At 36.3% G+C, this 58,202-nt stretch overlaps 1 protein-coding gene and 1 pseudogene across 3 annotated transcripts; both read right to left on the bottom strand.

Moving 5' to 3' along the window:
* Nucleotides 1–12,417: 12,417 nt before the first annotated feature.
* LOC116894573 (vomeronasal type-2 receptor 116-like) lies at nucleotides 12,418–35,582 on the bottom strand. 3 transcript variants are annotated; one of them, XM_032896291.1, is made up of 6 exons: nucleotides 35,386–35,582; nucleotides 31,731–32,022; nucleotides 23,876–24,688; nucleotides 22,251–22,478; nucleotides 19,383–19,506; nucleotides 12,418–13,322 (listed from the first exon to the last, which is right to left on the bottom strand). In XM_032896291.1, the coding sequence occupies exons 1-6, from the start codon at nucleotides 35,580–35,582 to the stop codon at nucleotides 12,418–12,420; spliced, it is 2,559 nt and encodes an 852-aa protein (XP_032752182.1). The 3 variants fall into 3 exon arrangements, with proteins under 3 accessions (XP_032752182.1, XP_032752184.1, XP_032752183.1); XM_032896293.1 differs by having other exon boundaries at nucleotides 12,418–13,172; XM_032896292.1 differs by having other exon boundaries at nucleotides 23,876–24,687; nucleotides 31,778–32,022.
* LOC116894760 lies at nucleotides 29,834–31,055 on the bottom strand (annotated as a pseudogene).
* Nucleotides 35,583–58,202: the final 22,620 nt, after the last annotated feature.

Below are 58,202 nucleotides of genomic sequence, written 5' to 3'. Positions count from 1 at the left end.
ATAATACTCACAGTTGCTGGCTTCATCAGGGCGCATGGATGATATTTTAATAGCAGGATAAGAATGTGGACAGGTATTACAATGCTTTACACAGCTGAAACGAGCGCTAACAGCTTCAGGACTTCACATAGCCCCAGAAAAGTTTCAGTTACAAGAACCCTATACTTATTTGGGATTCCAAGTAAATGGACCAAAGATAATTAATCAAAAGGCTGCCATTCACAGGGATCAATTATATATTCTTAATGATTTCCAAAATTGTTGGGTGATATTAATTTGCTTTGACCTTATTTAATACTTACCACCAGAGAATTAAAACCCTTGTTTAATGTATTTAAAGGAGATCCTAACCCTAAATCCTGAAGAACAATTTCTCAATTAGCACTTTTGGTGACATAAAAGGTGGAGGATGCCATCACTAAACAATTTGTTACTTGTATAGATTATAAGCAACTTTTGGTGCTTATCATATTTAATACTACCGTCACACCTCCTGGCCTTTTTTGGCAAAATAATCCTATTATGTGGATTCATTTACCTTCCTGCCTCAAAAAAAAAGGTTTTTTTTTTTGTTTTACCTTATTATGAATCTAAAGTAGATTTAATCATTTTAGTAAGAGAAAATGCTAAAAAAAATATTTTGGAATTGAGACAGGAAAAATTATTCAGTCTTATACCCGACCTTAGGTTAATTGGCTTTTACAAAACACAGATACTTGGTCATTTGCCTGTGCCTCATTTATAGGGAATTTAGATAATCATTACCCACCTGATAGGCTAATTCAATTTTGTAAGTTATCTGCTGTTATATTTCTCTGAATTATTAGTAAAGAACCTTTAGGTGATGCTTTATTAATATTTACCGATGGATCCTCTAAAGGAATTGCAGCTTATACTTTTAAAGATAAAATAGTTACATTTCAGACTCAAAATCCCTAACCCAATTGGTTGCATTAGAAGCCATTATTGCAGCTCTTTCTACCTTTCCTGATGTGTCCTTGAAAGTTTACACTGACAGTGCTTATTTATCCCATTCCATACCTGTGCTAGAAACTGTGGGACAGATTCGATATGTCTCAGAAACAGCCACCTTGTTTTTATGTTGTCAAAAATTATCAAAAAATTGACCAAGAAGTTTTTCTTGGCCCATATTAGTGTCCATTCTGGCCTACCAGGATCTTTTACGCAAGACAATGAAGTGGCAAATGGGGCCACCAAGTTAATAGCCACTGCCTACCCAGGCGTACCAGAAAATCTTCAACGAGTACAGATTGCTCATTCTTTACATCATTTATATACTCAAATATTAAGATTGATGTTTAATATTATCAGAGATCAAGCCAGACAGTCAAACAATGTCCATCACTTCCCAACTCCCAAGGCTTGGTACCATATATGATCTGGCCAATGGATGTCATGCGCTACTCAGAATTTGGTAATTTACGATGTATTCATGGTTGTGTAGATACCCATATTGGGTTCATTATTGCTAACCTACAAACTGGTGAAGCCACCAAACCTGTTATTGTCCACTTCTTTCATTGCTTTTCTGTTTTGGGGATTCCCAAACAAATTAAAACTGATAATGGTCCAAGTTATATATCAAGACTTTTCAAGAATTTTGTACACAATTACACATCACACATGTTACAGAGATTCCCTATAACCCTCAAGGACAAGGCATGGTAGAAAGAGCACATTTGTTTTTAAAAACCACTATTGAAAAATCAAAAAGGGAGAATGGTACCCTATGAAGGGTACCCCCAGAAATATATTAAACCATGCCCTTCTTATTTTAAAATTTTGAAAATGGATGCTGATAAAAAGTCAGCTGCAGATTGCTTTTGGCACCCAAATTCACAAAAACAGTTTGCCATGGTCAAATGGAAAAACTATTTAGATAATACATGGCATGGAACTGACCCAGTGCTTATCTGAGGGAGATGATCAGTCTGCAATTTTTCTCAAGAATGTGATGTAACCAAAAGGCTGCTAGAGTGATTGGTAAAACAAATTGATAATGATAGTAAATCCAGGGAATAACATCTTCCCTGAGAGTATATATTATTTCTTTTCAGGAAAATGATTGAATTCAACTTGCTGAGAATGTTCCTATGAATCGTCCTTTCAAACCACTGGAAAATCCCGTGAGATGCTTCAGCACTGGATAAAAGGGAGGTAACTTCCTCATTTGTCTGGCATTTTTTTTCCAGATAGAAAATCATACCAACCAAGCTAAAACTCAAGAGTTATGGTCATCTCCTGCCCAAAGCTGCCTGCCTGCCTGTGGAATGCCAATCTGCTATAATGTTAAATTTTGCAGATTTTTGAGGCATGCCCCAGAAAAGTTGCCCGTCTTACGCTTTTTGTTTGATCAACAATGTCCCTACTGCATAGAGAGCTGAATTAAGGAGAAAGTGGGATGTCCCTATCAATCATGCAGAATCCGTGATGTTGGACCTTAAGAAATGAGATTACTATCAAAGGTCCCTATCAGGGCCACAACTTTTATTGCACACCCACAGGCTATACGTGGGTTGTTTGGGATCCATGGGATTCTCTCTAGACTACACCAGTCAAGGGAATCATGTATATGACTATAGATACAACCTGGCTTAGCAGTTATGTTTATATTTGGTGTTCTCTTACCCAAATACAAACCACCCTTCATGCAGAGATACAAGAACACGAAAAAGAGTTAAATGCAGAACTTGCTTCCCTGTCTTCAGGACATTCTTTTTCCTGGCTCTCTCTTCTCAGAGAAGGGCTCATGATTGTCAACATTACAGGTCTTGGCAATGTTTCTGCATACTTCCTTTGTACCAAGCTAGGGCATCCTCCTTTGACGGCAGTTCCATATCCCACCTCATTTAATGGCTCTAGTAATATTGTTAAAGGTTTTTTTCCCCATCTCTGATATATCACTGCTTTGAATCCTGATTGGGAACACTTTAGTTTTTGTATTCTAATGCTAGCACTAGCTTATGTAATTTGACTATTGTCCCAAATACAGATATTTTTGCCCCTGAGAAGTTCTTTTTCTGGTGTAATGGTACTCTTTCCAAAAATCTTTCAGCTCCTGTAAATAAGGAGCTATTGTACCTTCCTGTTACCTTAGTACTACAGTTAACCCTTTGTGCACACCCCCAAACCCCGAATATCTAGGTTGGGCTGTCCTGCCATCTTTAAGGATGAAACTGTTGGGTTTCTTACCCCTGGTGACTGGTGTCTCCCTTGGTAGGACGAGCTTGAGGACATTCCCTTCTCAAAATAGCAAAACTTTCTCAACAGTTTCAATTAGCAGTAGAGGCCTCAGCAGAATCTCTGGCCTCACTGCAAAGGCACATGAATTCCCTTGCTCAGGTCGCCTTATAGAACTGGCAAGCCTTAGATCTCCTGACTGTGGAAAAGGGCAGAACATGCCTGTTTCTGAGAGAAGAATGCTGTTTCTATGTCAACGAATCTGACTTGGTGGAAACACAAGTTAAAAAATTACATAAGCTCACTGTTGAAATACAGAAACAGAAATTTTCCTCTGCCGCCAATGATTGGTGTAGATCATCTATGATTTTTCATTTGATGCACTTTGTGGGACTCCTGGTTAATATTTTTCTTTTGGTTACACTGTGACCTGTGATTTTCAACAAGTTCATGACTTTTATTAAACAACAAATCAAAGCCATTCAGGTTAGGCCTAAACAGGTCCATTATCATTGCCTTGAGTTGAATGATCTAGGAGGGTCGTCTGCTACCAATCACCTCCCCTGTGATCTGAACTAGGCAGTCAATGATGGATAAGAGAGAAACATTCTCTGACAATTTGTGGGCTAAGACAGGAGGGCTGCCATAAGCTGCTGCCTTATCCAAAGACAGGGCTAGAGAAGAATGTCTGGCTCCAAGCTAAGAGAGGCATAGTTCCTGAGGAGCTGTCATGTTGCTTGAAATAATAAATAAGGGGGATCTATCTGGGGCTGCCTGGGCATTTATTCCTTTCTTTGCCAGAGCTAGGTGTTTGCCACTTCATGGGCCCTTGTTTCGAAGTAAAACCATGGGGAATATCACCAGCAAGAATACTACAGACTTTCTGGAAACTTGCTTCTACACTAGAATGATCTTTACTCTATTGTTATTTAGAAGCTCGAGGAAATTGAAACTTATTCAAGGTTGAAAGTTTTGGGGAAATTGAAACTTATGCCATTGGTTTCTGAAGTGACATATGTCATTGTTACCCTGACTATCAGTTTGTGTTGTGTGATTTTTCTGTTTATAAGCAAGTGCTTTTTGCTTTCTTAAATGAGATTTGATCAGAATATGTCTTGTCTCCATTTCTTGTGCCTCTTGTCACATCCATTCCCACTCCCCTCTCTAGGATCTCATTTAACATTCCTGAGGGCCAGGACAAATAAGAACGCCAGCTCTACTATGTTCATAGCAAACTTTTCTTATAATAACCAGAAACTGGACAGAACCCAGATATCCTTCAACAAAGGAATGGCTATAGAAAATGTGGTAAATTTACATGATGGAGTGGTATTCAGCTATTAAAAATAATGACTTCATGAAATTCTTACAGAAATGGATGGAACTAGAAAACCACCAGTCACAGTGTACACATGGGTTAATCCATGTCTCCAGGTGCACATATAGCAAAGGATGGCTTTGTCTGGCATTAAAGGGAGGAGTGGCCCTTGGTCGTGTGAAGGCTTGATGCCCCAGTATAGGGGAATGTCAAGGAAGGGAGTCAGGTGGGAGAGGGTTGGTGAGAGGGTGCAGGAGTACCCTCATGGAGTCAGGAGATTGGGTGGCAGGATATGGGGATCCAGGAGGGGAAACAAGGAAGGGGGATAATATTAGATGTATAGATTAACTAAATAGCAGCAGAAAATGGAAAAAAAGGAAAGTATCATCCTGAGTGAGGAAACCCAATCATAAATGAAAACTCATGGTATGTACTCACAGATAAGTGGATATTAGGCGAAAAGCTTGGAATGGCAGAGATACAGTTCACAGGCCACATTAAGTGTAAGAGGAAAGACCAAAATGTGGGTGCTTCGGTCCTTCTTAGAAGAGGAACCAAATTACTCACAGGAGAAAATGTTGAGACAAAATATGGAGCAGAGACTGAAGGAAAGGCCATCCAGATACTGCCCACCTTGGCTTCCATCTCATATATAGCCACCAAGCCCAGACATTATTGTGGATTCCAAGAAGTGCATGCTGACAGATCTCTGGTATAGTGGTCTCCTGAGAGGCTCAGCCAGAGAGTTACAAATACCAAGGCTAATACTAGCAGCAAACCATTGAACTGAAAATGGGGTCCTCGTTGGAGGAATTAGAGAAAGGATTGAAGTAGCTGAAGGGGCTTGCAGCCCCATAAGAACAATACTTACCAACCAGAGCTTCCAGCTAGTAAACCACTACCCAAAGAGTACACATGGACAGATTCATGGCTCCAGCTGCATATATAGCAGAGGATGGCCTTGTTGGACAATAATGGGAGGAGAAGCCCTTGGTCCTGTGAAGGCTAGATGTCCCAGTGTAGGGGAATGTCAGGTCAGGGAGGTAAGACTGAGGGTACAGGTGGGTGGGGGAGTACTCTAATAGAAGCAGTGAGGAGGGATCCGATAGCAGGTTTCTGGATGGGAAAATGGGAAAGGTGATAACATTTGAAATATAAATGAAAATATGCAATAATAGAAAAAAACTATAAAGTAAAAAGAGCAGCAAAATCTGTAAATGCTAGAGACCTGAAAAAAGTTAGATTGTTTAAAAGTTAAGGATTTCTTAATTTGGAATATAAAGTCAGTTTGTATTATTAAAACAATTGGTCTTGGTGATGCATTTGCTTCCTTTACAAATTCCAGATTTTGAATGCTCACTTTTTATCCTTTGTTTTATACTCAGTCTTATGTTTAAATCACAGTGTCGCTTACCACATGTATTATTAATTATACCTACACCTCTTCATGTTTTCTTGTGTTTTCCTTGTATTTTTGTTTGTTTGTTTGTTTGGGTTTTTTTTGTGAAACAAGATCTCCTACTGAATGTTCTAAGAACTGAACCCTTTGTTGACCAGACTGGATTAAAACTCACAGATATCAGCCTTCTTCTAACAACTAAATGCTAGGATTAAACATTTTTGCTGTGATTACCTCTCTTTATTTTGGAAGTTCTTACTTATAACTCCTTTTTTCGTTTGCTAAGATTTTAATGACTATTTTTAAAAGTATGGAATATCTATATCCTTTTCCAATGTTTGCTAATTTCTCTTGAGGTCTGGTATAAACAGGCAATCCTTTTTGCTTGGAGTCAATATGTAGGCTATGCTGGCCACAACAAAACTTGTTTTAGCCTTACTATGTCTCTGAAGAGTTTTTAAAGATATGTACCACCCAACATGCACACTCTCATTTCTGATTTTAATGGAAGTTCTTTGTATATTCTTTCGTGTTCTGCAATAAAAAATTTTATTATGTCATGACATGTTTCTTCAGTGTCATCAGGTTTTTGTTTGTTTTCTTTTTTGAGTCTGGATAGATGATAAGCTTTTGAAAGATATATTTCTACATTTTTCCACAAAAATATAATTCTATCTTTGAGTTAATTCATGTGATGTACTACATTGGCCTGATCTCCATATGTTAAAACATGCTTTCCTCAGATGAATGAAGTCACTTTGTACATAGGATAGAATTCTCACTAAATTCATCTGGTCCTTTGCCTTATTTAGTCGGGAGGTTTTAATAAATGCTTCTCTTTCTTTAGGAGGTATGGGGCTCTTTAGATGATTTATGTGATCCCCATTTAATTTTGGTACCTGTATCTGTCTAGAAAAATGACCATTTCCTCCAGGTTTTCCAGTTCTGTTGAGTATAGGATTTTGTAGTACGATCAGATGTTTTTTTGAATTTCCACAGTTTCTGTTGTTATGTTTCCCTTTATATTTCTGATTTTATTAACTTGCACACTGTCCCTCTGCCCTCTGGTTAGTCTGGCTAAAGGACTATCATATTGATTTTCTCAATGAACCCAGTGCATGGATTTGTTGATTCTTTGTATATATAGAGAGATTTCAATTGTGTTATAAAGCTGCTAGTGCTTGCTTTCTCCAGTTTCTTTTTGGAGGCACTCAAGCTATGAGTTCCTCTTAGCACTGCTTTCAATGTGTCCCATAACTTTGGGTATTTTGTTCCTTCATTTTCATTAAATTCTAAAAAAGTCTTTAATTTGTTTATTTTTCTTTACCAAGTTATCATTAAGTAGATAGTTGTTCAATTTTCACATGTATGTGGGCTCTCTGTTGTTTTCTTTGTTATTGAAGACCAGCCTGTGTCTGTGGTGATCTGATAGGATGCATGTGATTATTTCAATCTCCTTTATCTGTTGAGTCCTGTTTTGTGCCCAATTATATGTTCAATTTTCAAGAAGGTATTATGAGCTTTTGAGAAGAAAGTATATTCTTTTGTTTACAAAGATAAGTTCTAAGGATATCTGTAAATACAATTTGTTTCATAACTTCTGTTATTTTCACTGTGTCTCTGCTCAGTTTCTGTTTCCATGATTGTTACATTGCTGAGAGTGGGTTGTTGAAGTCTCGCACTACTACTGAGTGTGGTGCAATTTATGCTTTAAGCTTTAGTAAGGTTCACGAATGTAGATACCCATGCATTTGCAGCATAGTTATTCAGAATTCTGAGCTCATCTTGGTGGATTTTTCATTTGATGAATATGAATTTCGGTTCCTTATGCTTTTTGATAACTTTTGGTAGAAAGTCAATTCTATTTGATATTATAGAGGCTACTCTAGCATGTTTCCTGGAACCATTTGCATGGAAAAAATTTTTCTAGCCTTTTACTCTGAGTTAGTGTCTGTCTTTGTCAAGGAGGTGCATTTCCTGTAAGCAGCAAAATGCTGAGCCCTGTTTACATATGCAGTCTGTTAGTCTATGTCTTTTTATTGGGAATTGAGTCCATTGGTGTTAAGAGATATTAATGAGTAGTTTTTTTTGTTTCCTGTTATTTTGGTTGTTAAAGGTAGAATTACGTTTTTGTGCCTATCTTCCTTTGGGTTTGTTTCAAGAAGATTAGTTTCTTTATTTTCCTACTGTGTCGACTCCCTCATTGTGTTGGAGATTTCCTTCTTTTATCATTTGTAGTGCTGGATTTGTGGAAAGATATTGTGTATATTTGTTTTTATTACAAAATATTTTGTTTTCTCCACCTACGGGAATTGAGAGTTTGCTGGGTGTTGGAGCCTGGGCTGGCAACTGTGTTCTCTTAGGGTCTGCATGACATTTGTCCAGGCTTCTATGGTCTTTGTTAAAAGTCTGGTGCAATTCTGATAGGTCTGCCTTTATATGTTACTTGACTTTTCTCTGTTACTGCTTTTAATATTCTTTCTCTGTTTTGTGCATTTGGTATTTTGACTATTATGTGACAGATGGCATTTCTTTTCTGGGCCAATCTATTTGGAGTTTTCTAAGCTTCTTGTATGTTTTTAGGCAAATATTTCTTTAGGTTAGGGATGTTTTCTTTGACACTTTTAAAAGGTATTTTTTGACCCTTTAAGTTGGGAATCTTTGCTCTCTTCTATAACTATTATTCTTAGATTTGATCTTCTCATTTTCTTCTGGATATCCTGGACGTTTTGTGTTTGGAGGTTTTTGTATTTTGCATTTTCTTTGGCTGTTGTATCAATGGTTTCTATGGAATCTTCTGCACTTGACATTCTCTTTTCTATCTCTTTCATTCTTTTGGTGATGCTTGCATCTGTGATCCCTGATGTATTTTCTAGATTTACTATCTCCAGTGTTTTCTCCTTTTTGTGTTTTTTTATTTTTCCTATTTCCATTTTTAGATACTGGATGGTTTTCATTTTCTTTACCAGTTTGCATTTATTCTCCTGTGTTTTTATAAGGGAGTTATCCATTTCCCACTTAAAGTCCTCTATCATTATCATGAGATATGAATTTAACTCCAAATCTTGCTTTTCAGTTGTAATGGGGGAATCCAGGACTTGCTGTAGTGGGAGAACTGAGTTCTAATAATGCCAAGTTGCCTTGGTTTCTGTTGGTTATGTTCCTGTGCTTGCCTCTTGCCATGTGGTTATCTCTACTGTCTGCTCTCGCTGTCTCTGACTAGAGTTTGTCCTTTTTGTGATCTTGGTTATGTCAGAGCTTCTCAGAGTCCAGGTGACTTTGTGATCCCATGATTCTGGTGTCCTGTGATACTGTGATCCTGAGTGTCAGAGTTCCTGTGCATCAAAATGACTGAAGAGATACTGAAGTCCTTGTGCAACAAAGATCTTGAAGTCCTGTTGTGTCAGAGATGTTGGGAGTTAAGTTTTTCTTGGTGTGGCAGGAGTAGGTGGACTCCTCCATTGTCATTAGAAATGTTCAGTGTGTGTGTTGTGCAATTTATATACCTGTAATATAACTACGTTTTCAAAAGTTAAATTATAAGTCACAGAATAAATGACTTTACATGATGGAAACAATGCAGAGAAGTAAACACAAAGTAAGGGAAAGTGAAGGGACATCTGAGATACAAATTATGAAATGAAGATGAATAAAGACTACTTCATATTTTGTTGAAGAAATTGACAGGATAAGGGAATTAGAATATCTGCTCACTGCAAAATCTTTGTAGATCAAGAAGTATGAGTGACATAATAAAAAGGTTGTAACCTACTCAGTACAAATATTGTTTTAAATAATGTCTATTTTATGAAAAAACTCCAAGAAGCACTTCACTGAAATAGAAGCAAATACTTACACCCAACCAATGGACTGAAGTCAGGGACCAATGAGGTTAAATTAGGAAAAGCCTGGAAGACATTGAGATTGAGGGTGACCACATAGGAAGACCAACAGTTTCACCAAACTGAGATCCTTGAGATCCCTCAGACACCATGCCACAAGTCAGGCAACATACACTAGCTGGCATGTTATGCCAGACATATAAACAGTAGAGGACTCCCTGGTATAGTCATAGAGAGAAAAGGTTCATTTAACCCTCAAGGGATTGGAGGTTCCAGGGAATGAAGAGCTATTGTGGGGTACATAGTATGGCACTGGGAATATCCACATGGAGAAGAGGAGGGGATATGAGATACAGAACAATCAGACAGAGGGTGGACCACCTGGAGGGAAATGAAATCTAGACTTAAAAAAAATAATAAGTAAATTAAAAAAATAAAAAGAAAAAAGAGAAATATTATTGCAATTGCACTGAATTTTGAAATATTTGGAGATAGTAATGATGTGCTTCCAGGGTTTTATTTATTTTTTTCTAAAAAATGCATTTATGAGAAACTGCCAGCCAGTTTTACAGAGTGGTTGTACTAACTTGTAATTCCAACAAAAGTGGAGGAGTCCTCCTTGTTCTCTTCATCCTTGCAAGCATCTGTGGTCAGCTGAGGTTTTGATTTTGTCCATTCACCTGGTATGCGATAGAATCTCAGGATTGCTTGATTTTCATTTCTCTGATGTGTAAGGATGTTGATCATTACTTTAGGTTCATCTTAGCCATTCAATATTCCTCAGGTGAGAATTCCTTTTTTAGTCCTGTAACTCATTTCAAATAGAATTGTTTCATGTTCTGGAGTCACACTCCTGAGTTCTTTGTATTTATTAGATGTTAGCTCACTATGCGAAATAAGTTTGGTAAAGATCTTGTCCCAATCTGTTTGTATCAAGTCATTTGAATTTTTGAAGTTGGGGTGTCCAGTTCATGAATAATGTGCTCAGTACCTTCTTCAGCATAATTTTATGTTACAAGTAATCATTTATCCTCTACATTAACCTAAGAGAGACCTTGATTTCTAATTTCTAGCATCCAACAAATATTATCTAATTGACATTTTGACATTTTGACATTTTCTTTTCTTCACTGGATTCTGAACTTACATGCTGACCAGAAAATAAATACGGTCACATATGTAAATGTAAAAAAAAGTAAATACCAAAATTCTGATTGCAATATAATATAAATGTAATTTTATAGATCAGTTACTATAAAGATTTGTGAGGAATTCCCTTAAATCATAGTTTGAATATTAAATCTTTCTTTGCCAACATGACATTTTCCATGGTTTTTCAATGAGTAAAATATGGATGTTAATGCTGAATGTGTTCTTTAAAGGGACATTATTAATGAACAGACTTCTACAAAGACTAACTAGACTAAGTTAGCCAAATGATAATTTTGTTAATGCTGATGCATTTTAGACCCATTCACCATCCCAGATCAGGGAGAAGAATTGACAATTCTAAATGATTTAGTGCAGCTGCAAACACACAATTTTCTTTTTGGAAATTACATTTTCAAGGAAGCAGCATAATCAAAGCATCTAGCTCCCAATTCATCATTGCAGAATTTTCTGAATACAGGAACTCAATCAGAAATGTACACTAAGGGCAGTTTCTGAGAAAAATTAGGTAAATGCCAATATTAGTAGTTTTACCCATCTTTTCTACAACTACAAAACAATATCATGTTGATATATCTATATTTTATTTTAAGTCGTTTTATTTTATTTTACTGGTTGTTAATCTTTTTTTACAGTCCAGTCATTATACCCCTACAAGTCTGCGCCCTGACTCTCCCTTATCACATACCTCCTCCCCATTTCCAAGACAATATTCCCAGCATTCAAAACCCCCATACCTTCCCAATGGCTGAGGCCTCAAGTGTCTTGGGGTTTAAGTTTGTCTTCTCTCACTGAGGCCAGACCATGTAATCCTATGCTCCATATGTGTCAGGGGCCTCATATCAACTGGTGAATGCTGCGTGGTTCAATATCAGAGAGATCTTGGGTGTCCAGGTTAGTTGGGGCTGCTGGTCTTCCTATTGGTCACCCTTCTACTCATCTTCTTCCAACTATTCCCTAATTATTCCACAGAGGTCCCTGACTTCTGTGTAGTATGTGTTATAATGTTTTGGTGTTTCAGAAAAGGAAAATTCCTACCTTAGACTATTGGCCAATAGTTTAAAGAGTAGCTGAAAAAAAGTTAGCATTCTGTCATGTATGTGCTGTTACTGGCAATCAGAAAATGAGTCCTGATTTCATCTTTGTTGATTCTTTAGTTAGTTTGCTTGTCTGATTGATTGTTTGATTTGTTAGCTGGTTTCTATGTATAGCTATTTCTGTCCTGGAACTCACTTTCTATTTCATGAAGCAAAATGATGAATAAATTTGTAATAGTAATTTGATAATTTTAGTTTTCTCAGAAGAAACTAAACTAGTGAATAAATGCAATATTTTATGTATAAAGAATGCAAGATTGGTATATATGGTATTTCTGGACATCACTAGGTATCAGTGAGAGTGATTCTAAAACTAGATACATGCACCGTAACAATATTTGGTGGGTATGTACCATGTTTACATTTGATAGAAATTCTGAAATAATTTGTTCAGAAATATGATTTCTCTCTGATCTTTTGGATAGAATTTCTCTCTGGTCTCATTAAAATGATGTAAATCTTGGGTGCAAAGATGCATCCAAGCATCCCTGCACTGGATGCCAAAATGGAGAATATCTCCACAGCAACCATGATCTTGCCCTTGGTGCTGTGGTAGACAGGGAGGAAGGTGACCCAGACACTGCAGAACACCAGCATGCTGAAGGTCAAGAACTTGGCTTCATTGAATGTGTCTGGCAGATTCTTTGCCAAGAAAGCCACAGTGAAGCTTGCAAGTGCCAAGCAGGCCAAGTATCCCAGGACACAGTAGAATGCAGTAACTGAACCCTTGTTGCACACAATGATGATGTGGCCACGCTCCGTGTGTTCATCAATATCAACAAAGGGAGGAGAAACTGCTAGCCAGATTGCACACAGAATACATTGCAATAGTGAACATATGGGGATTATGTAGTTGGGTGTTCCTGATACCAGGAAGTTTCTCAGCCTTCTTCCTGGGTTTGTGACTTTGAAAGCCAGAACCACAGTGATTGTTTTGGCCAGAATTGTGGAAACAGCCACAGTGAATACAATTCCAAATGTGGTTTGCTGTAAGATACAGGTTGTTCTGTTAGGATGGCCAATAAAGAGAAAGGAGCACAGAAAACAGAACAAGAGTGATGTGATTAATATGTAGCTGAGGATTCTGTTATTTGCCTTCACAATAGGAGTGTCATGGTGCTTCACAAAGACCCAAAGAACCACAGCTGTTAATGCGGAGAAAACAAAGACTGTTATGGCAAGCACCAACCCCAAGGGGTCTTCATAGCTTAGAAACATCACATTTTTCTGAATGCATTTGTTCCGTTTTGTGTTGGCATATTGGTATCCTGGACAATTAACACATTGATCCATATCTGATGTCCAAAGGAAAGCTTAGTTAGTGTTGCATTTAAAATTTTTTGACAGGTTATTTCAAGTAAGGATCCTGAAACAATCCTTGTATTGCTACTTTTGATGCTGAGAATTTAATTTGAAGAACATTGCTGCACAGCATTGCTTTTAATTCATAATGTTCATAAGATTTAAGGGAAAAGAAAACCAAGCAATATTTTCTTTGTTTATTTAACTTTGTTCATCATACTGTTTACAATATCAGAAATAAAGATTACCTAAACTATATTTTGTTTCTATGTGGATATCAAGTATTATTGAATTTAGAAAAGATACATTCAGCAACTGTACTGTAGTTGGATATATATGTATATATATATATGTATATATTACATATATATGTATATATATTCTATATATCCTTACACACACTCTTTTCTGAGCTCATTGACTCTTTTATGAATATGTTCCATATGAAACATTGAGACTGTGACATCTACTGGAATAAGTCCTGTAAGAGGTACTCAAGAATTCACTAGCTCAAATTTTTAACAAAGAAACAACATTAAATTGAACAGTTAGGATGTGTGTGTATGTATATATATTTATATGCATGTGTTCATGTAAACATAACAATTGCATTTTTTAAATTTAAGTGCTTTCTATCCTACGTCATAAGAAAAATTTGTAGAATGTGAGGTAATATAATATTAACATTTGAAATGTAGAAAATATTAAAGAAATAAGCCCTCAGATGTATCCTCATCTGGCAATAAGTAAACAAAAGGTCTGATTATTGTTCATGAGCAGCACTAATATTAACAATGTTGACAAAAACTCAGTAGATACTTTGTACTAAGAAGTCCTTCACTTTGAATCCTTCTTTTGGAAAGTTGACCAAATTTCATTCTTGCCTCATCTCCCTTCCTATGGGACTCTGTGTCTGTGAATGTACTCAAGGATGGCATCAGTATTGACAAACAGAATGAGCAATATAAAAGAAGAATCCTTAAGCAAGTATGGTAAACAAGATTGTATGTATTAAGCAATGGTACCCTATTTCTATGTTTTAACATCCGTCATGGCTATAGTATGAACTGAGAATTTAATTGCACTCAGTTTTTAAGTCATTTCAAAATATGTTGATGTTCTTCCTTGGTTTTCCAAATTATTTTCTAGTAAGCAGTGCTGAGAGGAAAAATCAGAGCTCCACATGCCTCCAAAACAAAGCAGGACAGAACATATTTTAGTAGCTTGACAGCACACCTAAAAGCTCTAGAAAAAAAGAAGCAAATACACTCAAGAGGAGAAAAAGTCATCTAATAATCAAACTCAAGGCTCAAAAATGAAAAGGGAGACATAACAACAGTATCTGAGGAAATTTAAAAAAAACTATCAGATCCTACTACAAAGCCTATAATCAACAAACTGGCAATTCTGGAGGAAATGGACAATTTTCTAGACAAATACCAGGTCCCAAATTTAAATCAGGATCAGATAAACCATCAAAACAACCACATAACTCCTAAAGAAATGTATGCTGTTATTAAAATCTTTTAACCAAAAGGAGCCTAGGACCAGATGGGTTCACTGCAGAATTCTGGCAGATCTTCATAGAAGACCATATACCAATACTGTCCAAATCATTCCACAAAATAGAAACAGGTGGAGCACTATCCAATTCCTTCTATGAAGCCACAATTACTCTTATAGTGAAATGACACGAAGACCCAACAAAGGAAGAGAACATCAGATCAATTTCCCTTATGAATATCGATGCAAAAGTACTTGATAAAATTCTTGGAAACTGAATCCAAGAACATATCAAAATGATCATTCATAATGATCAAGTAGGCTTCATCCCATGGATGAAGGGATGATTCAATACTTGGAAATCCATCAATGTAATCCAGTATATAAACAAACTCAAAGAAAAAAAAACCACATGATCATCTCATTAGATGCTGAAAAAGCATTTGAGACAGTTCAACACTCCTGCATGATAAAAGTCTTGGAAAGATCAGGAATTCAAGGCCCATAACTAAACATAGTAAGAGCAATATTCAGAAAACCAGTAGCTAACGTTAAACTAAATGGAGAGAAACTTGAAACAATCCCACCAAAATTAGAAACTAGACAAGGCTGTCAACTCTTGCCCTACTTATTCAATATAGTACTCAATGTCCTAGCCAGAGCAATCTGACAAGAAAAGGAGGTCAAAGGGATACAAATTGGAAAGAAGAAGTCAAAATATCCGTATTTGCAAATGGTATGATAGTGTACTTAAGTGACCCCAAAAGTTCCACTAGAAAACTACTAAGCCTGATAAGCAACTTCAGCAAAGTGTTGGGGTATAAAACTAACTCAAACAAATCAGTAACCCTCTTCTATTCAAACAATAAACAGGCTGAGAAAAAGTTAGGGAAATGACACCCTTCACAGTAATCCCAAATAATATAAAATGCCTAGGTGTTACTCTAACCAAGCAAGTGAACGATATGTATGACAAGAGTTTCAAGTCTCTGAAGAAAGAATTTGAGAATATTTCAGAAGATGGAAAGATCTCCCAGGCCCATGATTGGCAGGATTAATGTAGTAATAGTGGCCATTGTGCCAAAAGCAATCTACAGATTCAATGCAATCCCCACCAAAATTCCAAATCAATTCTACATAGAGTTAAAAAGATATCAGGTACCAAAGTTAATAAACCATCTAAACAATCCTATAACTCCTAAAGAAATAGAAGCAGTTATTAAAAGTCTCCCAACCAAAAAAAAAAAAAAAAAAACCAGGACCAGATGGGTTTAGAGCAGAATTCTATCAGAACTACATAGAAGACCTCATACCAATACTGTCCCAACTATTCCATAAAATGGAAACAGATGGAGTACTACCAAATTCCTTCTATGAAGCCACAATTACTCTTATACCGAAATGACACAAAAACCCAACAAAGAAAGAGAACTTCAGACCAATTTCCCTTATGACTATTGATCCAAAAATACCCAATAGAATTCTTGCAAATCCAATCCAAGAACACATCAAAAGGATCATCCATCATAATCATGCAAATTCATTTGGAATAACAAAAACCCAGGATAGCAAAAACTGTACTCAACAACAAAAGAACTTCAGGGGGAATTACCATCCATGACCTCAAGCAATTTTACAAAGGAATAGTGATAAAACTGTATGGTATTTGTACAGAGACAGGCAGGTAGATCAATGGAATAGAATTGAAGACCCAGTAATGAACCCACACAACTATGGTCACTTGATCTTTGACGAAGGAGTTACAACCATCCAATGGAAGGAACAAAGATGGCATTTTCAACATTTTCAACAGCACAAATTGTAGTGCTCGTTCAACTGGACATCAGCATGTAGAGGAATGCAAATCATTCCATTTGTATCACTCTGTACAAAGCTTAAGTCCACGTCAATCAAGAACTTCCACATTAAACCAGATATAGTCACACTAATAGAAGAAAATGTGGGGAAGAGTCTCTATCACATGGGCACTGGGGTAAATTTCCTGAACAAAACACTAATGCTTCTGCTCTAAGATCAAAAATCCACAAATGGGACCTCATAAAACTGCAAACCTTCTGTAAGGCAAAGGACAGTATCATTAGGATAAAATGGCAACCAACAGCTTGGGAAAAGGTCTTTACCAATCCTACATCTGATACAGGACTAATATCCAACATATATCAAGAACTCAAGAATTTATACCCAGAGCACCAAATAACCCTATTAATAATGGTGTATAGAGCTAAGCAAAGAATTCTTAGCTAAGCAAAAAAGAGTGGCTGAAAAGTACCTATAGAACTCCTCAGTATCTTTAGTCATCAAGGAAATGCAAATCAAAACAACTCTGAGATTCCACTTCACACCACTCAGAAAGCTAAGATAAAAACTTAGGTGACAACAAATGCTGGCGAGGATGATGAGAAAACGGAACACTCCTCCATTGTTGGTGGGATTGCAAACTGGTAAAACCACTCTATGCCTTATTTATTATAGCCAGAAGCTATAAAGAATGCAGATGCCCTTCAACAGATGAATGGATAAAGAAAAGGTGGCACATCTAAACAATGGAATGCTAATCAGCTATCAAAAACAATGACTTCATGAAATTCATAGGCAAATGGATTGAACTAGAAAATATCATCCTGAGTGAGGTAACCCAATCACAGAAAAACACACATGGTATGCACTCACTGAGAAGTATTAGCCCCAAATATCGAATTATCCAACATACAATCCACAGACACATGAAGCTCAAGGATGACCAAAGTGTGGATACTTCACTCTATCTACAAAGGGGGAACAAAAATATTTATAGGAGTGGATATGGAGGCAAAGTTTGTATCAGAGACTGAAGTAATGGCCACTCAGAGCCTGCCCCACATGCGTATATAGCCACCAAAACCAGATAAGATTGATAAAGCTTAGAAATGCATGATGTGTCTCCTGAGAGGCACAGCCAGAGCATGTCAAGTACAGAGGCGAATGCTAGCAGCAAACTATTGAACTGAGAATGGGATCCCCATTGGAGGAATTAGAGAAAGGATTGAAAGAGTAGAAGGGGCTTGCACCCTCAGAAGAAAACCAATGTCAACCAAATAGAGCGCTCAGGGACTAAACTACCACCCAGAGACATGGATGGACCATCAATTGGGATCAAAAGCCCTTGTTCCTGCAAAGGGTGGACCCACAGTGAAGGGGAATGTTGGGAGGTGGCATGAAAGGTGGCTGGGTGGGGTAGTGCACACCCCTATAGAAGCAGGTAAGGGGGGCGTATATGGGGCTTATTGATAGGAAACCGGGAAAGGGAATAACATTTGAAATGTAAATTAAAAAATCCAATGAAAGAAAACTTGCATAATATGCTCTGTGATTGTAATTGCACTTAATTTGTATGTCAGTTCAGAAAATGTTGATTTCATGATTTTCATAATTCTTGTCTAGAACAAGGCATTTGTGGAGAGGTATGTTTTGATAAGTTGCCTAAAAGTCCAAGAAGTTGAATAAGCTGTAAATATTGTTTTGCTCTACCATGGAACCTGAGTTTACTTCCCAGCACCATGTCAGGTATCTCACAAGGGCATGTAAATGTAACTATAGGGGTGTTATTTGCTCATATGTACCTTAACCTATGTTACCCATCCTACACATATAAGCAATTAATGTAATAAAAATATTTTATGGAATTTTTGTGGAATTCATTGATGTAAATATTAATACTCATTTTTACACTGAAAAGAATTTCACTATACTTTTAAAAATATTTTCAAGCAAAATGTATATTGGATTGCATGCCTTCAAAAGACATCTTCTGAGTATGTTGCTTGGTTCTACTACATGTATCATGGAAATAAACTCAAAGTGTAAGCCTTAGCAACAAATTATTTAAATGATTTAATTGAGCATCGAATCTTATCACATACTTCCTAGAGTCATATCCCATCTGGCTTTGAACATGGCCATCAGAATATTACAGTACTTATCAGTTTCTCATGAATTTACAGCTACATTTATATTATATATTAATTTTAGAGAGAACATGGATTTTGTACCTAGCAGACTCATGATGTAGTCCAGTAGATTTGATATTATATTCAATTCTTCATGTTCTCCTATACCTTTATGGTGTGCATAATCATATGTATATCAGAAGTATTAATGAAATGTGAAAAATTAGATTAAAAAAATTGTGACTAAAATCTAATGTACATGTCATTTTACAATGGATGAATTGTTTGAAAAATCTTGTGGAGAATTCCCTCAAATTGCAGTTTCATTTTCTAAACTATTTCTTTGTGAAAATGCAACTTGCCATCAATTTGCAATGAATCAATATGTGGTTCTCGGCACAAAGAATGTGTGTGTGTGTGTGTGTGTGTGTGTGTGTGTGTGTGTGTGTTTGTCGGGATTTTGTTAATTTTTTGTATCTATAACTAGTAAATTATAAAAGTGATATACTTTATATTTGCAGTTGCCTTTTAGTTGAGTTTATCATGCCAGTGTGGCAGACAAAGAACATATTCTCTGGATTTATCAGAGCAGCAAACACTCACTTGTCTCATTAGAAATTGCATTTTCAGGGCAGGGACTGCAAACAAAACAGCAGGCTGCCATTCCCTCCTTCCAGAATCTTCTGTATCCAGAACTACAATCTGCAGTGCACACAGAGGATGGCATCTGAGAATAAAATGAGGTACATTCTGACATGAGTTTTCACTATTTTTTTATGTTTTATATTAACACATTAACAATTCAACCAGCTTATTTTATCTACACGAAGTGATTGCCATTTCATTTTGTCTATTGTGACCAGCTATGAATATTGGAAATACACTGAAGAAGTGTTGGATAGTTGCTGAATGTCTAGTAATACAGGGGGGAAAAAGATAGCAAGCTGTGTACACAAACTACAGATTGTAAGCTGATGTTTTTAGGTAATAATTTTTAATTCAGCACTAAGTACTGTGAACAATCATGAACTGAGATATGCTATCAGCCAACACTAGCCTATCCTTATACCTTTGAAGCATTTTCTTAATTATTAATTGATGTAGGAGTGCCCATCTCACTGTGGGAATTACAGCCAGTAAGTACTGGTTTTTTTTTAAGATCCATGCTTCAGGTAAGTCTCCATATACCCACACTTGTTTTCTATGACTAAAAGCCCTAAGTCCAATCATCCCTTCCTCTTCACTTTGCTTATGATAAGTTTATTCAAGCAACAGAGAAGCAGGTTAGTATTTGAAGACATTTGAAAAAGGAAATATATATCCTAAAACCACAGATAGAAAATATGATCTCTAATAAATTATTATTGCAAAGGATGATATACTGTATATAAAAACAGTGGAATAAGCTGACACTGGTTTAATGTGGTTGGGAATAATAAATTGATGTGTAGTGACCTTGAATATGGAGTGCTTCATTGGGTCAAAATGCTCTACAGTGGCTGCAAATTCTGGAAAATGCTGGATAAATTAGTTGCTCTTAAATAAATTGGGTTTTAGAGAATTCTTCCTGTGTTTTTATATTATTGAAACAGGACTTTATTATAAAGCACTGGTAGATTAATACTCTGAATGAAGATCAGCTTACATTTTCCTTTCCCCCCATAATTTTCTTTAAATTTACGTTAACACTTTGTAATATTTTAAAGATTACCTTGAGTTTAAGTAAGGAAAATGGGCTTACATTTGTACTTTATATTAATTTATTTTAAGGTAGTGTCTCCATATTACACTTGGCTGGTTTGGATGCATATTATAGAGCAGACGGGCAAGAAGCAGACAGAGATATTCAGAATTCTGTCTTTAAAGTGTGTGGATAAAAACATGAACCATGAAAATTACTTGGCATTATTTCTGACTTTCATGGATAATAATTTTCTCTGCATGTATTATAGTATTGTCAGTTGGTTTGTGGAAGAAAACATGTCATATCAATATGGGTTCCTCCTGTTCTATCACTTGTTTAGTTTCCTTAACTCTGCATGAGTGTTGGGCTTGGTTAAGAGCTATTTCTGAATATTTTAGACGACTAATTCTTTGGACCATGCATTATATCCTTGATGAAATTCTGCCTGTTATCAGACAATGATCTTTCTGTTTTGTGTTGTGTTGTATTGGTATGTGTTATAGTTAAGAATTATTCCTGACATATCCATCCAAGTTGATGTTCTCTAATTTCCATTTCCCTCTTATTTCCCAATAAAATGTTTTCATCCATTAATTTTGTAAAGTTCTCATCTTGTATGTGACTGACTCTCCCATTCTCTGCAGTCAACCAAGGCATGCCTTAAAAAATAAATCAGCGTTGTCTTTGATATCTTTAGAGAATGTAAACAAAAATATTCAAGTATAATGGAAAATTATTTGTTACTTTTGTCTGCTTTCTATTATTGCTCTATATGATGTGTTTTAAAAGCTGTTTCTTTATCTATTGTTCTAGTTCTGTCTATATATTCCTTTCATCTTTTTTTCATCTTACCTAAAGAGTCAAGGAGTTTTTCAATTTTATTTGAAAGTGATTTTTCTATGAATATGAATTGCTGTAATTGTGTTCATCAATGAACTTGATAAGTAATTTCCTAATATACAATTTTTGGGTATAATAAAGGTGTTAGCATTTATGACTCTTTTTTTTGGGGGGGTTCTTTTTTTTCGGAGCTGGGGACTGAACCCAGGGCCTTGCGCTTCCTAGGCAAGCGCTCTACCACTGAGCTAAATCCCCAACCCCTAGCATTTATGACTCTTAGTATTTCCTATCTTTAGCATTAATCTCACCCTTATGTACATATGTTCCAGAGGTTTAAGGAAAGGGAGGAGATTACTGTGCAATCACAATAATAATATGAAGAGAATATTGTACATTTTAAAGAAGATAATATCAGACTTTGGTGAAGAACAGTTTATATTTATTAAATTTCAGAAATGTTTCTGATATGACAAAGGTATATTCTATGCACGTGTGAAATGCTGCCAGACACCCAGAGCTCCCAGGGAGTAAACCACTATACAAAGTCTATACATGGATGACCCAGGGCTCCAAATGCATATGTAGCAGAGGATGGCCTTTGTTGGGCTCCAGTGGAAGGGAAAGTCCTTGGTCCTGTCAAGTTTGGACCCCTAGTGTAGGGAAATGTTGGGAGGGTGGTGGTAAGAGGGGGAGGGTAGTTGGGGAGACCCTTATTGGGGAGGAGGAGGGGATAAGGGGTGTGTGGACAAGAAACCAGGAAAGGGAACAACATATGAAGTGTAAATAAAGGGACATATCCCAGAAAAAATGAAAAAAGAAACATAATATAGGAGAATAGAAATTGGTTCCTATTGTGACAAAATATTTCATTACAATGTGCTGCAGTGAATCTACCTGACAGGGTTTCCTGTTGTATAATATAAATCAATAAGTTAGTACACACCCACCTTTCTACTTCCTGTGGCCAACTCAATCATGTCTACATATAGGTGAAAGTGTCCATCATGTGGAAAATATGGGCTGAACTTTCCTATCTTCACCTTAAAACCAATGTGTTGTGAGAAATTCCAAATGTGAAAAATGTTATAGTCTTCTTGCAGGATTTCTCTCTCTTTCATAATCACTCTGTCCCCAAGAGGATTAGTGAAGTGGGTCTTTCTCAGAAAGGAGTTTAGCTAAAATGCAAGCATTGCACAATTAAGTCTATACAGTTACTTCAAGTCGTAAAATGAATTCCAATTTCATAGTAAAGACAACATTATTTAAAGAATGAAAGAAAAATCACAACAAAAGCAATTGGATAAATGAAATTACCATAATATTTCAATTCTTTCCGAGATGACTACCAAACACAAGTAAACAAAAGAGTAGAACCAAACAAAGATATGCACACACACACACACACACACACACACACACAAACACACACACACACAGTAGCAAAGAGAGAGGCTCACATCTTTTCTGAGTGACACATATACTACAGTAAGATGCTTCTTTCCATACAAAAACACATACATGTAGACAAACATGTAAACATTCAGGCAGAAAAAAAGACATAGATATGTACTCAACTAAAAACACAAATATGAAATCATACAAAATACACACGGAGGCACACAGACACACAGAAATGTATACACACACACACATACACAAATGCCCCCCTTACTCCACACATGCATACAGCAACACACCAGGAGAAGTATCAATATATAACCATCAGCCCAGAATGAAATTGACTCATAGAGAAATTTATACTCACACCTAATGGAAAAAGGCAAGAAAAGGCCAAGACAAGACAAAGATATAAGCAGATACATACACAGTAAAGCAGATACAAATACATATAAGCACATAGATAAACTCACAAAATACATGCCATGGTACACAAAAACACATACTCTGACAAACATACAAGGAAACACACACATATATAAACACACAGAAAAAATTTCAAACATAGACAAATCATTACTCACTTCCATGGTCATAGAGAGATAAACATGTATGTACAAAGCAGCACAAAGATGAACCAAGATACACAGAAAGAGTAAAACTTATTCATGCACACAGCAAGAAAGATACATTCACACATATAAACACATTTCTATAGATGGAATTGAATACAAATACTTTTTCATGTTTAATTACTCTCAGAAATCCAATTAAGTTACCCAGAGCCTACACTATGGGCAGAATCACTGGAGAACAGTAATGAAAACCATTCCTTAAAATGATATCCATATAACTGACAAATGTATACATACATAAAATCATCTTCTCATTATGGAGAAAATTCATGAGGAAGGACTGTTTATATCCATCCAATATTGGAAGGGCATGCTGATGGACATTAAAGATACTCTGTATGAAACCACAAATTTTCATTGATCAGCTTTGCCTTCTTTTTCAACCCTCATTTATCAATTTCTTTTTCTTTAGGAAAAATGTTCAGAAGCCTATATATTTTGGAAAATACTTCCTGTTGTATTAATTGTGGACATCTGAGAGTCTCTAAATGGCTGTGCAACTGAAGACACCAAACATCACCCAATAAAAGAAACTCTACCTTCAAGCAGTGAGAACTGGCTCCTTTCCCGTTGTCTATTGCTTGATTATCAACCTGTTGCAGATTCATTTTATGGAGTGCATGAGCCATGGCATACACAGCATTATATATGTCCTGACTTCCATCACTAAAAGCCATGTCAAACTTCTGTTCCAATAGCCATTCCAGTGAGGCATTGGATGAATAGTTCTCCAGTAATTTACAGTTAGATGCTGAGGCTTCATAGTTAAAGTATTTCCACTCTGGCATTACTAGATATAAATCTGTGCTTCTGAGATGGTACCATGTCTGTACAAAATTTTTAAAGCCTGAAATTTCCCCATGGTGGTGTAAAAAATTAAGAGTCCCATAGAATGTGTCATGAGTTAAATTTCTCTTAATGGTAGGAAAATTCTTTTCTTTTGTGGTGACCCATATCCTCTGGATAACTGGGGATTCCCACATTCTGAAGCTCAATTCAATAATACTGTCTATTTCCCCATAAATGATAATAACATTTGCAGATGACATCACAATTTGTTTGTAGTACATTTCAGTTTTTTGACTGAATGAAACCTCATGGATTGATATCATGCTCACAAAGGCAAAGCAAATTTCCTTGATTTTGCTCTCTTTTTTCAACTCAGAGAGAAATTGGTTGCCTTGATCATCATCTGTGATGACAAGGCCAACCCAGTTCCACTTGAAGTAAAGTAGGAAGGAGACCATTGCCAATGCTACTGATGTGTCCTTTGGGGCCATCTGATAGAGATATGGAAATTGTTCACTATCACTGAAGATGGAATGGAAAGGTCCATAGGTAAGCTGAAGGAACTACAACACAGAGAGCAGCATGAAGTGTAGTAAACTTAACAATCTTGTAATCATATTTACATTGAAACAATTCATTATCTGTGACTTTCCCTCTCATTTCTGATTCGAATAACCAAATTTGGAAGCCTGGCACATCAACATCTAATGGGATCACTAGCAAGCATAGTTCTTTGACATAGATATAACTGCGTATTACAATTACTGCCTTTCTGTCTTTCAGTTTTAGTCTTGATATCAGTATTTTCACTGTTTGGAGGGACTTTAATATTTTTACAAATTGGGAATATTTGACTATTTTTTTAAAAAGCCATTTGTGCCTTAATCCAGACACACTGTTTCTAAGATTTAACAGGAAAGTCCTATGCATAATATGCTTTAGCTTTTAGGGACAAATATTCTTATCTTGCCCTACTTCATGGTACTCCTTGTATACTAGATGTTATAATTCAGGTAAAGATGCCAGAGTTCTCCTTTTTAGGATCAAGCTCCAAAAATACACTTGGAATTTCTGCTTCTATGGCTACTCCAGAAACAGTTCATCAGAACAAAATAAATTTAAAAATATAAACAAGATTTGGCAGACCAAAATATTAGCAGCAGATCAGATTAAAAAATCTTCTTACTAAATACCCAGGCAATTATGGGGTGAAATAAAAAAGGACTCATAATTGTATCTCTTGAGGAAACTCTACAGAAACAAAGTTAGATTGGACGGACTTATCTCCTCTATGCAAAGTATCTTCTAATGGTGGAAAAATATGAAAGAAGCAGGTATCAGAACCCCAAATCACTCTTTCCTATAAAACTTGACTTGTGAAGGTCCACTCTTGTATCTTCTGATGAGGAAGCAAAGGAGTAAAAGATAAGACATAGCAATAAGTTCATACAGATAGGACATATTCATTTTATTATTAAAGAAAATGATTTCATTACATGCTGAGAAAGCATTTGACACAATTTGACATCACTTCATGATAAAAGTTCTGGAAAGATCAGGAATTCAAGGCCCATATCTAAACATAGTAAAAAAAATATACAGAAAACCAGTAGCTAACATCAAACTAAATAGAGAGGAACTTGAAGCAATCCCACTAAAATCAGGGACTAGACAAGGCTGCCCACTCTCTGCCTCCTTATTCAATATAGTACTCAAAGTCCTAGCCAGAGCAATCAGACAACAAAAGGATGTCAAGGATACTAATTGGACAGGAAGAAATAAAAATATCACTATTTGCAGATGATAGTACACTTAAGTGACTCCAAATGTTCCACCAGAGAACTACTTAACCTGATAAACAACTTCAACAAAGTGTTAGGGTATAAAACGAATTCAAACAAATCAGTAGCCTTCCTCTATTCAAAGGATAAACAGGCTGAGAAAGAAATTAGGAAAATGACACCCTTCACAATATTCCCAAATAATATAAAATATGTTGGTCTGACTTTATATAATTAAGCAAGTAGAAGATCAGTTGACAAGAACTTCAAGTCTCTGAAGAAAGAAATTGAGGAAGATCACAGAAGATGGAAAGACCTCACATGCTCATGAATTGGCAGGATTAATATAGTAAAAATGGCCATTTTGCCAAAAGCGATCTACAGATTCAATGAAATCCCCATCAAAATACCTACTTGATAGAGATAGAAAGAGCAATTTGCAAATTCATTTGAGAAAAAAAACCCAGGATTGCGAAAAGTATACTTAACAATAAAATAACTTATGGGGAAATCACCACCCTGACTACAACCAGTATTACAGAACAATAGTCATAAAAGCTGTGTGGTATGTTTTGTGTACAGAGACTGACAGATAGACCAGTGGAATAGAATCGAAGACCCAGAAATGAACCCAGACACTTGTGGTCCCCTGATCTTTGACAAAGGAGATAAAACAATCTAATGGAAGAAAGAAAGCATTTTCAGCAAATGGTGCTGGTTCAAGTGGAAGTCAGCATGTAGAAGAATGCAGATCAATCCATTCTTATCACCATGTACAAAGCTTAAGTCCAAGTGGATCGAGGACCTCCACATCAAACCAGATACACTCAAACTAATAGAAGAAAAAGTGGGGAAGATTCTTGAACACATGGGTACTGGGGAAAATTTCCCAAACAAAACACCAATGGCTTATGCTCGAAGATCAAGAACCAACAAATGGGACCTCATAAAACTGCAAAGCTTCTCTAAGGCCAATGACACTGTTGTTTGGACAAAATGGCAACCAACAGATTGGGAAAAGACCTTTACCAATCCGTCAACTGATAGAGGTCTAATATCCAAAATATACAAAGAACTCAAGAAGTTAGATTACAGAGAGCCAAATAACCCTATTAAAAATGGGGTACAGTGCTAAACAAAACATTCTCAGCTGAGGAATATTGAATGGCCAAAATGCACCTAAAGAAATGTTCAACTTCCTTAGTCATCACGGAAATGTAAATCAAAACAACACTGAGTTTCCACCTCACATCAGTCAGAAGAGCTAAGATAAAAAACTTAGGTGACAGCAGATGCTGGTGAGGATGTGGAGAAAGAGACACACTCTTATATTGTTGGCAGGATTGCAAACTGGTACACATTCTGGAAATCTATCTGGATATTGCTCAGAAAAAATGGACGTTGCACTAGCTGAAAACTCGGCTATACCTCTTCTGGTCATTTACCCAAAAGATGGTCCAACATACAACAAAGACACATGCTCCACTATGTTCATAGCAGCCTTATTTATAATAACTGGAAGATGCAAAGAACGCAGATGCCCTTCAACAATAGAATGTATTGAACAATATGTACATCTACACAATCGAGTACTACTCAGCTATCATAAACAATGACTTCATGAAATTCATAGGCAAATGGAATGAACTAGAAAATATCATCCTGAATGTGTTAACCCAATCACAGTAATATACACTTGGTATGCACTCATAGAAAAGTGGATATTAGCCCAAAAACTTGAATTACCCAAGATGCAATCCATAGACCACAGTAAGCTCAAGAAGAAAGATGACCAAAATTCGAATACGTCCACTCCTTCTTAATAGGTGAAAAACTATCTATTGGAGGGTATATGGAAGCAAAGATTAGAGAAGTGACTGAAGTAATGGCCATTCAGAGCATGCCCCAAAGATAGCCCATGTGTCCCATTTATATACAGCCACCAAAAACTAGATAAGATTGATGAAGCTAAAAACTGCATGCTGAAAGGGGAGTGGATATAGATCTCCCTTAGAGGCACATACAGAGCATGTCCAATACAGTGGTCAATTCTAGGGGCAAACCACTGAACTGAGAACAGGACCCCCTTTGGGGGAATTGGAGGAAGGATGTATAGAGTTGAAGGAGTTTTCAACCCCATAAGAACAACAATGCCAACCAACCAGAGCTTCCAGGAACTAAACCACTATCGAAAGACTATAAGTGCTCCAACTGCATGTGGAGCATAGAATATACTTATTGGGGCACCCGTGGAAGGAGAAGCCCTTGGTTCTGCCAGGGTTGGACCCCCAGTGCAGGCAAATGTCGTGGTGGTGGGTGGTAAGAGGGGTAAAGGGGGAGAATATTCATAAGGGGGAGGGGAAGGGGCTGGGGACTTATGGACAGGAAACCGGGAAAGGGAATAATATTTGAAATGTAAGTAAAGAAATATATCTAATTTAAAAAGGATTAAATAAAAAATAGAAGTGCATACAGAAAATGTGGTACATCTACACAATGGAATATTACACAACTATAAAAAACAATGACTTCATGAAATTCTTTGGCAAATGGATGGAACTGGAAAATATCATCCTGAGTGAGGTAAACCAATCAAAGAAAAACACACATGGTGTGCACTCTTTGATAAGTGGATATTAGCCCAAATGCTTGAATTACCCTAGATGCACAGAACACATGAAACTCAAGAAGGATGACCAAAATGCGAGTGCTTCACTCCTTCTTTAAAAGGGGAACAAGAATACCCTTGGCAGGGAAGAGGGAGGCAAAATTTAGAACAGAGACAGAAGGAACACCCATTCAGAGCCTGCCCCACATGTGGCCCATACATATACAGCCCCCCAATTATATAAAATGGACGAAGCAAAGAAGTGCAGGCTGACAGGAACCTGATATAGATGTCTTCTGAGAGATACAGAAATAATACAGCAAATACATAGGCGAATGCCAGCAGCAAACCACTGAACTGAGAACGGGACCCCTGTTGAAGGAATCAGAGAAAGGAATTGAAGAGCTTGAAGGGGCTCGGGACCCCATATGAACAACATTGCCAACCAACCAGAGCTTCCAGGGACTAAGCCACTACCCAGAGATTATACATGGACTGACCCTGGGCTCCAACCTCATAGGTAGCAATGAATAGCCTAGTAAGAACATCAGTGGAAGGGGAAGCCCTTGGTTCTGCCAAGACTGAACACCTAGTGAACGTGATTGTTGGGGGGAGGGTTGTAATGGGGGGGAATATGGAGAGGGGAACACCCATAAAGAAGGGGAGGGGGAGGTGTAAGGGGGTGTTGGTCCGGAAACCGGGAAGGGGAATATCAACCGAAATGTAAATAAGAAATTCTCAAGTTAATAAAGATAAAAGAAAATTTAAAAAAATTTTTAAAAGATGAAAAAATAGTAATAAATTTAAGGAAAATGTAAAAAAAATAGAAGTTTGAAAAAAATAATTGTAGCAGTATGTTGCTGAAATTTTTGCCAGAGGTTCTCATGAGAACTGGCACTCTGACTGAAATGGTGTGATCTATGTTTTCAACAACATGAAACAATCTCTGCTTACTGAGATTTGTTTAAATAAAGAAATTCTCTCACTGGCAGTCAGTCAAGCTACAAGATTCTCTCTACCACCACACCAACGAATTCTTCTTCTATTCCTCCTTTCTGGAATCTGTGGAGTTCTGGAGGTGGTGCCTTGCAGAAAGTCCTATAATGTCTATGCTTAGTAAGTACCCTGGAACTACATATCTTGACATGCACATAAGTCCAATCTTATTCATTAACTTTCTTAATATCTATCAAAGTCTCCCAAAGAGATATGATGTTAATAATTCCTGGCCCATTTCCAGCCATTTTCCCCTTCTCAATAGTCATATAACAAAACAAGGCAATATAGGCTATGAGGCAGACTCACAAGTGACCCTGGCCCTAGCCTTGTCCACTATACAGTGTCTCTGCATTACTGCTCCAGGGCCATTTGATCTCAAAGATTTTTAGGATCATGTCATGTAGAATGCCATATTGGTTGCTCAGCACTGAGATGATAGGCAGAGGATGATGTACCCATTCTTATCAATTTCTGTGACAGTGTGGTGATAGTCCTCCACATGGGAATATTTAGATATTTTAGAAAGCAAAGTTGCTCTTTTAATACAATATGTCAACATTTAGTCCAGATAAGACACAGTATCACTCTCGACAGTTCCTAGCTATGCAACTGTTTTCTCCTGAATTGACACTCTGAAATTGTTCCCTTCTATTCTGGGAATAAAGATGAATCCACATTTTGATCATGTGACACTTCGAGATCAGCAGCTGAAACTCGGGTTTTTCTTTGTCAATAATGTCCACAGTCTCCTGGTTGTTTTTCAACATCCCATTGGTCACTACAAACACCTTGGTTCCCTCTTTACATTCATCCAATCTGCACTTCTTGCTAGTGGGTCCATCCAGTACATCATGGCTATTGGTGAGGAGAATGGGATAAAGAACTGCAATAATCTTTTCTGAGTGAATTTGAGTTAGGTCATGGATATGTAGGATTGGTTCTTTCAAGTTCTAACTACATCTTTGGGAAAAATTTTGATACCAAGTCTTCTTCCTCATTTGTGATCTGCTCTCTTAAAAAAATCAAGCTTCACTTCCTGATCCACCTTCAGCAAATAGACTATGGCCAGGCCTGATCATGCCTGACCCACTGGGTACTGGAGGTGCTATGGACTTGAGGAAGGGCCTCAGAGGATCCTGAAGAATCTCCCCTCTCCTCAGGACCTAGGACCTGGCTATGCTTGTTGGCTTGCTCACTACTTCCTAGTTGCCTCCCTCTGTGCCAGCTGGCCACCTGCCTGCCTGCTGCCTGCTAGTTCTCTCCCTCCCTCCTCCCCCTCCCTCCCCCCTCCCCTCTCCCTCCCTCTCCCTCTCCCTCCCTCCTCCCTCCCTCCCTCCGTCTCCGTCTCCCTCTCCCTTTCTCCTTCCTTGATTTCCCTGCTCATGTGTCTCTGCTATTAGTTGGAGTCTAATGAAAGTCTCATCTAGTTCTGTGATGTGATTACTTCTTTTACTCAGGGCTCAGGAACACTTTTATCTCCTACCCAAACATCCCCCTCTCAGTCTGTCATAATTTCTGAATACCTCCAAGTATGTGCATCATACTGGCACACAAATAATTGTGGGAAATATTTCTCGTATCTTTAGTATTGTGCTTCCAGGGCCAAGAAGTAATTCATGTGTATATATGTGTGTTCACATACACACGTGCACATGTATGTGTTTCTGTGTGTGTGTTTACATATGTGTATTAATATTATGCAAATGTTAAACCCATTGAAGAGTTGCAACCTCTCTTTAATCTTCTAGAGATATCCCTTGTTATGATGTTTTTATTAACTCCATCAGCTCCCAGCTTTTTAAGTGAGTATTGGTCTCTGCAGTTAGCCTGCCAGTGACTCTCAGTGTCTACTTTTACTGCTCTCTGTCTTCCAATTCCCAGTCATCTTTCCACCTGGGTGCCTAACTTTCTATAACAGCATTTTATAGAACAGGAGTTGGGATGTTCTCTTCCCATAAGTAGTGCTCAGTAACAAACCAATTGCATTTGCACTGGGCAGTACACATACCCAACTGTAGATCTCTTCCACCTGAACCGCTTCCCTCCCAACATGTGTTTCTCAGTTTTGCTTTTTGTTTGATTACTCCTTTTCCCCTTCTTCCTTGGATGTAATGTAAAATTTTTTATGAAGTCAAAATGAGAAATTATTAAAAATACAGTTAATTTGACCTCTTCCTAAAGGTGCAAAAATAAAATCTGTGGTTTATAATAACTCACACTAGGAAATAAGAAGATGTTCAAGTGTATCCAGAAATGATAAGATGTCCTCCAATGCGGTCCCGTAAGCAGAAATGTACACATAGTCTCTTCATTACAGAAATAATTAGGGATAGGCCTAAAATATATTTTACTGTATAAATAGGGTGTAAGTAATTCAGTTTGTCCATCACAATGGCCCAAAGGGTATTTTATGATCAAAGACATATTTGGTAAAAGATCAGGATTCCTGTTGATTTCATTAATTGAAAAGGCCAATGCCATAGCATATTTTTGGTTTTTCGTTGTTTTTCTGTAAAAGAGTAGAGTGTTTATTATTGCCAGAATCTATGCATGATCATCCGATCTCAGTAAAAGCACCATACTGTACTGGAAATTTGTGCATCTAAACACTAAAGATGGAACCTAATTGCTTTGTTGTGAGATTGGGTGGACATGAGAACCTAGAAAACAGCAAACACTTTATAATTTCTTACACTGTGTCTCCCATACATAAAAAATGGTATTGACCTCTTCCAAAGACATATTTACACCTCTAATTTTAAGTGCTTGATCAGAAGGTAAAACGAATACCACAGATAAGAACAAAATAGTAATTCTGATCATGGCTTCATTTAAAAATTATTGAGCAATATAAAAACACATGTGTTATGAGAGCCATTGAGTTCATGATATTTTCTTGTGAAATTAACTGAATTGGTAAAGGAAGTGAAAACATGATTTATCAGTACATAATAGTCTTTCTGCAGCATTTGGTTCCTGTACTTACAATCACTTACATTTAGGGGCCAATATTCTTAACATGCCACCTCACATTTATCCAGAGCCTGTTAATTTTTTCTTTCAATCTTTTGCTGAAAGAAAATCTTTTCTAAAGTTTTACTTTTAATTAAATTCAAATACCAAACATGCATTTGGTAAAGGATAGATGCCTATGCATATGGTTGTATGTATTTGAGCAAGAAATACGTAGGTTTACAGAGGACAATACATCCAAGTGTTTTATAAGATACTTTGCTGTAGACTATCCCTGCAAAGGATATGCAGGTATGCACTTGTGCTAAGTACTTAGTGCAGAGATTAAGGATTTGTCCCACCCTCCACTTATCATTCACCTACTTTCTATTTACAAAGGAATGTAATATATTCGTTCTGGAAACTTCTCATCATTATAAATTAATTCTAGGGAACATCTTTGATAATCTTTCCAATTACATTAAAACAACACAAACATCCTATTGGGAGCTAGGAAAATAAGGATATTATTGTGATATTTGCATGTTCCAGTATTATATGTTTAAAAAATAGAAGAGATTTCGCTGTACATTGTATAGAATATATTCATGTTTTGTAATAAAAGTAGGCCACATGACAATGGAAATAATACTATATTGTCTTTATGTTCATGTAAAGATCATTAAATTCATAGGCAAATGTATGGATCTAGAAAATATCAGCCTGTGTGAGGTAAACCGAACACAAAAACAAACACACCTGTTATGCACTCACTGGTAAGTTTATAGTAGCTCAAAAGCTCTGGATACTAAAGATACAATCCACAGATCATATGAAGCTCATGAAGAAAGACAAACAAAGTGTGGCTGTTTCTGCCTTTTTTTTTTTTTAGAATGGAGAACAAAAGTATTCATAGGAGGATATATGGAGACAAGTTTGCAGCAGAGACTGAAGGAAAGGACATCCTGAAACTGCCACACCTGGGGAAACAGCCCTCACACCGTCAACAAACCTAGACAATGCTGATGCCAAGAAGCATAAGCTGACATGAGCCTTCTATAGCTTTTTCTTGTGAGGCTCTGCCAGAGCATGGCAAATACAGAGGCAGATGCTCACACCCCACCATTGAACTGAGTACAGTGTCTTCAGTGGAGGAGTTAGAGAAAGGATTGAGGGATCTGAACTGGTTTATAACTCCATAAAAACCACAATACCAAACAACCAGAGCTCCCAGGGACTAACCCACCATCCAAAGAGTACACATGGACAGACCCATAGCTCCAGCTGCTTATGTAACAGAGGAAGACATTGTTGGGCATCAATGGGATGAGAAGACCTTGGTTCTGCCATGGTTCAATGCCCCAATGTAGTTGCTTGAGTGTGGGAACTCCATTATAGAAGCTGGGTAGTGGGGTTGGGAAAGGCTTTATGGACAGGGATCCAGGAAACACTATAAAATTTGACATACAAATTAAAAAATCCCCCCCCAAAAAAACGAAAATAAACCATCTCCTGTCACATCGTTGCCATTTCATATAATCTGATCAATAAACACTGAACAGACACCTATAAATTTAATAATTACATTTAAGGTAAATACATAAGCATTTCACCAAAAATTGTATTCCTGTATTGTTTTCCTTCTACACTCTATAAAATAGGCCATTTTAGGATATTCTTTATTACCACAGAAAGAAAAATCTCAATTAAAAACTTTAGTAATACATAAGAGAAATTTGAGAATAGATCTTGTGCAATGCTCAAACCCCTCGTACAACTAAAGTTAAAGAAGTATATGTTACTTAAGATTCTTGTGTTGTCTAGCATTCCAAGGCTTTGTTTTAAAACAACTATATGCAATCCACAAAATGGATATTGATACCACAAATGTGATCTCATATTTGCTGAAATTCCTGAAAAATGTCCCACAAGATATAAATATAATATAAACCAACCAACTTAGATTAACCAACTTAGACATGAAAAGAGAAGATACGTTTCTTAAATAATGACAGAAAACCATAATAGGGAACTCCTGTATCACTGTTCTCACATGTTCCCACTATCCTACACCACAACTGTTATCCATGGCTGTGACAAGGGACATAAAAAGTCACCACTGTTATTGATGGCCTCACTATTCAAATAATGCAAACATATAATTTAATTCCATATGGTAAAAAGGTTTTATTCTAAAGAGGGAGGGTCAAACTGAACTTTATGAAATATAAAAAAACCAATGATTGTACATGGTCAATGTGAAACACTAAGCTAAAGTACTTTTGGATTTATATTTTAAAACACTTGGATGCATTGCCCACTAATGACACTAAATATATATCCAGGCATTCATATGAAGTGTGAATTTCTGAGTGTAAAAATCTCTTCCCAAACATGATGAAGTATTAGAAGGAAGAAGGATCACATGAAATGAATTTGATAGAGTAAGTTTGCATGTATGTAAAGTCCTTGATAATTATATGCCCCAGGAATATTACTGAAGCCAGCATACTCTCTAGGAGCAACACACTGACGGAAGGACTGTCGGCAGAGTTCATTTATTTGAACATAGTTGGGATTAAACACACTGAATTATTACAGGATCTATTTCAATAAGTCATCACTGTCTAGCAACATAAACTGTTATTAGGAGGGCTTTATGAGAAGTATCAGTGTACATAGACTTTTATTCCTCAGCTTCCAGGCTTTAAGTCAGAGGCTACCTGGAAGAAAAACAAAACCTTCCCTGAATTAATTAAAAGGAGAAGATAGGATAGAGTCTGTCAAAGAATTGAGCTTGTTTCTTGGTGTTCAGATTAGAAACAGGACAGAAGACTCAGGAATTTGCCTAATCTTCATCCTCAGAGCACTCATCAAATATTCAAGTTTTCATTTACATGGAAAATACAAATGCACTTACAGGATATTCAGAGTCTGGTTGAAATAATCTTTCTCCATAGGCAACTGAACTGCTGCAACAATGAAGGAACAATGTATATCCAAGTCTTTATTCTGATATTCATCCAAATTTATTCTCCAAAAGCACCTGGGATCAGTGAAATTTGCCATGAGATGTGGAAGGTTGAGGAAGAAGAATACTACCATCAAAATGAACATATTTTTCCTGCTTTAAACCTGGGCAGTGTGGATTGTGAAGTGCTGTGCATATCAGCACATCAAATTTGAACCATCTTTTATTACCATGTGTAAAGCAGAGGTTTGTTGCATACTCATGATTCATTTTGTTTTTCAGAGTGCTCCTGAGCCCTGGAGGAATCTAAAACACTTTCTTCCCTGGGGCTCTGCAACTGGTGTTCACAGCCCATGTAATAAACATTGAACAGTATATGCTTAGGAGGATAATTCATTCTCAGGCTCCATGATATCATTCATGTTTGTAAACACATGAGGAATGACCTTTTGTTCAAGTATGATCCCTGGAAAGTTTCAACAAGGTGTTTATGTGAACCAAATTTGAAATGATGTCAGTGGGTTGTATCAGAACGTCCACAGTGAGAAATCCAGTAATGGTACAATCAGAGCTACCAGGGACACACAGGACATTGTATTACAAAGTCCAAGTCAGAGAGGCAGTGTCATGTGTATAGTCACTGAGATACACAGGCCGTGGACAGTGTGGGCTTTGTCACACCAGTAATATGAACAGAATATCTCACTAATGTCTCTGTTTCTATTGTCTTTAGAATCAATAATCAGACCAAGTCAGATATATATTTAGTCCAGCACTATCCAAATCATTCAGTTCTTCATCCACAGTTTTAATTTACATGATAAATATTTTTGAGGTTCAAGAAGATCCAGAGAAAATGTCATGCTCTGTGCTTTCTTTTTTTCTTTCATTTTATTGGTCATTTTAATTATTTATATTTCAAATTTTAATCCCCTTACCAGTTTCTTCTCCTAAATCCCTCTATCCCCTACCCCCTCCTTTTCTATAAGGGTTCTTATCCATAAACCCCACCCAATCCTGACAGTTCCTTAGCATTCCTCTACCCTGCATAATGGAGCATTAATTGGACCAAGGGACACTACCTTCACTGATGCTAGATAAAGCACTCCTCTACTAAAATTCCACAGAACCCACATTTGTACTCTTTGGATGGTAGTTTAGTCCCTGCAACTTTACCTTCCAAGCATTTAATACTAGTGAAAAATTAATGTAATCCTAATATTCGAATTTAAAATCATGATATTCCCCCTGATTCTCATATTTCTTTTTTCAATTTAATAACTTATGCTGAACAATGTCTTCTACATTGCCCTTATTTTCCTACATTTTTTTCCTCATTTTACATTGCAGTAGTGGCTGTGAGGAAGTATTGTTTAGAAATATCTTCTTAGTATCTTAGAAGCAACTAGTGACTATGAAGCAACACTATGTTCTAAGGTGCAAACTTTTCTCATAAAATCTTTCTACCTATCTATTCTTACTTTAAATCTAGTATCAACAATGACAATCATTAGTTTAACAAAATTTGTACTCTCATTAACTTTTTAAGTGGATTTGGACTGAAAGTAATCAGAGCACATATAGGCAAAACATCGGTTTGTTTAATGATAAACCATATTTTGTGTTTTAATAACACAAACAAATTTAGTGTTTTACACTGTATATTGCTGTACACTTAAAATTCAGTATTTTTTATGTGTATGACTTCTGGTTCTGTTATAAGCTGTCCTAGAGTGCTGAGACATATTTTAACTGAACAGTGAGCATCTAACAAGGACAGCTTAGAAGTATGGAAGTCACCCTTCACTCTAGTGGTGTTAAATGCTGAGCAAATCCTGGGAAGCAATCAGACAAAACTTCTATTTTAGTGAACATAGACTAAGGAACAAGTATGAGGTTGCAACTAGACTCTGCACTCCTACACAATATCTTTCCAAACATGTATAGCAAGAGTTCTATAGAGGCCTTAAAATGCAGTTGTGATATAGGATGGTCTCTCAGTGGATGAGTATTTGGTATATTGTCAGAAAGAACTGAAGTATGACCATCTTGCACTATATGACATGCCATCATTACACATTCCTTGAAAGTCAGTACTGGAACAGACTCTATGAACCAGGCTGGCCTTGGGCAAATAATCTGCCTCCTTGTCTTCTTAGTCCTGGAATTAATGAGGTGTGCCACAACTTCAGACTGTAAACTGTTTTTTGTATGTCTGGCTTTAATTGCTCAATCCAATTCTCTCTTGGTATATATTTTTCCTTAATGGAAAATAACATTGTATTGGGCAGTATTTGTAACCCAAGTCGTGGAATACATGTATGTATTACATTTTTTGGGTATTTATCTTGTTTGGATTTGAGATTACACATGGCTGAACCAAATGATTTAGGAATATTTTCTGTTTTGTGGGGGAAAGAATAGCTTGTTGCAAATCTAGGCAATTTTCTAGAAGTGGAGATTTTTGTGATCTAAAAAGGGAATCTGCTATTGCCACTTTACTAAACCAACATGGATCCTAAGTACATTGTAAATATTTACCTTATGCTTACAATACAGTACAGCTCTATCATCTAAGAGAAATATGGATTGATACAGGTGGGTATTATGACTGAGAACCAAACTGAAACAAATTCAGAGAATAAGAGTTATTGTGGTGCCTATTCCTATATGATATATCTACAATACATTTGCATATAAAGCTTAGTTATCAAAGTAGAAGAAAATCTTGCAAGTGAAAATGTTGAAAGAGTGAGAGAAACAGGAAGTTTGCTATAAGAATACTCTCCTACACATGTTAGAGAGATGGCATCCATGATCTCTCATAAATTTGGCTTCCTAAACAAAAATGGAAGCTGTGATATTGATAGGCATACTAACATGGATGAGTTCAATTTCATGAGGACTCAACAATATGCAGAGGAGTACATATGATGCTATATATCAAGGAATGGTGAAATTGGGGAAATAGTCTACTCAAAGGCAGAGATTTCTAGTAGGTAATCTATCACCAAATGTTCCACCCTGAAATATTGTACATATAAATTATGTTGTATGGTTGATGCAGGTTCTATTTATATATATTTTATAAACAGACATTATGAATATAAGAGTTTTGAGGAGTATGCATGGGAAGGATTGAAGGGTTGAATGAAAAGGGAAAATGATGTATTTATATTTAAATTTTTATTGTAAATCATCTCTTAAAATTTAAAAAGTTACAAAAGAACAATATGTCCCAGAATATGTTCATGTCTTGATTATATAAGTAATTTAGAAGACTATACTAAATGTTCTAATGATCTCCATTGCTTCATGTGATAGCAAGTTTTTGCTTTAATTCCTAATTCTTTAGAAATGCTTTTTGATATGAAGTATTATGTTCCTTTGGTGAGTATTCTAAAATGGGACATGTTTGTTATTTCTAAGCTAAGATATAAATGGAGGAAAAACCTAGGATTATGCTTATGACCTCTAATGCTTAGTAGTATTAGTATTCATAAGGAAAGTAATAATTAATAAAAATACCCAACCTTGAGTCAAAGAGTATGATGAAATCTAGGTGGAAGCTTCAAGGATACTGGATATTTTAATAGTCCTAAAAGTAATCATAAATATTACACAAAAGTGGGCCCTGAGAGGTATACCAACATTATACCTGTTGAAAAAATGCCATACCTATTCTAGGAGTAATTGACAACAAATTCATCAACATAGGTGGATCAGAAAATGGAGAGTTCTCCCATGATCATAGATCATCAGAATTAACATAGTAAAAATGGCCATCCTACTAAAAGCATTCTACACATTCAACACCCTCCCTACTAAAATACCTACTCAATTCTTCAAAGACATAGAAAGAGAAATTCTCAAATTTATCTTGAAGTGCAAAAAATCCAGAAGAGTCAAAACATTTTTATATAATAAAAGAACTGTTCAGGGAATCACCATCCCTGATGTCAAACTATACTAAACAGCAATAGTTATAAAAACTTCATGGTATTGATAGAGAGATGGACACATTGAACAATTTGGAGTAGAATTGAAGACCCAGAAATGAAACCACATACTTAAGGACAATAGGTCTTTGAAAAAGAAAACAAAAAATATAAAATGGAAAAAAGAAAACATCTTCAATAAATTGTGGTGATCTAACTAGCAGTCACTATGTATAAAAATGAAAATAGATTCATATATATCACCAGCAGAGAAAGTGGCAAAATACCTTGAACTTATTGGCTCAGAGGGAAATTTACTAAATTTCTTAAACAGAACTCCAATATCTCAGGCTCTATGATCAAGAATCGATATATGGGTCTGATGAAACTGGAAAGCTGTAAGATGAAGGACATAGTCAATAAGACAAATCTGCAACCTACAGATTATGAAAAATGGAAGAAAAAATTTAATACCTCCACATCCAGTTGAGTGCCAATATCCAAAATATGTAAAGAAGTGAAGAAGCTAATCACCAAAAAACCAAGCAACCCAAGCAAAAATGTGGTAGAGAACTAAACAAAGAACACATACCCATTCCTGACTCAGCTCCTTAGCATTTCCCTACCCTGCATCATGGAGCCTCCGTAAGACCAAGGACATCCCTTCCAGTGATAAGGCAGTCCTTTACTAAAATTCCAGATGGAACCATGGGTCACACCATTTGTACTCTTTGGTAAGTGGTTTTTTTTCTCTGTGAATCTACCTTCCAAACATTCAATACTAATGAAAAAGTAATGTAATATTAATAATTGAATTGAAAATCATGATCTTCTTCCCTGATTATCAGGTTTTTTTTTCAATTTAACAATTTTTGCTATCCAATCTATTCTACATTATCTTTGTTTTCCTACATTGATTTTTTTATGAGATAAAAATTGAAAAGTAATTTATTGGGTTCACGTCTGCAAAGTTCACAAAATTCGCAGAGAACCCAAAAACAATTTGAGAATGTTTCAGGATCAGATCTGTGGAAAGGAAAACTAATATAGTACAGCCAGTGCCAGCAAGATTCCCCAGTGTGTAAAGTTGTCATAAAACCTAAATTTGATCCCTGGGCCTCACTTTGTGAAGAGAGAGAAACTATTCTCCAAAGTTGTCTTAGTTCCACATGTATGTCATGTCCATGGAATTCATTCATGCATACAAATATACACAACAAAGGAAAGAAAGATTAATAATAATAATAATAATAATAATAATAATAATAATAATAATGTACGCCCACCCTTTCAGTCTGCTTTGCTGCCACAACTAATATTGTCTATTCATAAATAGATAACATTTTCTGGAAGAAATTCTAATAACAAAGGAGATAAGCCCCAAAATTGACAAGTATGAAAAAGTTAAAATGCTTTTGTATAGAAAAAAAATCAGTTGAACAGTCGTACAGCAGAATGGGAAATGAACCTTCCTTATTATACTTCATACCAGGACTAACATATAAAATGTATTTTTTTAAAACTGTAAAATTAAAAGTATAATCTTAAATATTCCAGTCAATAAGTGAATTAATGAGCTAAATAAATAATTTCAAAATAAACATATTCTTTAACTGTTGAGTTCTCTTAGTTATCTCATAAATGTGAATTAAAATTACCATGAGATTATAGCTTAATACAGTTATAATAGATAACAAGGAAGAACAACAGTATCAACCAACCAGATATTGCCAAGCTCATACAGACTAACCCACCAACCAAAGAATACACATAGAAGGACCAATGGATCCAGCTGCATATGAAACAGAGGATTGCCTAATATGACATCCGTGAAAAGTGAGGCTCTTGGTCCTGTGAAGGTGCATAAAGGAAGGCAGGAGTGATTAAGTAGTTGGGCAAGCACCCTCACATAATCAAGGGGTAGGGGGATGGCAAAGAAATTTGGCAAGAGGAATCTGGGAATGGGGACAACGTTTGAAAGGTAAGTAAATAAAATAACCCAGAAAAGAAGAAAAGAAGATTTTAAATGAAATCTTCAGTAGTCCAGAATTAGTATGCATGTTTTTGTGTTTCATAATTAAGAAATGGCACACTAACAAAAATGTAGAATATGTTTTGGGAGTATCTGCAACTCCATCAACATTTTCTTACTACTGAACCATTCCTCAATTCAATCAACTTCTTTCTCTCTTCATGACATTGTGTGAATGCTTAATTTTAAATTCATGAATGATGTTTCTGTCTATATTTTACTATCAACTGCACATGATATACTCACTCCCAATTCCTTCATCTCTTTTCAGTTTTCAAATAATACCTCTACTACGTTCTTTGTTCAAAGATGTGAAAACACACACACACACACACACACACACACACACAAACACATACACTCTTACTGCTAAAATGACATACACTATTATATCGAGACTCAGAATAGTCCAACTTTCCCCAGAGAGTTTTTTTTTGTTTAAAATAATAACATCTTGTAACATTGTCAATTAGTGTTAACAAGATGATATAATCTTTGAAGGTTTGAGAAAACTTTCTTATTTATTGGTAAATATTTCATTTCTGTCATCTAAATTGTGATATGAATATGAGAACAGTGGATCCAGAAATCTTATGTGTTTAACTTCAACAATTTTTTAAATCACTTTTGTATTATATAACATCAATTTCCTTAATAATTTATGAGATTGTTTCAGGAGTTTTAGTCTAAATAGTTATATTTACTATTAGATATCCATTGAATTATAATGTTGAAATTGTAGGAATGCAGGTTACCGCTCTCTGCTCCTCCTTATTCCAGACAGAACCACATCTTCTCCTGCAGTGCCAGCCTTGTACTGTAGACAAGATGATGAATGTCTGTGAGAACATATTTGGCAGTATTGTGCACCTGGTTACTAGGGCTGCCTTCTAAGCATCTGGCAAAGTGGAAATTGTTGTCATGAATTATCCCTTCATTGAATTCAACTACATGGTCTACATGTTCTAGTATGTTTCTACCCAGACCAAATTCAATGACACAGTCAAGACTGAGAATAGAAAGCTCATCATCAATAGGAAGACCATTACAATCTTCCAGGAACATAACCACACTAACATCAAATGGGCGATACTGGTGCTGAGTATTTCATAGAGTCTACTAGTATTTGTACCTCCATGAAGAAGGCTGGGGTCAATTTGAAGAGGGGGGCCAAAAGAGTCATGATCTCTGCCCCTTCAGCTGATGCACCCATGTTTGGGCAGACTGTGAACCATGAGAAAAAAGACAAGATACTCAAGATTGTCAGCAATGCATCGGGAACCATCAATGGTTCAGACAATCTAGCCAAGGTCAAAAATGACAACTTTGGCATCACAGAAGGGTTCATGAGCACAGTCTATGCTATCACTGTCACTCAGAAGACTGTGTGTGGATGGCCCCTTTGGAAACCTGTTGTGTGAAGGCCATGTAGTAGCCCAGAACATCACCCTACATCCAGTGGTGCTATAAGGCCGTGGGAAAGATGATCCCAGGGTTGAACACAAAGTTACTGACATGCTTTTCTGTGTTTGAACCTCCAATATATCCTTTATAGATCTGACATGCCACCTGGAGAACCCCAGTACATATGATGTAACATCAAGAATGTGGCAAGAGAAAATAGACTGTACAGAAAGCAAGAAAATAATTTCCTTGCAATGAAACCAAAAGAGAGACACACAAACATAATTCCACCTCTAACAATGAATTTTTACAGGAAGCTACAATCATTATTCCTTAATATCTCTCAAAAACAACAGACTCAATTCCCCAATTTAAAAAAATAGACTAACAGACTAGGTATATAAAGAAGTCTCAGCATTTTGAAGCATGCAGGAAACACACCTCAGGGAAAAAGATAGACATGACCTCAGAGTAAATGGCTGGAAAACAACTTTCCAAGAAAATGGCCCGAAGAAAAAAGATGGACTTGTCATTCTAATATCAAAGAAAATTGACTTTCAACCAAAAGTTACTAAAAAAGATAAAGAAGGACACTTCATAGTCATCAAAGGAAAAATGAACCAAGATGAACTCTCAATCCTAAATATCTGTGCTCCAAATGCAAGGACACCTACATTCATAAAAGAAACTTTACTAAAGCTCAAAGCACACATTGCACCTCACATGATATTAGTAGGAGATTTCAACACCTCACTCTCATCAGTGGACAGATCATGGAAAGAGAAATTAAACAGAGACATAGAGAAATTAACAGAAGTTATGAACCAAATGGGTTTAAAAATATTTATAGATCATTCCATCCTAAAACACAAGGATATATCTTCTTCTCAAAACCTCATGGTACCTTCTCCAAAATTGAACATATAATCAGTCACAAAACAGGCCTCAACAGATACAGGAAGATAGAAATAACCCCATGCATCCTATCAGATCACTACAGAATAAGGCTGGTCTTCAATAACAAAAATGATGACAGAAAGCCCACATATACATCGAAGCTGAACAACACTCTATTCAATGACAACTTGGTAAGGAAGAAATAAAGAAAGAAATCAAAGACTCCTTAGAATGTAATGAAAATGAAGATACAACATTCTCAAATGTATGGGACACAACGAAAGCCATGTTAAGAGGAAAACTCACAGATCTGAGTGCCTGCAAAAAGAAACAGGAGAGAGCATATGTTAGCAGCTTGACAGCACACTCTAAAATAGGAGAAGTAAATAAACCCAAGAAGAGTAGAAGGTAGGAAATAATGAAACTCAGGGCTGAAGTCAACCTAGTAAAAATGAAAAGTAGTATACAAAAAATCAACAAAACCAGGAGCTGGTTCTTTGAGAAAATCAACAACATTAACCTCCATATCAATCCAGATACATTAAAACTAATAGAAGAAATAGTGGGGAAGAATTTCAAACACGTGGACACTGGGCAAAATTTCTTGAATAAGACACCGATGGCTTATGCTCTAAGATCAAGTATCGACAAATGGGAACTCATAAAACTGCACAGCTTCTGTAAGGCAAAAGAAACTGTCATTAGGACAAAATGACAACCAACAGATTGGGAAAAGATCTTAACCAATCCTACATCTGATAGAGGGCTAATATCCACCATATACATAGAACTCAAGAAGATAGACACCAGAGAGCGAAATAACCCTATTAAAATGGGGTACAGAGGTAAACAAAACATTCTCAGCTGAGGATTATCGGATGAACAAAAAGCACCTAAAGAAATGTTCAACATCCTTAGTCATCAGGGAAATGCAAATCAAAACAACCCTGAGATCCCACCTCATACCTGTCAGAATAGCTAAGATAAAAAACTGACGTGACAGCAGATGTTGGCTGGGATGTGGAGGAAGAGGAACATTCCTCCACTGTTGGTGGAATTGCAAAGTGGTACAACCACCCTGGAAGTCAGTGTGGAGGTTCCTCAGAAAATTGGACATTCCACTACCTGAGCACTCAACTATACCACTCCTGGGCATATACACAAAAGATGATCCAACACAGAACAAAGACACATGCTCCACTACATTCATAGCAGTCTTATTTATAACAGCCAGAAGCTGAAAAGAACCCAAATGCCCTTCAACAAAAGAATGGATTCAAAATTGTGGTGAACCTGCAAAATTAAGTACTACTCAGCTATCAAAAACCATGACTTAATGAAATTCATAGGGAAATGGAATGAACTAGAAAATATCATCATGAGTGAGGTAACCCAGTCACAGATAAATACATTTGGTATGAACTCATTGACAAGTGAATACTAGCCCAAAAGCTCGAATTACCCAAGATGCAATCCACAGACCACAGGAAGCTCAAGAAGAAGGATAACCAAAATTGGATTCTTCCACTCCTTCTTAAAGGTGGGAAAATATCCATAGGAGGGGCTATGGAAGCAAAGTTTAGAGTATCGACTGAAGGAATGGCCATTCAGGGCCTGCCCCACTTGTGGTCCATATATATATATACAGCCACCAAAACTAGAAAGATTGATGAAGTCAAAAAATGCATGCTGAAAGGGACCGGATATAGATTTCTCCTGAGAGATACATCCAGAGCATATCCAATACAGACGTCAACGCTTGAAGCCAACCACTGAACTGAGAACTGCCCCCTCCCCTTGGGGGGAATTAGAGGAAGGATTGAAAAGGTTGAAGGAACTTGCAACCCCATAAGAACAACAACGCCAACCAACCAGAGTTTCCAGGGACTAAACCACTACTGAAAGACTATACATGGACTGACCCAGGGCTCCAAGTGCATGTGTAGCACAGAATAGCCTTGTTGGGGCACCAGTGGAAGGGGAAGCCCTTGGTTCTGCCAAGGTTGGACACCCAGTGTAGAAGAATATGTGGGGCAGTAAGGGGGATGGATGAGGGGAATACCTGTATGGGGGAGTAGCAGGGGATGAGGGCTTATGGACAGGAAACTGGGAAAGGGAATAACATTTGAAATGTAAGTCGAGAAATATATCTAATAAAAAAAGAAGGTGGTGAAGCAGCCACCTGAGGTCCCACTAAAGAGCATCGTGGGCTACACTAAAAACCAGATTGTCTCCTGTGACTTCAACAGCAACTACCACTTTTCCACCTGTAATGTTGGGGCTGCCATTGCTCTCAATGACAACTTTGTAAAGCTCATTTCCTGGTATGAGAATGAATAGTGCTAGAGCAACAGGTGTCAGACCTCATGGCCTGCATGGCCTCTGAAGAATACGAAACTCGACAGTATACGCCTCATCCCAGCAAGGATAGCGAGACCAATGTCCCTAAGGGCAAACTTCTGGAGCCATTCCTGTAGGTAACAAAACAGACATTTAAAAAGTATTAAACAACTTTTCCATTGTTTAGGAAAAATAGTAAATGGAAAATAACCACAAGTAATATGTATTTTCAAGCCTCATGTTCTAATAAACATATAAAGAACAGTACAAATAATCACAAAAAATAAATTTCTTCTTTTCATGCATGGATTATTCTCCCCAATTAGTACATACACAGTCATAAAAACAATCTCTACAGATACAGGAAATTCATTCATATTATTAGTCTAGCATGCATAACTACAGAGCATCAAGAATTAGAGAATATACAGAAACATTTCAAATGCATGGAAGCTGAAAAAGTATTATGATTATTAAAGCAAGACAAAACTGATCAAAAAAATTAAAGACATCCTATAATTCATTGAAAATAGTTTAAAACATACCCAAATCAATGGAACAAAATGAAAGCTAACATAAGCTTTAATTATACTAAGTGCCTGCTACAACTTAACAGCACACTTGAAAGCTTTAGAATAAAAAGGACTCAGGAAACATAAGAACAGTAATTATCAGATATAACAACATGACTGGGGGAATAAATGAGAGAGAAAGAGAGGAAAGAGAGGAAAAAACACAAAGAATCAAAGAAAATTAAGAGTTGGTTCTTTAAGAAATAACTGAAGACAGTCACACACTTAGCCAATCTAAACAAAAAGTCATAAGAGGAAATTCAAATTAATAAAATCAGGACTGAAGAAAGGGGCATCACAAGAAACAACAAATAACCATAAGAATCATAATGGCATTCATTAAAATTCTTTACTCAATTATGATGGAAAATTCAAGAGAAATGTTTGATATTCTCAGTAGATAACACTTAGAATATTTTGGTCTAGCACAAATTCACATTTCAAATAAACCTATAATCCTGATGGAAACAAAAGCAATCATTAAGATCTCACAATATCATTTCAACAGTCCTATGGATCTAGAGTAATTAAAATGTACAGTATGGTACAGGAACAGACAAATTGATGAGTGGACTAAAATTAAAGTACCAGAAATAATAGTGCACAGTTGCAGACAACTGATTTTACAAAGAAACAAAAATATTTCCAGAAAAAAAGCAATGTATCTTCAGCAACTGGTGCTGCACTAACTGGATTTCTGCATGTGAAAAAATGCAAATAGACCCATATTTCTCAACGTACAGAAAACTCAATTCCATGAGGATCAAAGTCCTCAATTTTACATTTAAATTACCTCAAGCCGCATGCCCCTAAAGCATGACAGAAGGATGTCATGGGGTGTCTGCTATGGATATGAATCACTTTTTGGAAATAATTGTTTGCGTCAAGTCATAAAAAAGCTTTAACTGAGCAAGGAACATCTCTGAGGTATAGGTTAGATGTGCGGTAGTGACCCTTCACTCTAGTAGTTTTAGGTGCTGAGCAAGTCCTAGGACAGGATTAGAAAAAGCTTGTATTCTAGAGACCATAGACAGAGGGGACAGTATGAGATTACAACTAGACTCCGACTTCCTTACAGTCTAGCTTTCAAAATATGTATTGCAATTATTCTATAGATGCCTTAATAATGCAGTTGTGGGATTGAATGTTCTCTCAGTGGATGAATGTTTGCTATATTATCAGAAAGGCATGAGTAGTGAGCCCCTAACACGATATGACATGACATCATTACACATTCCCTGAAATGTCAGTACTGGAACACATTCTGTAAACCAGGCTGACTTTGGGCACATAATCTGTGACAGCAAGTTTTTGCCTTAACTGTTAATTCTGTAAAAAATCTGTCTGATATGATGTACTAGGTTCCTTTGGTGAATATTCTAAATGGAGCAGATTAGATATTACAAAGTTATGAAATAAATTGATGACAACCTAGGATGAAGCTTATGACTTGTAAAGTTTAGCAGCAAAGTTATTCATAAGGTAAGTACCCATTATTGAAGATACCCAACACTTGAGTCAGAGAATCTATCTGTAAGTTTCAACTAAATGGATATTTTCATAGTCCTAGAAGTAATCATAAATATTGCTCAATTGTGGGCCTTGAGAGGTATAACAACATTGTTCTTGTGGGAATAATGTCATGACCATCCTAGGAGTAACAAATGGCTTCATAATTGAATTGAAGGTCCACTTCACAAGATAGTACCCATGCCTGGCAAAATTATCAGGGAAAAGTATATGTAGCTACAGAATTACATAAACTCTGGAGAAGGATCTAAGAGTAATATTCAGCTTAATGGACAATTGATAATATTTCTGCATAATCTTATTTTTATATTGAGAATTAGTTTGTGCCTCAATACTCATTAGGGGATTTTATTTTCAAAATTAATGGTAAAAACTTATGGATTCATGATCATTCAAATTGGTGAGAAGAATAAATGTTGGAATGTCCAGCTAAAATCAATTGTCTGTATCACAGCATTCATTTTAAGAGTCAGGAATCATCCTGGAAGATGACTTAGAACGTAATAAATCCAGAGGTAGCATATGATACCAAGTAAAGTTTTGTTCAGACAGAATAGGATACTTCCAATGAGTAATTCATTTGTTTTAATAATATGAACTAAACCTTTCCAAAATCAATCTAGAAAAATCTGAGTGGACTTGAAGGTGTCAGGAAATTTCACAACAATCTGAATATCTACTGGCCAAGGTTGGTCCATACCTCAATTTATGTCTCAAATCTAGTCATATTTCATTTCACTTCACTAAGTAGCACAAGTGTTTTTCCCTCTTCTTCAGACACATGATGTCTGGAGGACATAGTGGTAGTGTATAAGAAAGAGATTGGAAAAGTAATAACTTTAGGCTAATGAGTAAAACACATATCCAAATATAAAATATTATAAAAACATTTTAAAAAGTACTATTCTATGTAATTTTTGTTGGAAATGATCACTAAAACTTTGTACTAGTGAAACATAGAGTGTTCCCTCACTTTCTTACAAATCTGACTCAAAGTTTTTAGCATCTTTCAAAAGACATTAGCTCAGCTTTAAGAGATAAAAAACCTAATTTCTTCTCAAATCCTTGTGTTTTTTAAATGTTCACAAAAACCTCTTGTGTTCTTTTATTTTTTATCAACTGGAGAACATTCATAAGCAATTTGAAACCACAATGCTACCTCTCTCACTTGTGATTGTGCCTGTAATGAAATTGCAACTGAGTACAGAAAAACAAATTTGACATATCTCTGCTTACTACATAGAGATTAACACCCAGACATTTACTCTTCCTAAAATTTTGAAGTACATAAATATGAAAAGAGATCAAATTGGTCCCAAAACACCTGTTTATCTCAATATTCATTCCAGAGACTCAGTCACTCTAAGTCTACCATAGCAAGCCAGTACACTGAGATACACAGTTGTGTTCCTCCACTCTCATCAAATGTGTTCAGTGTGTGGGTGCTGAGCTGTTTATAAGTATGAAATATCTCTCAGTATTAAAAAAGTAAATCCTATGTCACCAGGGAATTGTCTTTATATGAAGGAAATAATGCAAAGGAGAGAACTCAAAGTAGTGAAAATGTGACGTGGAACACACAAACTAAAATTATGATGAATAAAGATGATTGGCTCAGGAGGGGAATTTGAGGTATTTAGGTGTCATTAAACATTTATAATTCACTGAAGATATTACAGGATAAATGACTTAGAATTTCTGCTCATTATGGGTCTCTGTGGATATCAAAATCTGTTGAGTAATCAGTCCCATGGACCTCAAACAGTTGTTGTAACATATACACTCAGTAGAAACTTCCTGCTAACTTTGAGAAAACCAAAAATCTCTTATGGGATACCACATTTGGAGAATACAACAGTGTTAATTGGATTGTGGAAGACCTTTCAGGTGAGCATTTAAAGATGATTTGTGAGAAACAGAAAAAGAAAACAAATAGTGGTTACAAGAATGGGGAACTTTGAATTATGGTTAGAATTATGGATGATATATATATATATATATATATATATATATATATATATATATATATGGATCAGACTATAACTCAATCTGACAGGAGAATGAAGAAGATTGGAAGGGAAGTTGAATGATTGAATGAGTTAATGAATGAAAACAGTTCTCAATACAGGTCCAATAACACTGGTTTCCTTAGATATTTTGCCTCATGCATCATAAGACTTTTGGATTTTGATTCTGTTAGGAAATAATAGACACTGTTGAAAACATAATGCCGTTACAAATCCAGTAGTCTACATGCCTCTAAACTCTAGGCACAATAAAGCATCTGGCTTTCAGGGGACAATCAAAGAAGATCACTTTTATAACCTGATTAGTTGTACTGGAGACATGACTAATGGATGCTTCCTGGCACAATTAACCTCATCAGTGCCATAGCATCTTTGTCTTCAAATACCACAATCAAGCCATTTATTATATGATCAATTGTATTAGCAGACTTGACTTCTCAGAAGATAGTATTTGGCACAAACTCTCTTAAGCTATCCTGTGAGCAATATTAGATATGTGTTGCAGAATACCTGGAATGCTGAGGTTATGGATTTTAACAAAAATCTACTCCTGTTACTGTGTAGTAGTTTCCTCTGTGATTGAAACATCCCATCATCCAGAAAAGCTCAGTAAACTGTGTCTTGGGATTATTTAGAGTCTCTATTCCTGTGAAGACATACTATGACAATGGCAATAATTTTAGAAGAAAACGTTTATTTGGGGTTGGCTTGCAGATTCACAAAATCATTCCATTTTCATCAGGGCAAGATGCATGCTGGAACAAAGGCAGCAACATTCTAGAAAAAGAGCCAGGTTTGCTACATACAAGGTGGCAGGAAATAGGAAAAGAAACACTTCCTAAACAAATTTGAGCATAAGCACACTCATACTTCAACAAAGACTCATCACTTTTTGTTGTTGTTGTTGTTGTTGTTGTTATTGTTGTTATAAATTATCTTTAATCCTTCCTTTAGAGTCCTATCTTTCTCTTTCCAGTCCAACTTCCCCCTGTTCCTCATCCTATTTCTTCTTCCCCATCTCCAAGATGAAGTCCTCCCCACTAACTGGGGCTTCAAGACTCTCAAGACTTAGGTTCATCTTCTCTCATTGAGGCCAGAATAGGGATCCCTCTGCTGTATATATTTCTTGGGCTTCATACCAGCTGTGTATTTTGCCTATTTGGTAGCTCAGTCTCTGGGAGATCTCAGGGGTCCATGTTAGCTGAGATGGCTGGTCTTTCGAAGTGTGTGCCCTCCCCCTAAGCATCTCCCAGCCTTTCCCTAATTGAGCTACATGTGTTCACCACTAATGTCCTTTGGTTGAGTGTACTTAATGTGTTTTTGGCTCATTCACCTGCTTGTTCTGCTGCTCAGAGGGTAGTTATGCTAGGCTTCTGTCTGTAAGAACACCATTGCATCAGAAATAATGCCAAAGCTTTGTTCCTCCCCTTGAGCTGGATCCCAATTTGGGCCAGTCACTGGGTCTCCTTTCCCCCCATCTCATCTCCATTATTTTTCCTACAGTTGTTTTTACAAAAGAATACTCTGGTTTCTTCTCTCCTCTTAATACTGCTATGCTCTATGTGCCTATATGAAACATTTTGATTCAAAGTACAGCAAGCAGTAAGGTGTACAACTTAAAATACTTTTAGAAAATATGTGACCCTATCTCAAGAAAAATGATAGTCCCTTTCAGACAAACCCAGATGCATAGATTACCCTAGCATCCAGAGAAGTTGATGGGAAGAAACAAAACACAGTAGAATTGAGTGGAAACGGTATAGACTAACTGAGATTTTTAGAAAGAACACTTACAAAACTGTTTTTCTACCAGAACCAGAATGCTTCATAGTTGCTCTCAATATTTCCAGCTTTCAGAAGCTTTCTCATATGCTGGAGTAGGCTTGGATATACAGATATTCGTTAGTCATATCTACTCCTCAAATAACCACTCAAACTTTCTCTCAATCTTTGATATTGTGCTAGTTTTAATAGAAATGGTGCCCAGAGGCTCATAAGGAATGGTAAATATTAGCTGACTTGGCCTTAGTGTGTACTTGTGGATTTAATGTTGTATGTTTATCATTAGAGGGTGAGTTTTCAAATCTAAAAGTTCAAACAATGCTAAGTAGTTCACGGTTCTTTTTCAGCTTCCTGCAGATCTAGATATAGAACTCTCATCTACATTTCAAGGATCATGTTTGCCTGAATGTCATCATCCTTCCTGCAATGATAATAAAGGTTTAAACCTCTGAAATGTAACAGATATCCAATCAAATGCTCCTTTAAAATAAATGTCGCATTGTCATGTGTTTTCTTCACAGCAATAGAACTCTAAGACATCCATATTCCTGTAGGTAATCTGAATGTTACCTAATTTGCACTTTGGTGTTACTTATATATTGGTATGTCATGGGATCCATATTTTGATGAATAAAGAGTTCTCTGTGTCTATCTAAGAATGTTTTGTCACCTAACTAATAGCATATTATTAGAATTGCATAAACCATTACTAAGTTTTAATTTTAGGCCCACCAATGAATGTAGCTAGCTAACAACCTTCATCAGAGAAGCTATTCTTAGTCAGATATGGGGAACACCACAAAAATACAAAAACTGTATACAATGTACACATAAAACATTTTTGGTGAGCTTAACTCCAATGGATTCATCTATATCATAGTTGCTTCATCAATGGTTCAGAGAGCATTAGAGAAGAGAGAGCCTAAAGATTGAAAGTCCTAATATCAGAAAATAAGTCATGAGGCTTACCCTCCCAAAATTACTAAATAAATATAATATGAACAATGGAAATACTAATAGACATGGTAATGCTTAAATGAGAATATTTTCTGGGGTAACATTTCTCGAAAAGGATTAGAGGCTACTTGATAAATAGAGATCTAGGGGCAGTTAGCTTTCACAAGAATGATCTGCCTAATAGATTGTTTGAAGGAGGTAAAATGCATACACACCAAGTACAAAAAGAGGCGTAAAAGGTAATATTTATAGGCTTGTCCATATAAATACATATATAAATATTTGCATTTGTTTGGAGCTCTGTTACATTTCAGAGGTTTAAACTTTTATTTTCATGGCAGGAAGAATGATAAGAAAGGTTTTGTGCAAATTTTGCTTTGTCATAAAATATTTGTGAAGAAGTAGCTAACAGTTTGAGATGGGCATGAAAGAACTTGCATGAGGGAAGATTTGGAAAGGATCAGATAAAGACAGGAAGTGTAGAAATGACAAAATTTAATATATATTATTTATAATTATATATAAAATTATAATACCCATACTATTTTATGAATAAATACCTAGGCCAAAATGTTTTTTTTTCTTCCACAACTATGTCATACTTTTATCAGTCATTTATCTCTATTTAAGTCATGCCACATTACTGATAACTTGGTCCTCACTCTCATGTGACCATTGTCTTCTGTGTCTGGGGTATTCCTCTGGACTTGACCATCTCAAAGAAAATTCTCCTTCTGCCAGATGTCCTATCTTCTAATCTTGCCTCAGCACATTGATCCTAGGCTCTTGTATTGACAGGTGAAGTGTGCAGAAGAGTGCAGAAGAGATTCTCTTCATATTTCCCCCCTTTTACTCCAATCAAAGGCCTTGCTCTAACATTTATAAATTGTATACAATACAAATAATTACAAAATTATATTTTATTTAAAATGTATTAGAAAAATGTTTTATCAAATATGCTGAAATATTTATTTAAGATGAAATCTCTTTTGATCTCTAACTTGTATTCCTTTTGTGTTTATTTTACAGAAATAAATAATGATTATGTTTAATATAGATAGAGAGTAATTAAAGTGGATTAAAGAACTGATACTTTTGACATGTTTGACCTCATTTTGAATATTTGAAAAGTTAAAATTCAAATAATGAAAGATAACTCTATATCTCATTAAATAAAATGCAAATAAGGAAGATCAGATGTTCTCTAGGTTCTACTTAAGTTCTTTTTCCCGTACGCCATGCTTTAGAAATATTTCAGGAACAGAATGTATAGAGAAGACTGTATTTCATATAAGTTGTTTTGTAAACAGTTGTACAAAGTAGGAACTGTACATCTACCAGGAAATATTTGTGAACAAAAGTCATTATGTATTTTGCAGGCAATTGGATGGATATTGAGAATAACATCTTGAATGGGGTAACCCTGTCCCCAAAGGACATGCATGGTATGTATTCACTTATAAGTGCATATTAGGCATAAAATAGAAGATACCCATGCTACACTTCACAGCCCTAAGGAGACTGGACATGAAGGAGGGCATAAGAATAGATACTTAAGCCTCATTTGAAAAGAGGAATGGAATGTTCATGGAAGGAAAATTGAGAGATAAAATTGGAAGGGGAGGATGGATAGTGAGGGAAGTCAGATACTGGAGTCAGATGTGTGAAGTTCAAAGATGAATGGTTTGAGTCCATTAGAATGAATGGAAATCTGCAGCCAATGGGCAGGGGCAGGTAGGGAACATCTCCAGGAAGAGATAGAATCCTGGGATGTATGAGGTGCCTAGGAATCAATGGAGATACCTTAGCTACGACTAACAGAATCAAGGATATGAAACCAAGGTAGACTGTCTCCTGTGTCAAGTCAAGAACTTCAGTGGTATTATAAGGATATCAGAACAACCACAAAATTTTTAACTCAAAATTACCCATTCTACAGGAAATTCTTAGATTGTGCATGGAACAAGATGGAGCAGAGATTCAGGGAACCAGACTAACATGAGACACCTTGCATGAGCAAGTGCCAATTATTGACAGTATAGGAAATGATTGGTTATGCTTGTAGACAAATACCAAAGTTGGATACCATCTGAGAAGCTCAGCAGAGCATCTGACACACATAAAAACATCCATAGCCAAACAGTGCATGGTGCTTGGTGGTTCTTATGAGGTCATATGAGAAAACATTACAGCCCCCAAAACTATACGAACTCCATACAAATGCCAACAGAATTAACTAACCTGGACTTTTCAAGCTCTCAGACTCTAAACCACTAACCTAATGGCATACACTGCCTGGAACAAGGCATCCCTGACTATATGGTAAAATATGCAGCTTGGTCTTCATGTGGGTGCCTAACATGGGAGCAAGGGCTATCCCAAGGGTTGTTGCCTACATGAGGGTTATGTTCCATAGATGGGCTGCCTTGTACGTCCTAAGTTTAATAGGAATCACCTATTCTTGCAGAGATTTGTAGTGCATGGTTGGGAAGATACACAGGGAGTATCTACCTGTTCAGACCAGAAGAAAATGTGATGATGGAAGGGTAGTGGTTTGGTGTGAAGAAACGCCATGCTGTAAACAGGATGCAAAATGAGTAAGTAAAAGAGAAAGAAAGAAAGAAAGAAAGAAAGAAAGAAAGAAAGAAAGAAAGAAAGAAAGAAAGGAAGCAAGAAAGGAAGCAAGCAAGCAAGGAAGGGAAGAGAGAGAGAGAGGGAGAGAGAGAGAGAGAGAGAGAGAGAGAGAGAGAGAGAGAGAGAGGTGAAGAAAGGAAGAAGAAGGAAGAGGAGGAGGAGAAAGAGAAGAAAAGAAGAGGAAAAGGAAGAGGATATGGAAAAGAAGGAAGAGAATCTAATTGTCCATTTGTATCTTGTTTTAAAAAAATGTGGCCAAATGATGATGATGATGATGATGATGATGATGATGATGATGATGTGTGTGTGTGTGTGTGTGTTTGTGTATGGTGCATGTGTATTGTATATGTTAGTGTGTGCATGTATAAATCTTGTAACAATATATATCTATATATTTCCATACATTAAGTTTAGAAATAGGAAAAAGTTATGAGATATCTTGGAAAAATGAAACAGTATGCTGTAAGCTGACTTTGTGTTCTGAGAACAGTATCCTAATCTTACGTTGTTAACCACTAACATAACTGCTCAGTACAGTACACAAAATATTTAACTAAATAATGAACTGAAAATATTTTATTATTATCTTTAATCATTTTTACAGGTCAGTTTTATCCCTCTCCTATTCTGTCTTCTATCAGAACCTCATCCCACTTCCCACCCATCTCCAATAGAATATCCCCATCTACCCACACTCCAACACCTTAGCTGGTCTTCCTATTTTCTGGGGTGACAAGTCTCTCAAGGGTGAGGGTCATCATTTCTCACTGATGGGAGACCAGGCACTCTACTGTTGTATACGTGTCTGGGGCTGCAGAGCAGCTGGTACTTGAAGAAAGATTGGCAGCTCAGTTTCTGAGAGGTCTCAGCTTTCTAAGAGGCCATGATTTCAGTCCTAAAAATAATAAAGTAAGCCCAGGCTGTTCCAGACTTATTGGTTGAATTTCTTTATTAGCTGGCCTTAAATCCTGACTTCATTTTACAACAAAAGGTGGAATTCCATAGGCTTGTAGACTGTCCCATATGTTGAGCCTCCAAATGCTCTTGTACAATTTGTTCAAGGGCCTGAAGGTTTTATTTTGTTATGACCCGCTGTTCTATCCATGCATGTCTGTTTGATAATCATTTTAGTGGTCAGCTGTTGCTATTTCAGCAGTGGCTGCTTTTATAAATTTGGAAACTCAATCCATGTGATGTCCTTTTTAAACAACTGTCACAGATAGTGTTTGTTCTCAATCACCTATATAAATACTTTTCCAGAAATATCTACCTACCTTATCACCCCCAATTTCCTAACTTTTTATCCTCATAATTGCAGAAATATTATTTCTGTTTCCACACTATTGTAAAAAAATCCTTTCCCAGAATATTTTTGTGTATATAGCTATATGAGGTCTCAATTTTCTTGTTTGGAAATCTATTTTCACAAAGGTTATTTATCAGACACTATATTTTATTCTTGATAATTTACTAATTTGCATAAATTTTGTATAATCATTCTGAAATGGCAAGACTGGATACCCAGTCTTTAGGAAAAGGATGCTAGTGTCAGCTCCTGTATATACCAACTCTTTATGTCAACACCAATCATTTGTACCATTAATTGGGATCTCTATTATTAACCACTTCTTGCCAGATCACACATTTTCTAGAATTCCCAAAAGCCCCTATAATCTACTAGAACATCCTTGCTCTTGATGTTAAGAAACAATAATTGACTTAGCTAGCTCAGTCAGTCAACAGGTTCTCCAGCGTAGGAGCAATGATTAAAAAAAAAAAAAGACAATTAGTCAACATTGTAGCATGACCCCAGCCAGTTCTGAGGCTGAGGCTGGTTTATTTTTTCCCATTTTACTTCTATATCATTTTAATTACATGCAAGTAATAACGTCAGTTCTAGTTGAAGGGAAAAAGTAAGGGAATAAACACAAATAGTCAAGGAACAAGCAAGAAAATAAACAAAGCCCCATGAGCACTGTTTCTAAGGGCTTATCATAATGACCATAATTCCTGAGCTTAGTTCCCTGTCCTAGAACAAAGTCATATACTTGTTTGAAGCCTAATTCTTTGTTCTAGCCTAAAATTAGATTCCTTTCTGAGCTTACTTCTCTGTCTTGGCCCTATGTCAATTTCCTGCCTGGAGCAACCCTACTTCTTTGTTTTGTTCCAATGTCAAATTCATGCTGAGTCATCCCAAAGGCTCTCCACAAAGAGTTGAAACATTATATCCCCTACATTAATTTGCATTTCTTTTGAAACATATTCCATGATTTGTATTCCTTCCTTGCTATCTTCATCTACTATAACTGCAGGACATAAATATTTGGGAAGGTAATCCATTTCTTACCAAAAATATTCCCACTGTTCTTGAGGGCAAAGGAACATAAATACCAATGTTGAACTTGTAAAATCAAATTTTTCTAGATAGTGTTGAATTAGTTTATCTGGCCAGATCCAAAGCTGTATTTCCTACTGTAGCATGAATAAGATCAGATCTACTTAGTTTTATTTTCTTGCCCATGTGGCACTGTCTGGCTGACCAAAGGAAAATTGCTTCTACTGTTTTCTGCTGTGCCTTGCTTTGACAGGACCCTCTAAATTTTCTCAATATTAAGATAACCCTGTATGTCTTTCTTGGACTATCTTTTTTTTT

The sequence above is a fragment of the Rattus rattus genome, chromosome 2 (genome assembly GCF_011064425.1).
Source record: "Rattus rattus isolate New Zealand chromosome 2, Rrattus_CSIRO_v1, whole genome shotgun sequence".
Taxonomy (NCBI): domain Eukaryota; kingdom Metazoa; phylum Chordata; class Mammalia; order Rodentia; family Muridae; genus Rattus; species Rattus rattus.
This window is presented reverse-complemented; position numbering and strand designations above follow the sequence as displayed.

Coding starts and splice junctions, on each gene's coding strand:
- LOC116894573 (XM_032896291.1), bottom strand. CDS start 35,582: ATGTTCATTTTGATGGTAGTATTCTTCTTCCTCAACCTTCCACATCTC. Junction 32,023..35,385: donor AACCAGACTCTGAATATCCT/GTAAGTGCATTT, acceptor ACTCTTTTACAG/AAAAACAACGAAAAACCAAA. Junction 13,323..19,382: donor TGCAATTTCTAATGAGACAA/GTGAGTGTTTGC, acceptor TTTGGACATCAG/ATATGGATCAATGTGTTAAT.